The sequence below is a fragment of the Triticum urartu genome, chromosome 7A, assembly GCF_056163025.1.
Source record: "Triticum urartu cultivar PI428250 chromosome 7A, HENAU_Tu73, whole genome shotgun sequence".
Classification (NCBI taxonomy): domain Eukaryota; kingdom Viridiplantae; phylum Streptophyta; class Magnoliopsida; order Poales; family Poaceae; genus Triticum; species Triticum urartu.
In genome coordinates this window covers 651,213,174-651,285,262 of record NC_141879.1, presented here as the reverse complement: position 1 = coordinate 651,285,262, position 72,089 = coordinate 651,213,174, and the positions used below count along the sequence as shown (strand labels likewise).

Sequence of the window (72,089 nt, the reverse complement as noted above, 5' to 3'; positions counted from 1 at the left end):
CTGCTTGTGCATCCAAACTCCATAACCCGAAAGTTATTCCATATGAGTCCACTAGACCTACCTATATACGGTATCTACCTGCCATTCCAAGTAAATTTGTATGTGCCAAACTCTAAACCTTCAAATAAATATCATGTTTTGTATTCTCGAATAGCTCATGTATCAACTAGGGTTGTCCATATCTTCCATGTTAGGTGGGTTATTCTCAAGAGGAGTGGACTCCGCTCCTCACTCACGAGATAAATGGCTGGTCACCGGGATGCCCAGTCCCATGCTTTATGCAAACTAAATCAAAATAATTGCAAAAAAATCCCCCTGGGACTCTTGTTAGTTGGAGGCACTCATTGTTTCGAGCAAGCCATGGATTGATGCTTGTTGGTGGAACGGGGAGTATAAACTTTACCATTCTATTTGGGAACCGCCTATAATGTGTGTAGCATGGAAGATATCGCCATCTCTTGGTTGTTATGTTGACAATGAAAGTATACCGCTCAAAATATTATTCACCTCTGTTTCAAAACCAAGCTCTGGCACCTCTACAAATCCCTGCTTCCCTCTGCGAAGGGCCTATCTATTTACTTTTATGCTGAGTCATCATCCTCTTATTAAAAAGCACCAGTTGGAGAGCACCGCTGTCATTTGCATTCATTACTGTTAGTTTACATTGAGTATGACTTGACTGGATCTCTTTTACCATGAATTATAATGTCTAGTCAGTCCTTGCTCTTTAAAGGTGCTCTGCATTTATGTTGTGCGGTCTCAGAAAGGGCTAGTGAGATACCATCCTGTTATATCATATTATGATTGTTTTGAGAAAGTGTTGTCATCCGAGATTTATTATTATGGTTCGCTAATTGATTATGCTACTGATATGAGTAAACTTGAGACCTATGCATTATTGCAAATGTGGTTAATTATAATCTTTGCTGAAAACTTGAATTCTGGCTTTACATATTTACAACAACAAGAGCAAACAGAGTTTGTAAAAGTTTTTCTTTATCACTTTCAGTTTGTCAACTGAATTTCTTGAGGACAAGCAAAGGTTTAAGCTTGGGGGAGTTGATACGTCTCCAATGTATCTACTTTTCCAAACACTTTTGCCCTTGTTTTGGACTCTAACTTGCATGATTTGAATGGAACTAACCCGGACTAACGTTGTTTTCAGCAGAATTATCATGGTGTTATTTATGTGCAGGAACAAACGTTCTCGGAATGACCTGAAACTTCACGGAGCCACTTTTCAGAAAATAAGAAAAATACCTGCAAAATATGAAGGCCATGGGGCCCACCACCTTGCCACGAGGGTGGGGGCGCACCTGCCCCCCTAGGGCGCGCCCCCCTACCTCGTGGGCCCCCTGTTGCGTCTCCGACTCCAGCTCCAACTCCATATATTGAGTTTCGGGGAGAAAAAATCAGAGAAAAGACATCATCGCGTTTTACGATACGGAGCCGCCGCTAAGCCCTAAAACCTCTCGGGAGGGTTGATCTGGAGTCCGTTCGGGGCTCCGGAGAGGGGAATCCGTCACCATCGTCATCATCAACCATCCTCCATCACCAATTTCATGATGCTCACCGCTGTGCGTGAGTAATTCCATCGTAGGCTTGCTGGACGGTGATGGGTTGGATGGGATCTATCATGTAATCGAGTTAGTTTTGTTAGGGTTTGATCCCTAGTGTCCACTATGTTCTGAGATTGATGTTGCTATGACTTTGCTATGCTTAATGCTTGTCACTAGGGCCCGAGTGCCATGATTTCAGATCTGAACCTATTATGTTTTCATCAATATATGAGTGTTCTTGATCCTATCTTGCAAGTCTATAGTCACCTATTATGTGTTATGATCCATTAACCCCGAAGTGACAATAATCGGGATACTTACCGGTGATGACCGTAGTTTGAGGAGTTCATGTATTCACTATGTGTTAATGCTTTGTTCCAGTTCTCTATTAAAAGGAGGCCTTAATATCCCTTAGTTTCTGTAAGGACCCCGCTGCCACGGGAGGGTAGGACAAAAGATGTCATGCAAGTTCTTTTCCATAATCACGTATGACTATATTCGGAATACATGCCTACATTATATCAACAAACTGGAGCTAGTTCTGTGTCACCCTAGGTTATGACTTTTACATGATGAACCGCATCCGGCATAATTCTCTATCACCGATCCATTGCCTACGAGCTTTCCATATATTGTTCTTCGCTTATTTACTTTCCCGTTGCTATTGCTATCATCACTACAAAATACCAAAAACATTACATTTACTAATGTTACCTTTTGCTACCGTTACCACTACTATCATATTACTTTGCTACTAAATACTTTGCTGCAGATATTAAGTTTCCAGGTGTGGTTGAATTGACAGCTCAGCTGCTAATACTTGAGAGTATTCTTTGGCTCCCCTTGTGTCGAATCAATAAATTTGGGTTGAATACTTTACCCTCGAAAACTATTGCGATCCCCTATACTTGTGGGTTATCACCTCATCATCCTTTTTCTTGGATGGTTTAGGAGGAAAAGGCATGGGTTTCTGAACCCATGGTTTTCTTTCTTTACCGTGCTTCCTAGCAACGAAGTCTCTCTTATCATAACGTTGATTCTTTGATTGTGGGTTATCAAGATCAACAGCAGGTTCAATCTCTACATCATTATTATTGCTAGGTTGAGCATCAACATGAACATCACCATTAACATTATCACTAGGTCCATGTTCATGACCAGATTGTGTTTCAGCATCAGAAATAGAAATATCATTGGGATTCTCGGGTGTGTCAACAACAGGTTCACTAGAAGCATGCAAAGTCCTATCATTTTCTTTTTCTTCTTCTTGGAAGGACTAGGTGCATCAACATTAGTTCTCTGAGACTCTTGCTCAACTCTCTTAGGGTGGACCTCGGGATACAAAGGTTCCTGAGTCATTTTACCACCTCTAGTCACAACTCTAACAGCATTTTCATTTTCCTTATTATTCAATTCATTGAGCAAATCATCATGTGCTTTAAGCACTTGTTCTACTTGAGTGGTAACCATAGAAGCATGTTTACTAATAAGTTTAAGGTCACCTTTAACTCTATACATATAATCACTCAAGTGTTCAATCATATAAGCATTACGTTTCAATTGTATACCAACATAAGCATTGAAGTTTTCTTGTTTAATAATAAAATAATATAACTCATCCAAGCATTGGCTAGCAGACTTATTATGAGGAATATCACCTTCATCAAATCTATAGGGAGAGTTTACCTTTACTACCTGTGTCGGGTTATTAAGACTATGTATTTCTTCAATAGGTGGCAAATTCTTAACATCTTCAGCTTTAATACCCTTTTCTTTCATAGATTTCTTTCCCTCTTGCATATCTTCAGGACTGAGAAATAGAATACCCATTTTCTTTGGAGTTGGTTCAGGAAGTGTCCAATCGTTATCATTACTTAATATATTATTCAATAGCTATTCAGCTTGCTCAACAGTTCTTTCCCTGAAAACACAACCAGCACAACTATCCAAGTGGTCTCTAGAAGCATCGGTTAGTCCATTATAAAAGATATCAAGTATTTCATTTTTCTTGAGAGGATGATCAGGAAAAGCATTAAGTAATCATAGAAGCCTCTCCCAAGCTTGTGGGAGACTCTCTTCTTTAATTTGCACAAAATTATATATTTCCCTTAAGGTAGCTTGTTTCTTATGAGCGGGGAAGTATTTAGCAGAGAAGTAATAAATCATATCCTAGGGACTACGCACACAACCAGGAGCAAGAGAATTAAACCATGTTTCAGCATCATCCTTTAATGAGAACAGAAATAACTTAAGGATATAGTAGTAACGAATTTTTTCTCATGAGTGAATAGGGTGGCTATATCATTCAATTTAGTAAGATGTGCCACAACAGTTTCAGATTCATAGCCATAAAAAAGATCAGATTCAATTAACTCAGGATCGATAGAGAAATCATAATCCTTATCAGAAATATAGATAGGTGAAGTAGCAAAAGCAGGGTCATATTTCATTCTAGCATTCAAAGACTTTTCTTTCAGCTTAGCTAACAGTTTCTTAAGATCATATCTATCTTTGCAAGCGAAAAGGTCTCTAGCAGTTTCTTCATCCATAACATAACCCTCAGGCACATCAGGCAATTCATATCTAGGGGTAGAATCTTCATTATCACTTTCATCAATATTATCAGTTTCAATAATTTCATTTTCTCTAACCCTAGCAAGGTGTTCATCAAGAAATTCACCTAATTGCACAGTATTATCAAGCATAGAAGTAGTTTCATCATAAGCATAATGCATAGCGGTGGTGGCATCAACAATAACATGCGACATATCAGAATCAATAGCAGGAGTAGGTGTCGCAAGTTTACTCAAAACAGAAGGTGAATCAAGTGCAGAGCTAGATGGCAGTTCCTTACCTCCCCTCGTAGTTGAGAGAAAAATCTTGGTTCTTTCATCTTTCAAGTTCCTCATAGAGATCAACAGATATAAATCCCAAGTGACTCAAAGAATAGAGTTATGCTCCCCGGCAACGGCGCCAGAAAATAGTCTTGATAACCCACAAGTATAGGGGATCGCAACAGTTTTTGAGGGTAGAGTATTCAACCCAAATTTATTGATTCGACACAAGGGGAGCCAAAGAATATTCTCAAGTATTAACAGTTGAGTTGTCAATTCAACCGCACCTGAAAGACTTAATATCTGTAGCAAAGTATTTAGTAGCAATGTAGTATGGAAGTAACGGTAACAGTGGCAAAAGTAACAGTAGTAGTTCTTGTAGCAATCGTAATAGTGGCAATGGAAAAGTAACTAAGCAAAGATCAATATGCGAAAAGCTCATAGGCAATGGATAATTATGTCGGATGCGATTCCTCATGCAACAGTTATAACATAGGATGACACAGAACTAGCTCTGGTTCATCAATGTAATGTAGGCATGTATTCTGAATATAGTCATACGTGCTTATGGAAAATAACTTGCATGACATCTTTTGTCCTACCCTCCCGTGGCAGCGGTGTCCTATTGGAAACTAAGGGATATTAAGGCCTCCTTTTAATAGAGTACCGGACCAAAGCATTAACACTTAGTGAATACAGGAACTCCTCAAACTACGGTCATCACCAGGAGTGGTCCCGATTATTATCACTTAAGGGTTACCGGATCATAACACATAGTAGGTGAATATTGACTTGCAAGATAGGATCAAGAACTCACATATATATTCATGAAAACATAATAGGTTCAGATCTAAAATCATGGCACTTGGGCCCTAGTGACAAGCATTAAGCATAGCAAAGTCATAGCAACATCAATCTTAGAACATAATGGATACCAGGGATCAAACCCTAACAAAACTAACTTGATTACATGATAAATCTCATCCAACCCATCACCGTCCAGCAAGCCTACGATGGAATTACTCACGCACGGCAGTGAGCATCATGAAATTGGTGGTGGAGGAAGGTTGATGATGACGATGGCGACGGATCCCCTCTCCGGTGCCCGAATGAACTCCATATCAACCCTCCCGATGAAGATTAGGGCTTGGCGGTGGCTCCGTATCGTTAAACGCGATGAATCCTTCTCTCTTATTTTTTTTCTCCTCGAACGTGAATATATAGAGCTGGAGTTGATGTCGGTGGAGTCTCAGGGGGCCCATGAGGCAGGGGCGCGCCCCAGGGGGGGCGCCCTGCACCCTCATGGACAGTGTGTGGGCCCCCTTACGCTGATTCTTTCACCAGTATTTTTTATAAATTCCAAAACGTGTCTCCATTAATTTTCAGGTCATTCCGAGAACTTCTATTTCTGGACAAAAATAACACGATGGAAATTCTGCTGAAAACAGCGTCAGTCCGGGTTAGTTCCAATCAAATCATGCAAGTTAGAGTACAAAACAAGGTCAAAAGTGTTTGGAAAAGTAGATACGTTGGAGACGTATCAGGGGAACGAGGTGGTGTTGGGCTGGCCGCGCCACCTAATTAATCTATCATGTTGTGTTAGTGTTATAGGTAGTAAGGCTATGCTAGGGTACCTATGTACTCCCTCCGTCCGAAAAAGCGTGTTACAAGCTTGTCCCTCAAATAGATGTATCTAGCACTAATTTGGTGCTCGATACCTTCATTTGAGGGTCAAGTTTTTTCGGACGGAGGGAGCATGAGATTATTCTATGTTATGTTAGATCAACTATATTGATATTTGTGGTACTATGTTTTGTTCATGGTACTATGTTATGTTTGTGCTATTTTCATAATTTTCCTCTTTGCTAATTTTTTTGGAAACAACAAACAAGTTTTCAATTTTATTTTTTCATTCCATTAGATTTCAAATGAGCTTTTCCTTGGTCTGGTCATACAAGGCATTAAACATACATGACAATGAGTATACAGAAGCTGACTGAAATAATGTAATAACAACTATTAACGACTGATGATCAACAAGTAAACAAATCCCACAACAATTATTGAAAAATAAAATCCACGGCCATCGGATTTGCCTGCTTCTTATGATCGATCAACTGCCTTAGGTTCTTGTTGATCTTCTTCAATTCCACCTTGAGTTCCGCATCCCCCACCATTGGAGCGACATTGGCATGGCCCTTATTATCCACCACTAATGGCAGATCTACCTCTTGGGTTCCCTCGTGCCTCAAATCAATTAAGCCATCTGTTTGAAGCATCTTAATGTATTCATCCAGCCACTCAAAATGCTTGCATGTATTTAGCTTCTGAAAAACGAAAGGGAAACCCTAAAACCCAAATGTAGGGAAATAACAAGAAATCTAGGGGCAGAATTCAAAGCAAAAAGCCATGAAAGAACATAGATTTAACCTTCCCCGCTTTTGGTTTGCCCTCGCATTTCACAAATTCCCGCCCATAGTTTCCATTCTTCTCCGATGTAGTTGTGAATTGTTCAATGGCGTGATGCATGGGCACTCGGGGCATCTGGTCATCGGCACTGCACCATACCATGGCCATGAGGATGGAGAGGCCGAACTGCACATGGACATCTCTCGTCTCTTGCCTTCCGCCAGCGATGGCAGGCTTCGTCGCCGGAGAAGAAGAACAATTTGGTGGGGCAAGGCAAAGGGAGGCAATGGTAGGTCGTGGGTTGGCACGGGCACGGCGATGGATCGGGCTGCTGTGATATGTGGTGGGTCCCGTGGTCAGTGAACATGTTTTGGAAGCCCCCGGTAGATCGCGCTCATTCAAAAAAAATCGTGCATCAAAGCACATTACTTCGGAGTAACTAATTAACCCTACAATCACGGATATATATATATACCTTTCCATTGCAGCGCATATCTACCCTATCTTAACCTCCCCCATCTACTTTGTTTCTCCTCACATCACTACTAGGGAAAACCCTAGTAGTAGCGTTGGTTTTAGAGCTACTGGTAGCGCTTGTACAAGCACTACCAGTAAGGTGCTACAGCTAATTGGTAGCAGTAGCGCTTGTTTTCCAGCGCTTCTGCTACACCTAGTTAGTAGTAGCGCTCGTGTTGGAAAAGCGCTGCTGATAGTGGTAAGTAGCAGTAGCGTTTCTTCTGAAAAGCGCTACTGCTTATTTTTCCTGTATTTTTGAAATTGCAGCTTATTTTCGCTGTATTTATATAGGTTTTATATATAGTACTTTCATCATATGATTTTATGACCATGATTAGTTAGTATATATAACAGTGTGTGGAATGAAGGTGGATTGGGTTCAAGTGGAGGCAACATGTGGTGCACCACATGTTGCCTCCACTTGAATCTAATCCGCCAACACAAGCTATTTAATCATCATTATAGTCATTACCACCAACACTAGCTATTTAATCATCATAGTCATAGTGTAGCACATCATCATCTTCAAACTCATTCTAGCTAGCTAATCACCACCAACACTAGCTACGGTAGCTATCTAATCACCACCAACACTAGCTAATAATAATCATCATATTCATTACCACCAACACTAGCTATTTAATCATCATAGTCATAGTGTAGCACATCATCATCTTCAAACTCATTCTAGCTAGCTAATCACTCCAGCTGCTCTTTCTCGGGGAAAATAGCATAGAACATGTGTAGCACTCCTGCTTCATCATATTGGAGCATGCAGATGAACCTGTCTCCTAATTGTGGGTTGCACTTCTGATTGCTTCCCACTAGTACTTCTCTGTTGCGATCCTTCATAATTTTAATCTAGTATTTGACTATTAAGACTTGCTCGCTTCGAGAAATGATGAATGCACTCATGTGCAATGCAGGATATCTTGGTCGTAAGCTAACCATTGTCATGCGACCTTTAGCCTCGATCCAATGAGGCACAACACTCATCAAGAGTCCCTGTTGAAGAACAGCATGGTAACATACTTAGCAATGAAGTTTAGCGTAAAAATGATGTATGCAAAAGATGCACTGAGGACAAATAGTAAAAATCTTACCATCTTTCCTAAATAGATGTGACTGTAGTTCAATACACACACTAGTGGCACATGTTTTGAGTACTAATATCTCGAAGTCCAGGAAAATAACTTGTCTTGACAGAATCAAGATCCTAAATCCATGAAATATAATGACCTATCTCCTCGCAGTTTAGTTCAGCCCCGACACAGTAGCAGGTGTTGTCTACCAAGCGCCGGACAGGTTTGCTTGAATGGAAATAAGCTGTCAATAGAAATTAGTTGTCAACTATTTTTAAATAAAAAAATATAAATTACTTAATAACTATGGTTGAGAAACTCACATAATGGTAGAACTGGAGGCGCTGCACATCGACCCAGATGTCGATATTACCTTCAATTTCATCTTCCGGACGAATATCAAAGGTGATAAGCATACCAGGCTCAAATGCATAAGCATTGCATAGTGCTCTCCAATTTTTGCATTCAAAATAGGTGTAGGTGTCTACATTGTATAATTTTACGGCAAAAGTATAACCATGCTCGGTCCTCAAGTGGACTCTCTTTACCTCCATACTTTCCATAGTACTGAAACCAATCTTATCCAAGACATAAATTCTTGCATGACAGGGGATACACTAGTAGAATAGTAAAAAATTAAAATTATAAGTTAAAGCAAAAGAAGCAGAAGTCATACTTAATTACGAAAAAATACTTATCGTTGTGACTTACTCTATCCACTTCGAAGGTCTCATCCAGCATGATGCTGAAATGCCTACCACCAACTAGGTGAGGCCTGTCGCACAGGCCGCGCTTCTTCACCATGGCTCCCCGTCAAAGCAGCAACTCATAACAGGAGGTGACCAGGCAGTGGAGGTCGTCCCGGGCAGAGCAGCTCGAGGGCTCGCCGGAGTTCTGGTCGAGGCGGAGGGGTGGGACAGCGTGAGCTTGTGTCCAGAAGACATGGAGAGAAGTAGGGGTCGGACATGGCGAGAGGCGAAGATAGCCAGAGCTAGACAGCATGGTGGTGCCACGCCGTTCCCCGATGTGTGGGCAGGCGGTGTCCATGTCGTCCGGCTCGAGAACGGTGGCGCGTGGGTGGGCGGAATCTATGGACTCTGCAGCCTCTGGTGTCGGATCAAACTCAAGACATGATCTATCCAAGCGCTATGAGCTCCCTGTCCATGAAGGATCCACGCGGATCGGGCGCGAGCAGGAGCTCGACCGGGACAAAAGGTCCCAATTGCAATCTTTATTTTGCTTATAGGGGGCTTTATCACTACTAGGGAAAAAAGGCTAGCAGCAGCACGGGTTCTAGGTATATCAGTAGCGCGGGGAACGGCGCTACTAATAAGGCGCTACAGCTAACCCGTAGCAGTAGCGCGTGCTGAAGGAAATATGCCCTAGAGGCAATAATAAAGTTATTATTTATTTCCTTATATCATGATAAATGTTTATTATTTATGCTAGAATTGTATTAACCGGAAACATAATACATGTGTGAATACATAGACAAACAGAGTGTCACTAGTATGCCTCTACTTGACTAGCTCATTGATCAAAGATGGTTATGTTTCCTAACCATAGACATGAGTTGTAATTTGATTAACGGGATCACATCATTAGGAGAATGATGTGATTGACTTGACCCATTTCGTTAGCATAGCACTTGATCGTTTAGTTTGTTGTTATTGCTTTCTTCATGACTTATACATGTTCCTATGACTATGAGATTATGCAACTCCCGTTTACCGGAGGAACACTTTGTGTGCTACCAAACGTCACAACGTAACTGGGTGATTATAAAGGTGATCTACAGGTGTCTCCGAAGGTACTTGTTGGGTTGGCGTATTTCGAGATTAGGATTTGTCACTCCGATTGTCGGAGAGGTATCTCTGGGCCCTCTCGGCAATGCACATTACTTAAGCCTTGCAAGCATTGCAACTAATGAGTTAGTTGCAGGATGATGTATTACGGAACGAGTAAAGAGACTTAACGGTAACGATATTGAACTAGGTAATGAGATACCGACGATCGAATCTCGGGAAAGTAACATACCGATGACAAAGGGAACAACGTATGTTGTTATGCGGTCTGACCGATAAAGATCTTCGTAGAATATGTGGGAGCCAATATGAGCATCCAGGTTCCGCTATTGGTTATTGACCGGAGACGTGTCTCGGTCATGTCTACATTGTTCTTGAACCCGTAGGGTCCGCACGCTTAAGGTTTCGATGACAGTTATATTATGAGTTTATGAGTTTTGATGTACCGAAGGAGTTCGGAGTCCCGGATGAGATCGGGGACATGACGAGGAGTCTCGAAATGGTCGAGACGTAAAGATCGATATATTGGACGACTATATTCGGACATCGGAAAGGTTCCGAGTGATTCGGGTATTTTTTGGAGTACCGGAGAGTTACGGGAATTCGCCGCGGAGTATATGGTCCTTATTGGGCCATACGGGAATAGAGGAGAGAGGCCAAAAGGAAGGAGGCGCGCGCCCCCTCTGGTCCGAATTGGACAAGGGGTGCAGCCCACTTTTCCTTGTTCCTCTCCTCCTCTTTCCTTCTCTCCTACTCCAACAAGGGAAGGAGGAGTCCTACTCCTGGTGGGAGTAGGACTCCCCCCTTGGCGCGCCCTCCTCCTAGGTCAGCCGCCTCCCTCCCTTGCTCCTTTATATACGGGGGCAAGGGGGCACCCCATAGACACAACAGTTGATCATTGATCTCTTAGCCATGTGCGGTGCCCCCCTCCACCATAGTCCTCGATAATATTGTAGTGGTGCTTAGGCGAAGCCCTGCGATAATAGAACATCAAGATCGTCACCACGCCGTCATGCTGACGGAACTCTTCCCTGACATTCTGCCGGATCGGAGTCCGGGGATCGTCATCGAGCTGAACGTGTGCTAGAACTCGGAGGTGTCGTAGTTTCGGTGCTTGATCGGTCGGGCCGTGAAGACGTACGACTACATCAACCGCGTTGTGCTAACGCTTTTGCTTTCGGTCTACGAGGGTACGTGGACAACACTCTCCCCTCTCGTTGCTATGCATCACCATGATCTTGCGTGTGCGTAGGAATTTTTTTGAACTTACTACGTTCCCCAACAGTGGCATCCGAGCCAAGTTTTATGCGTTGATGTTGTGCACGAGTAGAACACAAGTGAGTTGTGGGCGATATAAGTCATACTGCTTACCAGCATGTCACACTTTGGTTCAGCGGTATTGTTGGATGAAGCGGCCCGGACCGACATTACGCGTACGCTTACGCGAGACTGGTTCTACCGACGTGCTTTGCACACAGGTGGCTGGCGGGTGTCAGTTTCTCCAACTTTAGTTGAACTGAGTGTGGCTACGCCCGGTCCTTGCGAAGGTTAAAACAGCACCAACTTGACAAACTATCGTTGTGGTTTTGATGCGTAGGTAAGAACGGTTCTTGCTCAGCCCATAGCAGCCACGTAAAACTTGCAACAACAAAGTAGAGGACGTCTAACTTGTTTTTGCAGGGCATGTTGTGATGTGATATGGTCAAGACATGATGCTAAATTTTATTGTATGAGATGATCATGTTTTGTAACCGAGTTATCGGCAACTGGCAGGAGCCATATGGTTGTCGCTTTATTGTATGCAATGCAATTGCGCTGTAATGCTTTACTTTATCACTAAGCGGTAGCGATAGTCGTGGAAGCATAAGATTGGCGAGACGACAACGATGCTACGATGGTGATCAAGGTGTCGCGCCGGTGACGATGGTGATCATGACGGTGCTTCGGAGATGGAGATCACAAGCAGAAGATGATGATGGCCATATCATATCACTTATATTGATTGCATGTGATGTTTATCTTTTATGCATCTTATCTTGCTTTGTTTGACGGTAGCATTATAAGATGATCTCTCACTAAATTTCAAGATAAAAGTGTTCTCCCTGAGTATGCACCGTTGCCAAAGTTCGTCGTGCCCAGACACGACGTGATGATCGGGTGTGATAAGCTCTACGTCCATCTACAACGGGTGCAAGCCAGTTTTGCACACGCAGAATACTCAGGTTAAACTTGACGAGCCTAACATATGCAGATATGGCCTCGGAACACTGAGACCGAAAGGTCGAGCGTGAATCATATAGTAGATATGATCAACATATTGATGTTCACCATTGAAAGCTACTCCATTTCACGTGATGATCGGTTATGGTTTAGTTGATTTGGATCACGTGATCACTTAGAAGATTAGAGGGATGTCTTTCTAAGTGGGAGTTCTTAAGTAATATGATTAATTGAACTTAAATTTATCATGAACTTAGTCCTGGTAGTATTAGCATATCTATGTTGTAGATCAATAGCTCGCGTTTAGCTCGCCTGTTTTATTTTTGATATGTTCCTAGAGAAAACTAAGTTGAAAGATGTTAGTAGCAATGATACGGATTGGATCCGTGATCTGAGGTTTATCCTCATTGATGCACAGAAGAATTATGTCCTTAATGCACCGCTAGGTGATAGACCTATTACAGGAGCAGATGCAGACGTCATGAATGTTTGGCTAGCTCAATATGATGACTACTTGATAGTTTAGTGCACCATGCTTAACAGCTTAGAATCGGGACTTCAAAGACATTTTGAATGTCATGGATCATATGGATGTTCCAGGAGTTGAAGTTAATATTTCAAGCAAATACCCGAGTTGAGAGATATGAAGTCTCCAACAAGTTCTATAGCTAAAAGATGGAGGAGAATAGCTCAAGCAGTGAGCATGTATTCAGGTTGTCTGGGTACTACAATCGCTTGAATCAAGTGGGAGTTAATCTTCTAGATAAAATAGTGATTGACAGAATTCTCTAGTCACCATCACCAAGTTAGTAGAACTTCGTGATGAACTATAGTATGCAAGGGATGACGAAAATGATTCCTGAGCTTTTCATGATGATGAAATCGATGAAGGTAGAAATCAAGAAAGAGCATCAAGTGTTGATGATTAACAAGACCACTAGTTTCAAGAAAAGGGCAAAGGGAAAGAAAGGGAACTTCAAGAAGAACGGCAAGCAAGTTGCTGCTCAAGTGAAGAAGCCCAAGTCTGGTCCTAAGCCTGAGACTAAGTGCTTCTACTGCCAAGGGACTGGTCATTGGAAGCGGAACTACCCCAAGTAATTGGCGGATAAGAAGGATGGCAAAGTGAACATAGGTATATTTGATATACATGTTATTGATGTGTACTTTACTAGTGTTTATAGCAACCCCTCGGTATTTGATATTGGTTCAGTTGCTAAGAGTAGTAACTCGAAATGGGAGTTGCAAAATAAACATAGACTAGTTAAGGGTGAAGTGACGATGTGTGTTGGAAGTGGTTCCAAGATTGATATGATCATCATCGCACACTCCCTATACTTTCGGGATTAGTGTTGAACCTAAATAAATGTTATTTGGTGTTTGCGTTGAGCATAAATATGATTGGATCATGTTTATTGCAATACGGTTATTCATGTAAGTTAGAGAATAACTGTTGTTCTGTTTACATGAATAAAACCTTCTATGGTCATACACCCAATGAAAATGGTTTGTTGGATCTCGATCGTGGTGATACACATTTTCATAATATTGAAGCCAAAAGATGCAAAGTTAATAATGTTAGTGCAACTTATTTGTGGCACTGCCGTTTAGGTCATATTGGTGTAAAGCGCATGAAGAAAATCCATGCTGATGGGCTTTTGGAATCACTTGATTATGAATCAGTTGATGCTAGGGAACCATGCCTCATGGGCAAGATGACTAAGACTCCATTCACCAGAACAATGGAGCGAGCAACAGATTTGTTGGAAATTATACATACTGATGTATGTGGTCCGATGAATATTGAGGCTCGCGGCAGGTATCATTATTTTCTGATCTTCACAGATGATTTGAGCAGATATGAGTATATCTACTTGATGAAACACAAGTATGAAATATTTGAAAAGTTCAAAGAATTTCAGAGTGAAGTGGAGAATCATTGTAACAAAAATAAAAGTTCCTACGATATGATCGCAGAAGTAAAATATTTGAGTTACGAGTTTGGCCTTCAGTTAAAACAATGTGAAATAGTTTCACTACTCACGCCACCTGGAACACCACAGTATAATGGTGTGTCCGAACGTCATAACCATGATTTATTAGATATGGTGCGATCTATGATGTCTCTTACCGATTACCACTATCGTTTTGGGGTTATGCATTAGAGACAGCTACATTCACGTTAAATAGGGCACCATCTAAATCCGTTGAGACGACACCGTATGAACTGCGGTTTGGCGAGAGACCTAAGCTGTCGTTTCTTAAAGTTTGGGACTGCGATGCTTATGTGAAAAAGTTTCAACATGATAAGCTCGAAGCCAAATCGGAGAAGTGAATCTTCATAGGATACCCAAAAGAAAATGTTGGGTACACCTTCTATCACAGATCCGAAGGCAAGATATTCATTGCTGAGAATGGATCCTTTCTAGCGAAGGAGTTTCTCTCGAAAGAAGTGAGTGGGAGAAAAGTAGAACTTGATGAGGTAACTGTACCTGCTCCCTTATTGGAAAGTAGTTCATCATAGAAATCTGTTCCTGTGACTACTACACCAATTAGTGAGGAAGCTAATGATGATGATCATGTAACTTCAGATCAAGTTACTACCGAAACCTCGTAGGTAAACCAGAGTGAGATTCGCACCAGAGTGGTACGGTAATCCTATTCTAGAGGTCATGTTACTTGACCATGACGAGCCTACGAACTATGAGGAAGCGATGATGAGCCCAGATTCCACGAAATGGCTTGAGGCCATGAAATCTGAGATGAGATCCATGTATGAGAACAAAGTATGGACTTTGATTGACTTCCCCAATGATCGGCGGGCCATTGAGATTAAATGGATCTTCAAGAGGAAGACGGACGCTGATATTAGTGTTACTATCTACAAAGCTAGAATTGTCGCAAAAAGGTTTTCGACAAGTTCAAGGTGTTGACTACGATGAGAGTTTCTCACTCGTATCTATGCTTAAGTCTGTCCGAATCATGTTAGAAATTGCCGCATTTTATGAAATCTAGCAAATGGATAAACAAAACTGCATTCCTTAATGGATTTATTAAAGAAGAGTTGTATATGATGCAACCAGAAGGTTTTGTCAATCCTAAAGGTACTAACAAAATATGCAAGCTCCAGCGATCCATCTATGGACTGGTGCAAGCATCTCGGAGTTGGAATATACGCTTTGATAAGTTGATCAAAGCATATAGTTTTATACAGACTTGCGGTGAAGCCTGTATTTACAAGAAAGTGAGTGGGAGCACTACAACATTTCTGATAAGTATATGTGAATGACATATTGTTGACCGGAGATAATGTAGAATTATTCTGCAAAGCATAAAGGAATGTTTGAAAGGAGTTTTTCAAAGAAAGACCTCGGTGAAGCTGCTTACATATTGAGCATCAAGATCTATAGAGATAGATCAAGACACTTGATAAGTTTTTCAATGAGTACATACCTTGACAAGATTTCGAAGTAATTCAAAATGGAACAGTCAAAGAAGGAGTTCTTTCCTGTGTTACAAGGTGTGAAGTTGAGTAAGACTCAAAACCCGACCACGGCAGAAGATAGAGAGAAAATGAAAGTCATTCCCTATGCCTCAGCCATAGGTTCTATAAAGTATGCCATGTTGTGTACTAGACCTATTGTATACCCTGCCCTGAGTTTGGCAAGGGAGTACAATAGTGATCTAGGAGTAGATCAGTAGACAGCGGTCAAAATTATCCTTAGTGGAATAAGGATATGTTTCTCGATTATGGAGGTGACAAAAAGGTTCGTCATAAAGGGTTACGTCGATGCAAATTTTGACACTGATCCAGATGACTCTAATTCTCAATCTGGATACATATTGAAAGTGGGAGCAATTAGCTAGAGTAGCTCCGTGCAGAGCATTGTTTACATAGAAATTTGCAAAATACTTACGGATCTGAATGTGGCAGACCCGTTGACTAAACTTCTCTCACAAGCAAAACATGATCACACCTTAGTACTCTTTGGGTGTTAATCACATAGCGATGTGAACTAGATTATTGACTCTAGTAAACCCTTTGGGTGTTGGTCACATGTCGATGTGAACTATGGGTGTTAATCACATGGTGATGTGAACTATTGGTATTAAATCACATGGCGATGTGAACTAGATTATTGACTCTAGTGCAAGTGGGGGACTGAAGGAAATATGCCCTAGAGGCAATAATAAAGTTATTATTTATTTCCTTATATCATGATAAATGTTTATTATTCATGCTAGAATTGTATTAACCGGAAACATAATACATGTGTGAATACATAGACAAACAGAGTGTCACTAGTATGCCTCTACTTGACTAGCTCGTTGATCAAAGATGGTTATGTTTCCTAACCATAGACATGAGTTGTCATTTGATTAACGGGATCACATCATTAGGAGAATGATGTGATTGACTTGACCCATTCCGTTAGCATAGCACTTGATCGTTTAGTTTGTTGCTGTTGCTTTCTTCATGACTTATACATGTTCCTATGACTATGAGATTATGCAACTCCCGTTTACCGGAGGAACACTTTGTGTGCTACCAAACGTCACAACATAACTGGGTGATTATAAAGGTGATCTAGAGGTGTCTCAGAAGGTACTTGTTGGGTTGGTGTATTTCGAGATTAGGATTTGTCACTCTGATTGTCGGAGAGGTATCTCTGGGCCCTCTCGGTAATGCACATCACTTAAGCCTTGCAAGCATTGCAACTAATGAGTTAGTTGCAGGATGATGTATTACGGAACGAGTAAAGAGACTTGCCGGTAATGAGATTGAACTAGGTATTGAGATACCGACGATCGAATCTCGGGAAAGTAACATACCGATGACAAAGGGAACAACGTATGTTGTTATGCGGTCTGACCGATAAAGATCTTCGTAGAATATGTGGGAGCCAATATGAGCATCCAGGTTCCGCTATTGGTTATTGACCGGAGACGTGTCTCGGTCATGTCTACATTGTTCTTGAACCCGTAGGGTCCGCACGCTTAAGGTTTCGATGACAGTTATATTATGAGTTTATGAGTTTTGATGTACCGAAGGAGTTCGGAGTCCCGGATGAGATCGGGGACATGACGAGGATCTCGAAATGGTCGAGACGTAAAGATCGATATATTGGACGACTATATTCGGACATCGGAAAGGTTCCGAGTGATTCGGGTATTTTTCGGAGTACCGGAGAGTTACGGGAATTCGCCGCGGAGTATATGGTCCTTATTGGGCCATACGGGAATAGAGGAGAGAGGCCAAAAGGAAGGAGGCATGCGCCCCCTCTGGTCCGAATTGGACAAGGGGTGCAGCCCACTTTTCCTTGTTCCTCTCCTCCTCTTTCCTTCTCTCCTACTCCAACAAGGGAAGGAGGAGTCCTACTCCCGGTGGGAGTAGGACTCCCCCCTTGGCGCGCCCTCCTCCTAGGCCGGTCGCCTCCCTCCCTTGCTCCTTTATATATGGGGGCAAGGGGGCACCCCATAGACACAACATTTGATCATTGATCTCTTAGCCGTGTGCGGTGTCCCCCCTCCACCATAGTCCTCGATAATATTGTAGTGGTGCTTAGGCGAAGCCCTGCGACAGTAGAACATCAAGATCGTCACCACGCCATCGTGCTGACGGAACTCTTCCCCGACATTCTACTGGATCGGAGTCCGGGGATCATCATCGAGCTGAACGTGTGCTAAAACTCGGAGGTGCCGTAGTTTCGGTGCTTGATCGGTCAGGCCGTGAAGACGTACGACTACACCAACCGCGTTGTGCTAACGCTTCCGCTTTCGGTCTACAAGGGTACATGGACAACACTCTCCCCTCTTGTTACTATGCATCACCATGATCTTGCGTGTGCGTAGGAATTTTTTTGAAATTACTACGTTCCCCAACACGTGCACACCCGTGCTACTGCTATACAAGTGTAGCAGCAGCGCGCTTCGTGGAAGCTCACTACTGCTAATAGCTCTAGCGCGCTTTGCCTGGACGCGCTACTGCTACTGTGGCGCTGCTGCTAACTTTTCTCCACTCGCTACTGCTAATTTTAGTAGTTTTTTTTTTCTGCATATTTGTTTTGTATTTGAATAGGGTTTATACAATAATCTTTAGCATATGATACACATACAAATTTAATCATAGCATATACATACAAATAGTCTCATCAAATCATGTCATCATCATAATCATCATCCAACACAAAGTGGTCTCTCGTCATCATCTCGAAAATAGCGATACAAATCTCGATTACTTGAAACTACATCGTCATCCATCTAAACAATGATATACGCGAGAAGGGCTATCACTTTGCGTGAACCTAAACTAACTACTGGCTGTCGATCGGAAACTGGAAACCAGTACACCTGGGCCTGACATTCCGGCCACTCGTCATATACTCCTGGCGTAGCACTTCTTCGCCATCGATGATCTATACACCCGCATTGTCACATGAGTCGATGACATGCAACATATATAGTTGAGCAACAGAAAGAGACAGACTTGGCAAAATAGAAGCAACATATCATAAGCATAAATAACAAAGTTCATCGTACCCAAAATGCCCTAACTAGAGTGATCTTCGCTAGTCGAGGAGGATGGTTTAATTACATCACAAATAAAGTTTTGTCATGCATAATTCAAAGTTTCGTCATACAGATAGTATGGACTAAACGGACACATTGTCATATATCGACAATCACTCCATTTCGTGCCATCCATCCAAGTCAGGGAGATAGTCCCCGAGCTTAGTGAAAGGCTTCAGGTCGAGACGATGAGCGGCTACGCATGTTCGGACGTCTTCTCGCGACATATGTCCTTCTTCGTAGAACATCCATGTTTTTCCGACGACCTCCTTCATGATGATTTGGGAAAGTTCGCGCTGGATGTGATAGAACTTAGCTCGAAGTCGATGATCCTCGATATATCCTAAGTTCTTTGCCCATTGCAGAATATGGGCATCGCCGGATGTAGGTGACATGCGAAGGTTCTGGTGATCCTGTCTGTACTCCAGCATCTGGTGTAGGACATAGAATCCATCATTAAGAGAATCACTCGGTTGCTGGATGCAGCAGAAGTCGGTCTTATGGCCGAAGGCGGGCCTGCCGTCCTTTTTCTTCTTGTCCTTGACCTCTCCACCCCGTGTGCCGTAGTAAAACATAGCACTGTCGAGAACAGATTTGATGTGGGTGTAATCCTTTTTGTTAATGTTCTTCGACGATTCCAAGTAAAGAGTGTGGGAGTATCGGGGGTAGAGGATGATGAGGACGGTGCGCCCGCCGCTTCGCAAAATAAGTACACCTCAAATTAATTAGCCTCCATCATGCAAATGAATGATTGAAATCAAAGGAAGGATATCCGCGTGGATAACTTACATGGGATGATAAGGCACGAGAATCGCCTCCTTGTCCTTATTGGCGAGCATGAAATTGACGATGTATTCCCTCGCGTATTCACAGTGCTTTGCGTAGACTCCCAAGGAGGCCTCGTGCATGAAGTACAGGTCAGCGACACATATATGAGGTATCTGCTCAACCCCGATGAGGTAGTTCATGTGCAAAGCATAAAGGCGGACAAACGCAAAATCCAGCTTCTTCAAGTGAAACATGTCGAAGATGTAATCGAATCGAAGGAAGAACTTCTCTGTGGGGAATGTGTCGACGTACGACAATCCCCGCGGCACGTTAACCACGCAGAGTGGGTATCCTGGATTTTTTAAGGCGATGAGGCCTTTCTCTATCCGCAGCACATCGTCATGAAGTCTCCTTAAATCGCCGAATCTGGCCCCTAGCGCTGCTTCAGGTAGGATTGGTTGACTGGGGATATGCCATTTTGCCGCACCGGGGATATCTATATGGTCTTGAACCCGAGGCTGCTGAGGCGGCTGGATCATAGAAGCAGCTTTTTTTGCCTTTCCTCGGTCTCTTCCTAGACTTCTTTACTACCGGAAGGTTGTCCATAATACGTTCAGACTCCGGAGGCGGCAATTCAAGCACCGAATCATGACGCTCAAACCCTAAGTAGGCGCCATTATTGACATACTCTTGAGTGTCATCGTCATCCTCATCCTCATCTATGGCGACGTCACCAGCGACTAATGGAGTAGGCGAGGTGTTGATGTTCATACCTAACTGCGTGCTCGTGGGTGTGCTCCCGGCCGCCTCCAGATGAACCAGACTCTTTGGCCACAATAGGACCCACCCATTGCAACAATCACCAAGCCGCCGCGGGGTCTCGTCGTCATCCCCCACTAGTACCAGAGGAGCCAAATTCTCGTGGCCCGGTTTGACACTGGCCATGGAAACCTTGAAGACTTCCGGGGGGATCGGCCGGCTACGGAACAATGGTTCCTTTGGCTCCATTATCGTCGCCTTCCCCACGTCCACCTTCTGGTCGCCGATGGTGTACAATATGGTGCACGGGGTTTCGTCGGCCTGCAAAGAAAAGTCTGTGACGTGAGACATCCGGAAGGCAACGAAAACGGGAGATTATACATTTATTGAATGGGGCCGGTGTGACAGATACCGTGAGGGCGTCAAGCTCAGCCAAAGACGAAGCACCGCCGAGCACGCCCGGTGCCGAAGCCAGTGTCGGAGCAGGTGCGGAAGCCGGTGCGGGAGCAGGTGCAGGAGCCGGTGCGGGAGCAGGTGCAGCAGCCGCACTACAAGAAATATGTCAACTAGTGACCTTTTGTCAGTGACCCTGGAAGAAATGGTCATAGATCTATGACCATTTCAGACCAATTGGTCAAAAGCTGTTCGGGGGGCTCCAAACCCTAAACCATTGCGACCATTTTGGTCAGAAAGGTCGTAATTTCCTTACATGAAATGGTCATAAGCAAACAGCACTAGTCGGCTGCCTTATTTCTAGTTGTTAACGACCAATATAGATGGTCATAGCCTTGTAAATTGTGGTAGGTTGCTATGACTAGGCGCCACCTCATCAGTTTTGCCTATATGTCATGTCCATGTGGCAGTTGTTGCCCTAGGTTGTGAAGCAACCTATATTTCTGTCATTCCAAAATTCCCAAAAAAATCTCATAAATTCTTTGGGTCATATCTTCGTCAAATATGTAAAAACCTTCCTTGCCTAGTTCAAAAATAATTCAAAAATATTCATTTTCCTATTCTGTTCAGAACAACAGTTTGTGAAGGAAGTACCACTTTGGCATGTCCAAATAGTATATATTTTCTACAGTGCTTTCCTATGCCCAAATAACCATCCTCCACCAAATGCCAGCTCAATCCATTCATTATTTTGAGCCGAGCTTCAACATTCGTATTTATGTCCAGTGTGGTAGTTTGCAAAGCAAGTACCACCTAGGCTCCTCCTTTTGAGCTAAAAATTTATGAAGACGGTCTTCTTAGTAACTGATCATCCTCAGCCAAAACTCACGCCCATTAGCCATGTACATTTCACGTACCGCTAATCAAACACTTGACTGCTAATTCATGTTTGAGGATCGATCAGTCTCCTCGTGAGAATCTTATGTTGTAATTTTCTTCCTAGCACCTACCTGGGGAGTGCCCAACCCACTAGATATGCCTAGGATGCCCAGAACACATGGCAACGCCACGGTCACGCGGTGACCACGCGGCGGGCATGCGAGTTTACGCGCTCTAGAGTTGGGGGCCTCGGCCACCGCCCAAACCTCGATGTATCGCCACCAAACCATGTATTTATGATTAAATAGGTACTTATGTAACTATAAATGATTTTTGGAAAAAATAAATAGTAAACTATGAGGCAGCTGCAGTTCAAATTTGACCCGCTTCCTGCTGAATCGGCGGGAATTTGTCTTTTTCACCAGAGGTGGATCAAAACTTTTGACACCCAACCATTTTGTCAATTGTGCATTAAATATGGCCTAGTATTTTAGAAAATTGATTTGGTCCAATTTTGCAACAAATATATGGTAGGTCCTTCACAAAAAAACTCATTTCGGGCACTCGGAAAATGGAAAATGTATTTTCCGTGCAAAGAAAATGAAAACTCCCTTAGGCAACATTGTTTGGAATTCCAAGATGCACCCTTGTGCACAATATGAGATCATTTGAACAAACTATGCTAAGAATGTGGCCATAAGATTGGTTATTTGGCTTGAAAGCCATGAATCTTCACGCATGATAGCTCATTTCTGAGAACACTTTTTTAAAATAATTGCCGTATTACAAGTTTATTATTTTTTCTGGAAACATGGTCAGATATAATGACACAATGCGAAGTTTTTCTATTTTTTTTAAATTTTTTTTGAATTTTTTATACCCGCTTCGAAATGCGGTCAAAACGGCGGGCTTGACCGTTCCTAGCTAGTGGTTGAATCTTGGAATTTTTTTGGTGTTTCTCTGATTAAATAGATACTTATGTACCTATAAATGATTTTTGGAAAAATAAAATAAAGAGCAAACTACGAGGTAGCTACAGTTCAAATTTGACCCGCTTCCAACTGAATCGGCGGGAATTTATCTTTTTCACCAAAGGTGGATAAATACTTTTTGCACACAACTATTTGGTCAATTGTGCATTAAATATGGCCTAGTATTTTAGAAAAATGATTTGGTCCAATTTTGCAACAATTATTTGGGAGGTCCTTCACAAAAAAACCTCCTTTTGGTCACTCGAAAAATGGAAAATGATTCTTTCGTCCAAAGAAAAAGAAAACTTCCTTAGGCAACATTGTTTGCCATTCCAATATGCACCCTTGTGCACAATATGAGATCATTTGAAGAAACTATGCCATGAATGTGGCCATAAGATTGATCATTTGACTTGAAAGCCATTGATCTCCACGCGTGATAGCTCGTTTCTGAGAACACTTTTTTAAAATAATTGCCGTATTACAAGTTTATTATTTTTCCTGGGAACTTGGCCACATATAATGACACAATGCGAAGGTTTCCCAATTTTTTGATTTTTTTGAATTTTTTATGCCCGTTTCAAAATGCGGTCAAAACGGCGGGAATGGCCGTTCCTAGCTAGTGGTTGAATATCGGAATTTTTTTGGTGTTTCTCTTATTAAATAGATACTTATGTACCTAGAAATGATTTTTGAAAAAATAAAGAGCAAACTATGAGGCAGCTACAGTTCAAATTTGACCCGTTTCCACCTGAACCGGCGGAAATTTGTTTTTTTCATGAGAGGTGGATCAAAACTTTTGACACCCAACCATTTGGTAAATTGTATATTAAATATGAAATAGTATTTTAGAAAATTGATGGAGTCCAATTTTGCAACAAATATTTGGTAGGTTCTTCACAAAAAAACCCATTTTTGCCACTCAGAAAATGATTAAAAATAGCTAGAAAGATCAGAAATGCATACAAATGGGTCCTTATCCATAAAATGTGGTCTAACTCTAGTGAAAATTTGTGTGACGTCTTTTTGAAAAATATTTTGATAGCTACTTCATAAAATCCCTCTATTTTTAATAGTTCAAAACTATTTTAAACCATTGATTTTCCGAACCAATCAGAACACTTTCCACGGATTGATGACATGGCGTCCATCCATCCATCGATCCATCTCTGCATTCCACATCCATCCATCCATCTTTCTACAGAAAAAAAAATGAAAACAAAAAGAGATACCCCCACCCGCAGCCCAAACCCTAGCTCAGATCGATCCCTTCCTCCCATCTCCGCGCCGTCGCCGCCCCCCTCCCGATCCAGTCCTCTCCCGCGCGGAAACCCTTCCTCCTCACCCACCGCCCCGACCTCACCGCCCCCACATCGCCGGATCCACACCTCCTCATTCCAGATCGAGGATGACGCCCCCCCCCCCCCCCGCCCCCCCCCCCCCGCGTCGCCGCCCCTCCTTCCCCGCAATGCTCCGTCGAACCCTAGCACTCCAGATCCACCTCACGCGCTCCCCCTCGTCTCCCACATCGCCGTCGCCACCCAGTTCCCCTCACTTCTCCGTCCAGGCGCTGTCTCCATCAATCGATCTCCCGAGCAAGCGACCTCCCTCCCCCGTCGTCAAGGGGCCTACACGAACCTCCACGAACCAAGGCCGGCAACGTCTACCGCGCGTCAGATCCAACACGAGGACGACGAGCAGGGAGTGGGCTTCCTCACTCTACTCCTTCTCCGGCGACGACCTTCCCCTCCGTGCACGCGTTCCAGCAGCGGGCTTCTCCTTCCGCTTGCTTCGTGTCGCGGAGCCGTGGAGGAAGACCCACGGGCGCGGCGCCCCTCCTGCCGCAAGCGGCCATCAGCGGCGGCTGCTGCATCGTAGGTCAGTCCCGCCTCGCTCGTGCCCTTCCACCGCTTCCTCCTCCCTACCGCCGTCCTGGCCGGGCTCGCCTCCGCATCGCCCTCCCTGTATGTGTCTGGTGTGTGCTCCGGTTCTCCCAGTCCCAACTATTGCGCTGTACTGGTATTTTGCTTCTTGAAGCGGATTCTGATGGGTTCTTTCTCTTCTCTTGGTGCTTGAGCAGATAGCGTATTCTAGGCCAGCACCGGATCGACATCGACGGGGAGGAGGAGCTTGTTGCAGACCAAGAGGGGTACGTGGTTTCACTTTCTTCTTATATTTAAGTTTAATCCTTCAGTCTCCATGGCGTGCGAGCATGGATGGAGGGACTTGGTCTGATTTTTGTGATTCTAGAGATAATTTGGTTGCAACTGATGCCTTTTTTTAGTTTGAAGTGATGCTGTTGGATAGCACTCATGTGTTACCTAACTTCGAAATAGGTAGACGGCAGCTTGGATTTGATGGTGCAGGGCACGCACTGAAGATACTGAATTCACATGCTTGTTAACTGAATATAGCCTCTTGTTCTGCAACCTGCTTGACGAACTCACACTGTTATGATTGACAAGGCTGGTGTGGAGTTGCTGGGCTTAATAAAATAGAGTTCAATGGTGAACTACCAAAGGAAATTACATAGTATCATTCAGTAGTACATCAGTAAGAAACTTGGACATCAGATAGCTATTAGTAGGAAACTTGGATTCTGTATGTCCAGATAGCTATCATGCAAATGTGCACCCTTATTTCAAGCATTTCCGGACGGAGGGAGTATTTTTTAGAGAGTATACTTCTCACCATGTTCAGGACTTCCCAGCACCTTCATCTGATACGCATCCGTTTATTTTTGTCCATGCTTATCAGACTGCCCTATGAGCTTCGAGACCCATAACTAAGTAGTTGTTTTGCTTGTTTTTGAGCTACTGCCACTTTGAGTTGCTGTAGATGATGAGTAGATGATCTGGTGTACATTTTGTGGTCTGGAAACAAAATTACTAAGCAAGGTGAAGCCCTGAGCTTGACTTCATCGCTGTGCTCTGTTTATCTAACATGGTTGAAATGAGCGCTGTAAAGTTTCATGTCTAAGCTCAGTTTTTATCCTAAGTCCTGAAGTAATTATTTTGGTTACATCATAGTTTGCTGAGAATATTAACTTGAACATTGTATGTATGCCCTGATGCATGTACACACACGGTTCAGCAAATATCGAGCTGCAGCGAAACAATCTGGAGCTAGAGAACATCAAGGATAAGATCAAGGAAGTTCTTGCCTTGTTGGCAACATTGTGAGGTTCGTGCATCATTAGGATTGCTTGAGTGATCTCAGTACTGTCATTGTGATGTTCCTAACCTCCCTCTTTTCGCTATCCAGATCATGACCAAGAATGACAAGAAGGGAGGCTCATCAACCACCTACCAGCACACCTATCATGACCGATGATGAGACGCTGAAGGTGCGCTTCTTGTTTGTACATTCCTTGCTTGGTTGGTGTCATGGAGATATGCACGTGCCATGTGTTGTATGACCTCTCTATTTTTGTTTCTTATCATATGTACTTATCTTGCCACTGCTCCTGCTTCTGAATCATGAAGTTAATAGTATCTGGCTTCTATGTGATGACATGTGTTGATAGATAGATACTAGCTATATGTTTTCCAGGTTACATGCTGATTGTACTCATTCAATTAACTCTTTTAAACATGACTTGGTTATTTAAACCCTGCCCTGCCTGTGTATATGCTAATTGTAGCTTCCCCTAATATATTCACTTTGCAAAACTATTGATGCTTTGATGCTAAATGCAATTTGCAGGGAGCTCGATGAAGCTTGGACGTTGGTGTGGGCTCCGACGGTGGTGGTGGTGCTGGGCTGGTTGTGGCCTCATGCGTGGTAGGGGGCTAGGCTGGCCCTTGACTTCAACAGTTTGACTACCTCCTTGGCTCCTGCCTCTGCACCATAAATCTCTGGTGAACTCCGGTGAACTCTTGGGGCTACCTTCTTCACTCTGATCATCTTCTTAGTTCTGTTGCTATGACACATTGATTTGTATGCCTGGTTATTAGAGGTTTTTTCTGCTAGTACTTCTTGTAAGGCAATATAATTGGTTGTTTTGTGCTGCTGGCCTAATTAAACATGATCAGTATGTATACTTCTTTGAGATAGACATTTCATGCATGTTTATGAGGTACGAATTCTACAGATGTCACAAAATATTGGTGGCAAAGTGTCTTCTTATCTTTATATTTGCTTAGCTAAAATCTTAGAGTAACAATAACTGTACTTGACAAGTAAACATTAGCATCTTAAATGATCATCTTAAATGATTAGCTAAAATGATGTAGGAGTAGTAGAAACTTCATGGTTGATCCTGATTGCTGAACATGGGAGATGCATCTTCTTTTGCATATCAATTACATAGTAGTACTATGTAATGCTTGCCGATGTGGTACATTCAATACTGGCAGCACTGGCCATTAATTACACTGGCCATTTTACGCTAGGCTTTAGATTCTGCCGAGCCAGATCCGTTGACCTGCGGTTTGATTCGTGGTGTGCGAGATTTGTTCCTGGGCTGACGTGGTGTGTTTGCCGGTGTGATTTTCGCAGGCCTTGGACAAGATCAGTACGGTGCCGATGGAGGCCCTCGCCGCCGGCGTCGATGTGTCCATGATTGGGCAGTTTGGTGTTGGCTTCTACTCCGCCTACCTTGTTGCCGAGAGGGTCGTCGTCACCACGAAGCACAACGACGACGGGCAGTACGTGTGGGAGTCCCAGGCCGGTGGCTCCTTCACCGTCACTCGTGATACGTTTGGGAAGTAGCTCGGCAGGGGTACCAAGATGGTCCTCTACCTCAAGGACGACTAGGTATGCAGTCCAATCCTCCTATACTGTGATGGCTTACTCTTCATGTCTTGATGTGGTTCTCTGCTTAGTGTAGCTGTATTAGACTCACTATGAGATGTCCACTCTTGTTTTGTTAACAAACGTGAACTGTTAAGTCATCTATTCATGGCGGTTGCTTTTGTTCAGTATATATGTGTGCTTTCTGATTTGTATGCGTAGGTGGTTATGCATGCCGGTATACTACAGCTAGTTGTATGTGCTCATTACCTTCCTGTTGTCACTTTGTCAGCATCAATCCAATCCAATCCATCCCAATGAATCTAAGTTGCTCGTTTAGTTCTCGCCATCGATGGTAGCCAACAACTAACCGATCTTAGCTGCTGCCGGCTGTTTGGCATCCTATGTATTTTTTGCTGCTAGTCTCAGAAATAATGCATGAATGGCATCAAAACTGATTCATGCTATCTCTCGGGCAAAGTAGATGCTAGTTTGATTACTCTCTGTACATCATCAGGTCTACTTGATGCAAGTCTCTATTTTTTGTTTGTCTCTCTTTGACATATTGCTTTTTCTTTTTGAATGTGCAGGTTATTTGCATCTTGATTAGGAGATGATGGTGGTCATCTTTTGTTGCGGGGAACCTGTTAGATAAAGTTTATGTGATTTGAACCTGCAAGATACATTTCTGTATAATGTTGTGAGATAAAAGTTATGTACTTGTGAACATAGGAGATAAGTTATTGATATGTGTTGGCCTGTCTAATGTTATGCGAGATAAAGTTGTGTGAGAAAGTTTTCTATACTTGTGTTATTACTGTGGGAAAGAAGTACCGTTACTATACTGATTTGAGAATATTGGCTGTAAATAAAAGAGGGCTTGGCCCACTATTGGATTGTAAAAAGGCCCTGTCCAGAATTTATATTGCACTCAATACTTGGGCTCTAAAAAGGCCATGGCCCAAACTATGTTGGACTTGTTTCTAAAAAGAGCAACATAAATTTCAGATTCTAAAAAGGTTGAGGCCCAAAAAATGGATTGTAAAAGACTGCATCTCAAAAAAAGTCCTAATTGTTGGGCCAGGCCTATTTAGCTAATCAAAGCATAGGGAAAAAATAAATTAAATGGGCTGAATTAATGGGCTCGGCCCATGTAAAACGCCGAATCAGACCGGGCTGAATCTTGTGCCACATCAGCTTGCCACGCTGGATGCCTATGTGGCCTGGGGAAGTTGCTAGTAACCAAAACAAAATAGTAGGCATATTTTGGTCGTAAACATCCACGACCTTCTCACAGAGAAGGTCGTTAATTTCAGTTTACGACCGCCAGCTTTTGACCTTCTGGTTTTGGTCAAAAAAGGTCGCAAATGAAAAACAATGACCTTTCAGTGACCAATAGTCAAGGTCACAAGTTGACATATTTGTTGTAGTGCCGGTGCGGGAGCAGGTGCAGGAGTCGGTGCGGGAGCAGGTGTAGGAGCCAGTGCGGGAGCAGGTGCGGGAGCAGGTGAAGGAGCCGGTGCGGGAGCAGGTGCAGCTGCAGGTGCTAGTGCAACGCTAGTCAAGCTGCTCCTGAGGAAGTCAGCAAGGGGAAAGTCCGCTGCATTTTTTCTGGATTTTGCTTGCTCCAATTGAAAACGGCCGGAACCAAGGTAGTAGACATATCTACAAGCACCTGTTTTGCGGCAGCTACCGCTGTTTCGACTGTCTCAGATGATTTCTTTTCAACCGCAATCTCAACCTTCTTGTCGATGTTTTCTTCAGTTAACCTCCGTCTTTCCTTTCTCTCCTCCGTGGTCTCACGGTAGTACTTCTTCCATGTGGCGCCATCTCCGACACTGTGCACGCGTCCATACGATGATCGAGTCTCCACCGGGAGTCCTTTCAATATGTTCAACGCCCGGTTGAATGGAGTGTCCCACTTGGGCCTCACGAACGCCTCAGATGGCGAGTCGCTTTCGGTCGCAATCCTGTGCTGCTCTCTCTGCAAAAGGCACAAGGATCGTTTACAAATATGACTACCGTGCAGTCGAATTGATCAGAAACAAAAATTACCAGCAGTCTCATGAACTCCGTCATGACCGCGTTCTTCTCGAAAACCTTCTTCACTGGGTCCCAACGATGCCGGGCCCTGAGGACGTCACGCTCCTGTGGGACGGTGAACTCCGCCAAGGGGTCTGGGATGCCCAGACTCGCGGCTTCTGCGTCCTCCTTGGCCCATATGGACCTCTTCCCGGCGTAACCACGGCCTCCGAGGTGGTGGCACCCAATGTTCTTCTGTTGAAGCCCCTTCATGTACTCCGAGTTTTTTTGGCAACTTCGGCCTCGCAAGCCGCCTTGAATATTTCAAAGTGCTCTGCCGTGATTGTCGGATTATCATTTACAATCTCGGAGTAGGGTTCCTTGTCGTTGACGATCCGATATTTCACCCTTGCTTTTCAGGCGGCCAACGCGTCGCTAAACTTGCTCATGGCGTGTTTGTTTATCTTCTTCATTGACGGGTCCTTATCTAGATCTTTATAATCCTTTTCATTCCGGCCCGGGAACAAGAATATCTGGTGCAGCTTCTTTAGGAGGAAGGGCCTCATATTATCTATCTTGTTTAGTTTCTCATCGTTGATGGTGGCGGTTGTCCGTATGATGCAGCCTATTTGATTGCCGTAGCACGCGCGCGCTTCCTCGGGCGCGTTTGGTTCAAAATTGCCGTCGTCCACCTCCGTGACCACCAGTCTAGTAGTCATGAGCTTGTTAGGAAGCTGTCGCCTCTTTGCTTTCGGTTCTATACCGGCTCCGCTCCCCGAGGCAGCGCCGGTCTCAGTCTCAGCGCCGATCTCGATGCCGGTCTGAGTCTTAGCGCCGGTCTCAGTCTCAGCACCGGTCTGCGTGTCGGTCTCAGTCCCCGATGCGACCGGTGGGCCCAGCATTGTTGTAGCAATAACGTCGTGTTTTGACCAGCGCTACTGCTATACCTCTGTGTATAAGGTTTTCCCTAGTAGTGTATGCTACTGTATTTTGCAGGGACCTTGTTGTAAAGTCAACTATTGATAGTGGGCTCCACATATGGCCTAAAACAATTTATACGAGATCTATTCTGCCGACACACACATCATACGTAAAAGCATTTTACGGTATCCCCTAAAACGATTTTGCACGAACTAAGTTGTCACATCCCTAAATTGTTTGCTTGTAAATAGTTGCATTAGAAGTGAATATCCAATTCGGTGCCTGGCTCTAGATGAACCCGGTGAACAGCAACACCATAAAAAATAGAAAAAAAAATAAAAACCTTTTTTTTGCTTGGAAGATGTTTGAGTGCAGGATGTGCGTGCAATATTTCATCCCATTTGAAAATTTGTGGAACATGTAGCAAAAAAAAAAAAGAAAACCAGCCAAAAAGTGCGTGAACTTACTCATATAGCCGAATTTTGTCTTTTTTGTCGCACACTCCTCAAATGTCAAAACTCCACCAAATTTCGCGCTACTCAAATGTCAAAACTCCACCAAATTTTGCACGAACATCACACACACAAGCATCTTGCTTTCAAAAAAATCAGATTTTTTTGATTTTTTTTCTATTTTTGTGAATTTTTTATTTTGCCCAGGCTTATCTAAGGCCGGGTGCTGAAACGCCGCTCTCCATTAGAAGCACTCATGCATCATATTTCAATTCCCTGAAATTTTGAGTTGAGGAATTTAAAGCACCAAAATTAAATAAAAAGGGCCAAGAACCCTAGAAATCTCATTCAATTTTTCCAAGATAGCCTTATACAATGTTTGGAAATTTTATCAAGGCCTATATTCCAAACCAAAATTTATGAACATTTTTAAAGAATTATTTTGGTCTTTGGATTTAAATCAATAACTATTTGCATTTGAAAGTATATTCATAATATATGGAATGTATTTTCAAAAAACTCTGAAATAAGCTCTTACGAAAAGTTGCCTCTGAGCCCAGCCATAAAAATATGATTGGCCCCAGCCCAGTTAACAGGCAGCTCAACAAGCCCAGAATGCAGTCCAACTACAGTCATAAACTCTCTAAAAATGACAAAGGCGTATGTGGATATACTTCTCACTATGAGAGGAGTGGATAGAACTTGTATCAAACGTATCTAGGTGGCAGGGTACAAATAAAACCTTCTCGTGCAAATCACAGCATTAACTGTAGACAGATGGTGTTTTCTACTTCCTCCGTGACAAAATGTAAGACATTTTTTATGCCTTATGCAAAATCAAAAAACATCTTACATTTTGGTACAGAGAGAGTAAATGTCTGTCCGGCTGTCCCAGACAGGGAGACAAAATGTACCAAAATATACAGACAAAATGTACCAAAATATACAGACAAAATGTCCCAGACAGGGAGACAAAACGTACACTAGAGTAGGACTCTGTAAATATAACCTCCTAGGAGGCATGTACTCTCTCTCACCTTTTCAATGCAATGAAACGCAAAAATCACTTCGCGTTTTCTCGAAAAAGAGCATGTCACATGAGGTAAAACTAAAACTGCTGATTCTAGGAAGACAATATTTTCAGGGACATGTCACATGAGGTAAAACTGCTGATTTGCAAAGGGGGGAGAATGCAGGAAAACCAATCTAATTTGAGGGTGGAAATCCGATTTACATGTCAGGAGCACACAGAAAAAAAATCTGGTTTGAGGGTGGATGGTTGCAGCAAGTACTTCCTCAGTGATGATTTGTCTACAATGGTAGTGACAAGTCCTGCTGAGATGAGAATCAGTTGGGTGTATCCAAACATAAGTATCCTGCACACGATATAGAAACGTCCATCAAACAAGGCATCCAACTTACAAAAAAAATCAGTTAGTGGTATTTTTGTTTCGAATCCTTAGGAGCCCAAAAATAACCCCACAAAAAAATCAATTAGAAATTAGTTCAAATCTGAACTAAAGGTATTTTAAGACTTCAAAATTTTGCATGCCCAAGCCACTTTGCCTACTCTAGTGCACATTTTTGCCAGCATCGGCCAAACTAAGGCAACCAAAACGTTGGCCAATATTTTGGCTAGTCAAGTTTTTGGTAGGCTTGACTTTGGCTCAAACCAAACACACCCTACATCCTAATAGTTCCCAAACAAATACTCCCTCCGTTCCGAATTACTTGTCTTGGATTTGTCTAGATACGGATGTATCTAGACTCATTTTAGTGCTAGATACCTCCGCATCTAGACAAATCTAAGACAAGTAATTCGGAACGGAGGGAGTACCTCTCATTCAAACAGCACATGCACCCCTACAGAAGCAAAACAAAAAACCACAGATACAAAAATGAAAAAAAAAAAAAAGTAATGTGAAGGGTAAAAGGAGACCCCTCTCCAAAGCACCGCATATGCTTAGGAACAAGAGACACATACATGAAGAAACCCCTTCCTCGCCACATAAACAAAGTTCAAGGTCATGGTCAAGGCTCTGTATCTATCAGATGACAGCTCAAGTCAATATCCTATTGTGCCGCATGGATATATTCTCGGCGCACTTATACAACGGTAAAAATAACTAAAACAGAAAATAAAATTAACAGGATGAACAAAAGAAAATGTAATTTTAACAATAGCCAGTTGTACAAAAGAAGGGTCTGAATATGAAAATAGCACTATGTTATAAGTAGTTAGTCATCATTGTAACCTTCAATAATCAATCAGTCTTCTTCTGGATCTTCTGGGCGCTGTAAAAAGATAAGATCAAATGAGCAGGGGGGCTTCTCTGGAGCAAATGACAAACAAGAGTATATAGTTCTCATTGTTCCAGTCACAGTTACAACCAAGAAGTTCAGTATACAGCAATGTAACATCCATTGGATCTATGTATCAACTAAACCTGAAAATTCTGGTGCTTCTGAAACACTGTCTAGTTCAACCTATCGAATAGCAGAAAAGCAAAATTTAACAGTAAAAACTAACACTAAAGAGAAAAAGTCAAAATTTAAAACCTTGTCCAGGGGGCTATTTGAAAGAAAATAAAAAAAAATCATACTAACAAAGAAAGAAAGAAAGAGACAGACTATTTACAGAACCAGTGAGTCTTACGGTCTCTGTGGATGTTCGAATTGAATTGCTATTTTCGAATTAGAGTCCCAATTAAATTTCAAGTTGAAATGGAAATGATGTATGATTGTGATTCAAATCTTTGTGTTCAGTTGCTTACGAAATTATTGTTAAAAATGAAACCATGGCCCAATTCCATTTTCTGTTTGGTTGCTGGCACCCATGTTACCTGGAAACCTCACAGAGCCATATTTCCTCTTCTTACGTACTCCATGTTGCTCTCTTCTGGAGTTCCCAATGCCAGGTTCTCATCCATGACCATGGCTGCCATACAACTGTAACACTGAGTCCAGCAATTCCAGCAACCTCACAGGACCGGACGGGTCTCCAGCTACCTCACCTTCTACTAATATAGACAGGGAACTTCTTTCTTCCTCAAGAAGAAAGTTCAAGAGATAGATACAGGGGTTCATCAATACCAGCAACCTTGCAGGACCCGGACAGTGCAGATCATGGTACGGGACTTCATAATCCAATACTCTCGCCACCCAAACAGCAGAATTCGCAAAGATACAATTCCGATTCCTCAGCCCGACTCCAACATACAGACTGGGTGTTGGGGATTTTTGTACAGTCGGTAACATTTTAAAGAACAGCCAATTACTGGTTGGAACAGATCAGCTGACGTTGATGGTCAGTAAACTGCCGATATGGCCAGTTAACTGCTATTCGGAGCCCTCACGATACGAGAACGTGCTATTCGAACCATTAACTGGTAGGTCCAGTTAATTTGTCTGACAAGCCGATTTATCAGCTGTGAGGCCGAATTATCAGCTGGGCCAATTAACTGCTGGGCATTTTTTAGCCCAAAACTGGCCCATTCCCTCCCTACTTTTCAATTTGCAGGTTTATGGCCTTCCAGATTGGCTGAAACATCACCAAAACATCAAGGCAACACTTTTCCTTGTTGCTATGTAGCCTAGGATTGCATATTTAGACAATAGTACATGGCATGCTCCTATATAGCCTAGGAAATATAGATATGGCCCTAGTTAATCTCCTGATAAATGGGTTAGCGATTAATTCAATTAAATGGTCGATTCGCCAATTAATCCCTACTCAGCACTCGACCGATATGGTACCTGTTACCGATATCCTGAACACTGGTTCTAGGATGGAAAGGTGCTATGTCTATGTAAATATGAGTAATCAAATGGCTATTTAAACATCAAAGAAAAAAATTCAACCATGTTTACTGAATTTGGTAGCAGATGCGAAGCACAAGCTAGCAAGTCACTTATCATAGTACTCCCTCCTTTCCGGTTTATTGGTCTCATCTTGCAAATCACATCAACCAAGGAGGACCTACTTAAGTGCTAGACAACATCTTAATACTACATGCATGGCCCTCTCACTCCTTCATGCATTGGTTTGTTCTATGCTGGGAACGGGAATTTGATAGAATTTAATGTGGACATAGCTATATTTGCATGTTTCCAAGCCAATGAGCCTTACAAACTGTAAATTTCTGATTTTTTTTTAGATAGGCCATGTGCCCCTCTAAATCGGAAAGGAGGTAGTAGCACCTGTTTTAGACTACAGTTAGCTACAAAATATGTGGGTTGTCCAAGAAAGCAAGGTATGACAGAACCCAAAAGCTCCAAAAGACAAACGAAATCAACCAGTTCAGTTACTAAGAATGTCATACCGGTAGGAAGTCCCAATCTTCCTCTCTCATATCAAATTTTTCAGTAGTTTCTTCATCAAGCAGTAACTGGACCAAAACAAATAATATAATATATAAATTGCCATTAGATATCATGTAAAAATCATCTGTTGAAAAACTCACAGTATGCATTCCAGTGTACTCATCATAGTCATGTACAACTGCTGGGACATACCTGAAAGGCAGAATATTGAAAGGCAAGGGGTTAAACCGGGCCGGCAACGGAAAACAACAGATAAAAGGACATCTAACGTCATCAATCAGATTTGAAGATGTGAAGGCATTACATTTTATCTCGTCGATCCCATAAACGGATGATCTCCCCAATACAATTATCTGAGGTTGTCTTTCTTTTCTTTATGTCGTGCTGATCTTGCGAGCTTCCTGAGTTGCCATTGTGAAGAACAAATGAGTTGAACGACTTAGACGTGCCAACCATTTTTCTGCAGTTTGAAGACCCACAATGACAATCTTGATCTGCTCCAAACTGGACAAATCTGTATATAAGGACATAGATTAGAAACAGGAAAAGTTTTGTGTACACCATGCGATAAAGCAAGGTGGGCGAAACAAATAAAAAATAATGAAAAAATAATTATAAACCCAGGAAACTGAATGACCATACTTATAGTCATAGGTCAGCTCCTCCCCTCTCTCTATGTCACGAAGAGCAAAAATTCCAACTCTGGTCTGTCCATCCACAGTCCTGAAAAATAACATGATACCAGTAGCAAATATCAGGGTCAGCAGCATGGATATAGAATAAGCAGTTCAATATAACTAACCATTTCTGCATCTCTGTGTTTGGTTCACAACTATGATTGATAAACCTGGACTTGTTCCCCTTGTTTGTCGCATCAATGACCATATTGCTACTGATCTCACAAAGATAGAAGTTAGTGTAACGTTGTCTCTTCATTTTCCATAGTCTTTCCTCACAAGTTCTGTCATCAATAACTAAAATATTGATGCAAGATATATGGATATTAGTTTGATCGCCCAGTATACAATGTGAGTAACCATCATAATACATAATACTTGCATTTGTCTGCATTTCATTTACTTGCTCAAAATAGATTTCAACAAACCCATACCTTCTCCTACATATTCTATAACAAATTCTCCTTTCTTTATTTCGTCCTCGGCTATCAATCCAAAGCCACATTTCTCTGTCTAGAATAATATAACAGTCTTTTAGGGAACTGTTGGGAAAGTGAAAAGAAATTACATACCAATTAAAGGTTTTATGTAACAATCAAATTTATACACCACTCCACATGAAATCTAGAGAACGGTCATTAAATAATAATGTTTGGCTATACTTCAAAAAACATCAAACATGAAACACCTTGCTTAGATTCTCTGTGGAATTATTAACACATAAGAGCAAACTTTCCTCCTCGCATTTATTTTTTCCAATTGTGAAGTATTCAATGTTGAAGTATTGCTTGTATTGTGCATGAAGAATGAAGATACTGGCTCTTAAGATAAAGAAAGTTTCATATAGGGATTTGCGATGGTTTAAGGCACAGGATCAGTTGCGCACAAAACGTGACTATATGTTGGATATTTTGCTAACATGCAGATATAAGGGCCAGCTCAAATATGAAGTACAGGGATAAGTAATGGTGTTCCTAAGATATCTCTGAATTATATATAGTTCCAGAAAGAAATACAAAATAACTTGCGAGTACGGAAAAACGTTATATGTAATGTAACATCATAAGGAAAAACAATACCAGACAACACAGTAGCATAAATTGACCTAGGGGCCACAGTAAAATACTGACTATAGAAACAAATGTCTTGAACGGTAAAATCATCAGAGATCATATAACCAAGAAAATGACTCAAATTTGTTATCTGCACACAGATTCAACATGTATGTATAGGATATAGTCAAATATGATAGGTCAAGAATATTTTCCTCCGTTTGTATCCGCTAAGGTGTTCCTAAACACAAATTAGGTCGCATATGGACAGGTAACTGTTAGCTGCACAGACTAACATTACAACTCACCAGAATCAAGAACCTGCGGTGAAAAATATTGGAAGTCAGAGGAGGCCATAGCCACTGTTGGAGGTGCCGACAGCAGCAGGTTTTGGGAGAGGAGAATAGCAGCAGCCAGCAGGCACCTGTGGCGTGAATAGGCCTTGCTGTGGTGGATTTGGGCTGCCAGCATCATTCAGCAGTAACATGGGACAAAAAGGATGTCCGGACGAGTCAAGGACACGCAAACTTGATGTCAAGGAAACTGAGGTGGCCTGGCATTGGGTTGAACCACAGGCCCCGGAAGCCAGATGGGGAACAGGGAGAGGAACATCCCTGCCCCTGGTTCACAGGGTTCATCCACCAATACTCGGTTACCCCCATTGTGGTTGAAATAAAAGATCTCTCATCCCTATGAAAAAAACAATCCATGGACAGAATACCAGACAACCAATAAAGCCTACTGGAGGAATTTTTTACCAGGAAACAGGGGAGCCCCATTGGCGTACCTAACATGTGGAGTCTTCACATATAGTTGTGGTTAGACAGAATTGTACCATGTATAGCAGATCAGGTCACAAACACCTGCCTCAAGAAAGGGGTTTGACTCATTCAAGTTGTGCCGTCAAAATTACTAACCATTTCATTTATTTACTAGTATCTTCAAAGAAAGAAAGAAGAGAAGTCATTGTACCTGAGCAGTTTATGTGAGGAAATTGCAGTTTGAGAGTTCAAATATGCTTATTTTCAGCAATGAAAGGGAGAAATAGAAGTTATAGATTAGATTGGTCTGCATAAGCAGAATGGGTGGTATACTAACACATAAATACAATGATTATGTATTTAACTTATATTCCTTTAGGCGGGATCATCATTGCTGCTATTGACTTGTTGATTGATCATGGAGTTACAAGCAAGCAAATTGAAGTTGCAAGCCCATGGAACTTTCTGTATTTATTTCTCAATTATTCGTTCATTCAACCTAACACGTGAATGCAGGTAGCAGCTGTTGCAGCACGTCCAGTGCCACAATAGCCAGCAACAAGTTCCCTGGGGAAGATTAGATAAGAAATGCCATATGTGTATAGCAGGTTTCCCGTTGTTTAGTCTGTTTTTGGTCTTCAGGCTCCATGTGTACGGAGGGATGATCGATTCTGAAGTAGATGAGAGAGGGTATTGCCTTAAAGTTATTGCTGTCCAATGCTTATACTGTAAAGTGTGTACATAACGTTTCCATTCTTCAATATAATGCATCTGGCCTCTAGGTCGGGTGACCGATGAAACGGAGCAGTGACTAACGTCGTTGATTTGTACCCACAGGTACATAGTTCCAGGGTTGGGAGGTGCTAGTGATAGAAGCTTCACTACATAATCGGACTATTCAGTTTTGATGTAGACACTGTTCAGTGAGAATCGCATATGCTAATTTTTGAGGATTGTTGTATTGGAGTACTTGAGTGTTAACATTGTACTGCCTTATTCTGTCGTCAGTAATATACTTTTGATTTTTGTTATTTTGTAATTATCCATTTTTTATGGTTGTAACGCACATGACTAACTGTCACATCTCTCTGGAAAAACAGCTTATCCTTCAAGGGATAACATCTATTTTCCTTTTTTTTTCTTGTGTGTATGTGATGATCTCTGTTCCCGAATCATCTTTCAGATTCGTGAGTGCTTCTCAGTCAACAAAAAAGGAATGACCAACTGTGCCCATTTCCATCAGACCAATAATGCATGAAGGCGAAGCAATGCCAAAGCAAACTTAACAGATCATGAATAGCTGTCTGGAGGTGTAAAATTAGTGTGGCCACCGGTATTTAGCTCATTAAATGGGCGGAATGAGTGAATTGAATAGCTCCAAGAGCAGATGATACTGTTATGATTTGGAATATTGCGAGCTACGGCATGTACAATGGGGTTGTTCTCCATCGTGATATTTACCAAAGCATGGGAGGAGAAAGAAACAAACTTGTTTCACTCCAGGGAAAGCTAAGAGAAGGCTAATTGTTCTTAAGAATACGGTCTCTAACATTGTATTAATGTTTATAGCCATTCTAACAAGTCTTATTGGAAGGTTAAAAGTTTGCATCCAGAGAGTAATCCAGGAATAATATGGCAAGTTTGGTTAGCCCATCTGTTAGTCTCACATTGTTGACAATTGTACCAACAGTACTATTTGTCACAAACTGTGTGACCTATCACCATCCCCTGTGGGCCGTGGCAAGACACCACTCTGAGGTAATTGCTGGGCATTGACGAAATAGGCTCTTGATACAGTATTGTTGTTCTGCACAGCCACTACTCTGCTACTAAAAAACCTCTGCAAGATCTCCACCCTGATCACTGAAACTAAATAAGTCCACAAAATTTAGGAAAATTTAGCTAATATTTTTAATCTGCAGCCAGTCACTCACACTATTACATTCATACGTGTGTTTTCCTCGCATATTTTCTGTTCAAGTTTTATACTGCTCCAATGCAAACCTTATTTTGTTCATTCTTATCTATGCAGAATTTAGTTGTCGGTAGACACAAAGCTGTGTGTTTCTGTGAAGTTGATGGTAGAGATCCTTGCTGGGCTTTTGACAGTGAGAAGTTTGTAGGTTGGTTTCAGGGCTATATACCTTACATTATTAAACATTAGAGAAGCTGGAAGAATACCCTTAATGATTATGGCTCCTCTAATCTTATAAAATAAGCAACCCACAGTCCCCTTACAATACAACACAGAAACTAGAACACATTCTATTCAAGGCCCGTGCAATAAAAATATATTATATTCAGATATTACATCATAGCACCATATATAGCAGTGGCAGTGTTCCTCCTCACTTTCCCTCTTAAATGGCTAGTTTTCCAAACTCACTAATTATGAAAACTTGAATCGGCCGTACCTTAATCAATTCTGTTTTGAATAAAGATCGGAGCTGGAATGATTTATTGGCACACTTGTTCTCACATTTACAGTTTGATGAACAACAAGAGAACAGCATCCTGCACCAATAAAATAGTGGTTCAGAATTGTTCTTTCCAGACAATACTGAATTTTACAAGTACATTAATCAAATAGCTAAGAACAATTCGTCCGTTCTCTTCATGTTTCCTACAGAGTACGGAGCAATTATATTATGCACAAATGTGTGTGCGTGCCTGCAAACACAACGGGGAGGGAGGGAGAGAGAGGGAGTACCCGCATTGGCAATCTTTTCCACAAGTAACTGATGATTCAGAAGAAAGGGAGCAGGAACAAAAAATGCCATCATCTTCAACCCGCTTCTTAGTGAGATAAATATCTTAGTAGAATTAAGGACATCAATAATGTGAAAAAAAATGATCATTAGCAGAATAAAAGTTCACATCATGAGACTGCAAATGAGCAATTAAAACTTGATATTCCTACTCATGGGGGAGGGGGGGGGGGGTGAGAACCACAACATATCAAGCCATTTTGAAATGCATCTTCGTAAGAAAATTATTACAAAATGTAAAAATATTTATTTCCCCATACCATGTTGCTTTCTACATCCAAGACTAGCATCAGATTTCCTCACATGTTACATTACAGTTTTAGGTGTATCACAAATCCAAACTGTCAAGTGAAATACATTGAAAGGTATGATGAATCATACTTCACAACATAGCAGAACATGAAAACTTCAACCCGACATTTTACTAAATTAAATCATGCAATGGTGCACATGATTGCTGCTCTAAGAACTTGAGAAGTAAATAGGCTTCAAGAAATGATAGGCAAGGATACTCCGCTTAATTGGTATGTAGTAGCCCAGCTTCCATTCTTTCAACGCAGATGGCAGATCAAAATCTACAAAATCTGCAGGATCTTTCAGCACCTTAGTCAATTCATCAAATACATGCTCAGGTCCCTGCACAACAAATATTGATAATAATATCACTAGAATTTCTCTCTTTGAATTTGTTCAACTTGAATTTTAATGCCTTGCAGATTTTTCAAATCTGACAGTTTGTGGCGACTGTTTAAGCATTATAGTAACCATGACCGACCACCCTATCCTACTTGCTCTTCCTATCGGGCCTCGATAGATACACGCAAAGGAGCAATCCTTCCCTGCCCGGCGATCTTCCCTAGCCATGGCGATCAGTTCCTTTTCCTCTACTCTTATAGGTACGCTGCTTCCTTGCACAGCTTCGCTGAAGAATTTGGGCGCCCACCGAGTCTGTTACTAGGCCAAACTGTAAGCAAAGTTCCCTATCTGTGTAGATTGGCGAACGGGTAGATTGTAAATAAGATAAATTGGTGGACTGTAGAATATGAGTCCACTTTTAAACAGTTTTTTTCACACAGCCTACTGTGCCGATCATATTTACAGTAGAATTTTCTTTCTAGCTTATGTTCAGTCTAACATAAACATAGTGTAAAATCCACCATCAGTTCCTTAAGTAGTGTGGTGCACTCGCTTTAGTCCTCCTACTCTAAAATCACATATTTGGACCCCCTAAACTTGCTAAAGCGGTGCGCCTTGGTCCAAAACTGCTTACAATAACACTGACAATGACCAACCATGTGAGGGGTTGACCATGCCACTTGGTTATTTGCTCACTACTAAGGGTGAAACCGAATCGGGTTCGGCTGGATAATGCTCATACCATATCCTATTCCATTTTTTTCTCGGATGCGGAAAAAAATACAGAATATATCGGAAATGTACATGGTGTTGGTACGATAACAGAGTGGTGGCTGAACGGAAGCGGAAAAAAATGTTCGGACAATACAAGAAAAACAAGTACACAACATCTCAACAGGACATACTTCAGCACCTTGCAGCTCTAAGTCCAAGTGCACATGCTAATAAAAGGCTACTGCCAGGATCAATAGAACAAGCATCGCCATCATATCAAAAACAAGAAAAGACCAGCCAGCAGCCCAGCACCATCAAGCTCCATCAGCAAACAGCATCACGTAGACATAGAACACCATACAACTGGAGCTAGACTAGCTAATTGGACACTGCAGAACTGCATGGTGTCTTTGTTATGGCATGGCATTTGCTAACTATCATTACTGAGTGATACATGGTTAACAACATCAATTAGAATAAACATCTAACCAAGATAACTAATATACTGCAAACTAGTACATGACCATTACTTGCTTGTTAGCAGGGCAATTCCTAGTTGATATGCTTACTGAATAAACAGAGTTCAGACTTGATATGCTACACCAGTACATGCTACAGCAATGAATTCAGAGTTCCCAGCTGCAACTAGCAAGTAACAGAAACGGCACGGCATAGAGAACGAACCATGTCCCAAATATGGACCTTGATGAGCTTGTTGTCGATGGTAAAATGAGATCAGCGGGCGACGACAGTACGAGAGGGGCGGCGGTAGCAGGGAAGTGGAAAGGTAAGCGGGCGGGCGCCGTCGAGCTCGTGCGGGGCACCGGGGCAGAAGCCGGTGAAGTGGTGACGGCGACCGGCAGGCGGCTGAGCCGGGGCGGCGGAGGGGACCGGGGAGCGGCAGAGGGGGCCGAGTAGCGGCGGAGCGGAGCGAGGTGAGCGCCGCCGCCAAGCTCAGCGACGGGCTGAGGAGGAGCCGAGGAGGGGTGGCCGACGGGCAGGGGTGAAGTTTTTATTTTTTCTAATCTATGTTTAGGTTTTGGGTTGGGCCGTTTTCGGGCTAGGCCTTTTTGGGCTTGGACCTTATGCAAAATAGAATAAGATTTCACTCTTTAAATTTAAATTTAAATCATGTACTCTTAGGAAATGTATAACTAATTCATGAACTTACAAAAATATGAATAATATATGAAAATTCTCATAAACATGTCTTATCCATTCATGTAAAAAATTAGGCATTTCAGGTAAATATATATTGTATGTTCTTCATATGGTGCATTAATTAGTGATTAAAAATAGAAAATAAATATTATTACATAACACGCAACAATTTAAATTTATTTTTTTAATTCGACATATCACATGAAGTTGTAGGTAAAATCTCCATTGAAAAATATGATGGGAAAATATTTTGATGGTTGTCGTTATTGTTTGTTGTACTTGTTCTGTTGTTTGCTTTTTTCCCTTCTTTTGTACTCTCACCGTTCCAAAATACTTGTTCTGGTTTTAGTTTAAATTTGAAAAGGGGGTAGTAATAATTTGGACGTGTGCATCTTTGATGCCTTAAGTACCTCTTGAGATCGTATTGGTGCAAAGACCGGGTGTAATTGGTATCTTCTCCATATTAATATATTCCCTTTTATCTAAAAAAATCATGTATCTACATTGTCCTTTGATGCTCATAATTGAACACATACACACATGCTTTACTGTTATAGAAAAAATATTTTAATCTTGAAATTCGCCGCTCTATGTGTCCTTTTAACAATCAAGATGTCTTGTTAGCTATTTTTGTTCTTCCAACATGCAATACCAAACATTGATAGAATCCATCTTCATTTGCTCGCTTCCTCATAAGAAACTACATGTGTGCACACGTGCAATTGCAATTGTATGGTCACACATCAATATTGTGATCTGAAGCTTGTTAGAGCCCATTCGGAAGCTCTCCAGCTCCGCTTGAGGAGTTGGCCGAACGCCTCGGCTCCGCCAAGCCAGCTTCAAGAAGTGGAGGCCTCCTCCAGTGCAAATTTGAGAAGCACAAGCCCAGCTTCACGAAATGGCGGAGAGGGAGTTCGGCATAATTACTAGGAATGTCACCGCCAAATCAAGAAAATGATTCGTTTTGTAGTCGCATGTGGCCTGCTTTGCTCCTGTTTCGGGCGAGTGTCGTGTTGCCAAACGAAACAAAATTCTCCCGAGAAGCTGGATCCCTGATGGAGGAGCGGGAGTTGGGAATTTAGAGAAGCTGGACGACTTCCGGACGGGGCCTTGGTGTTGTAATGGCTCAAAATCTGCTTCAAAGAGGAGATGGTTGTATGCCAACAATGCGGTAGAGAGGCTACTGTAAAAAAACTATGTGCCGGAGAGGCGCTCTCGTGAAAGCTAATTCTTCGACGGGGGCGATGCAGGTGATTATAGTGCTAGAGAGTGTTTTGCTCCTTCTTGAAGGCACTGTCGAATAGTACTTCCTCGACAGTGGATCATGTCTGGTCAGGGCATGAGGTAGCCGCATAGGTTGTAAACAATTGGACCCTTCTCAAGGGTCGATGAGATGAAGCTAGCCACGAGGGCGCATATAGCCAGTTGTTTCCCCTCCTTGGAGGCCTTTTTCAATAACCCACTCACAACTCATTCATATATGGTGATGGAGGCGTGTTTCGTTGAGAGATGGCTTTGTCGGCCATTGTTTCTTTTTTTTCATCTACATTATTGTTGTAACCACATTTTGTTCCCCTTATCTCAATGAAGCAGCAGATGGTCTGCTTTCTTGTCAAAAAATATATATGCAAACAAAAACAAAAGTGCATAGCTCATTTCTCTATGACAACTTTAACAGAAGGGTTTGTATACTCTTTGTTTACATCTTTCTAAAATCATTATTGTTAGACTTAGACCTAGTGATGAGATTGTAATTATGTCTGTGAATGTGTATATATGTGTATACATCTCAAAAAATATATATGCAAACAAAAACAAAAGTACATGTGTATATATGTCTGTGAATAATACAATATTTCTCATGGGTCAACTAGCAAAATAAATTGAAATTCTCCCAAAAGAAAAGGAAAGGACTAAGCTTTAGAGTTTGAGATGTTCCTCGATTGTCACGCCAAAGAGGCACAACAAGTGAAGATGCATATTTGTATTTCCCAAAATCTCTCATGCCTAACTAACTATTTGTCTAGTGATATGATACGTCTCCGTCGTATCTATAATTTTTGATTGTTCCATGCCAATATTCTACAACTTCCATATACTTTTGGCAACTTTTTATACTATTTTTGGGACTAACATATTGATCCAGTGCCCAGTGTCAGTTCCTGTTTGTTGCATGTTTTTTGTTTCGCAGAATATCCATATCAAACGGAGTCCAAACAGGATAAAAACTGACGGAGATTTTTTTTGGAATATATATGATTTTTGGGAAGAAAATCCACGCGAGACGGTGCCTGAGGGAGGCACGAGGCAGGGGGCGCGCCCCACCCCCCTGGGCGCGCCCCTGACCCTCGTGGCCACCCCGTAAGGCGGTTGATGCCCTTCTTTCGCCGCAAGAAAGCTAATATCCAGATAGAGATCGTGTTAAAATTTCAGCCCAATCGGAGTTACGGATCTCCGGGAATATAAGAAACGGTGAAAGGGTAGAATCTGGGAACACAGAAACAGAGAGAGACAGATCCAATCTCGGAGGGGTTCTCGCCCCTCCCATGCCATGGAGGCCATGGACCAGAGGGGAAACCCTTCTCCCATCTAGGAAGAAGGTCAAGGAAGAAGAAGGAGGAGGGAGGCTCTCTCCTCCTCGCTTCCGGTGGCACCGGAGTGCCACCGGGGGCCATCGTCATCACTACAATCTTCACCGACTACTTCACCGCCATCATCACCAACTCTTCCCCCTCTATGCAGCGGTGTAACCTCTCTCTTACCCGCTGTAATCTCTACTTAAACATGGTGCTCAATGCTATATATTATTTCTCAATGATGTATGGCTATCCTATGATGTTTGAGTAGATCCGTTTTGTTCTATGGGCTATTTGATGATCAAGATTGGTTTGAGTTGCATGTTTTATTATTGGTGCTGTCCTATGGTGCTCTCCGTGTTACACAAGCATGAGGGATACCCGCTTTAGGATGTTGCAATACGTTTATGATTTGCTTATAGTGGGTTGCGTGAGTGACTGAAACACAAACCCGAGTAAGGGGGTTGTTGCGTATGGGATAAAGAGGACTTGATGCTTTAATGCTATGGTTGGGTTTTACCTTAATAATCTTTAGTAGTTGCAGATACTTGCTAGAGTTCCAATCATAAGTGCATATGATCCAAGTAGACAAAGTATGTTAGCTTATGCCTCTCCCTCATATAAAATTGCAATAATGATTACCGATCTAGTTATCGATTGCCTAGGGACAAATAACTTTCTCGTAACAAAAAGTTCTTTACTAAAACTAACTTAGTTGTGTCTTTATCTAAACAGCTCCTACTTTTTATTTACGTAATCTTTATTATCTTGCAAACCCATCCAAAAACACCTACAAAGTACTTCTAGTTTCATACTTGTTCTAGGTAAAGCGAACGTCAATCGTGCGTAGAGTTGTATCGGTGGTCGATAGAACTTGAGGGAATATTTGTTCTACCTTTAGCTCCTCGTTGGGTTCGACACTCTTATTTATCGAAAACTATTGCGATCCCCTATACTTGTGGGTTATCAAGCCTTTTTCTGGCGCCATTGCCGGGGAGCAATAGCGTGGGGTGAATATTCTCGTGTGTGCTTGTTTGCTTTATCACTAAGTAATTTTTATTTGCTGTTCTTAGTTGTTCTCTATCTTTAGTTATGGATATGGAACACGAAATACCAAAAAAAATTAGGTGTACTTGCTAGTCATGGAGATGAGGAACCTCCTAAAACCCTCGATGCTCGTTATGTGACAGAAATTATGTACTACTTTGATAATCCTGAGAAAACCTCATTCAATATGGTAATGGGAGTAACGTTGGATCAACGTGAATACTTTAGGGATTATCGCTTGACACAAAAAGGGAAACTATTATGGGATCAAATTTATATATTGAAGTGGTATGCTCGGCAAGTATGCTTGAGTTATGATTATACTTGTTGCTCTAGGATGAAGGCTCAACACCTTCCCTTTTCATGCAAATTTAATGATAATGAAGCCTTAGCTTCTTATGTTAATGGTATATATGATTACTATGATGTGGAACAAATAGAAGAATTTGTTGCTTTTAAGGGTGCTTATGAAATTGAATCTTTGTTTGAAAAGTATGAAGCTTTTGATGATGATGTTTATAGGCCTGAAAATTTAGCTATCTAAAATATTGTTATGATAATTATGAATATAATTCCTATATTAATGCGCTTATTGAGAAAGTCTCCGTTGTCCAAGAAGAGACTAATATTTTGCAGGAATCTATGGAAGAAGAAGTTGATGAAACTGTGAGCTCATTGGATGAAAAAGATGAGGAGGAGAGCGCAGAACAAAAGGAGGAAGAGCGGATTGATCACCCGTGCCCACCTTTTAATGAGAGTAACTCTTCAACTCATACATTGTTTAATTCCCCTTCATGCTTACCGAAGGATGAATGCTATGATAATTGCTATGATCCAGTTGATTCTTCTGAAATATCCCTTTTTGATGATATTTGCTTGCTATAGTTCCTTATGTTAAACATGAAATTGTTGCTATTGCACCCACGCATGATAGTCCTATTATCTTTTTGAATTCTCCCAACTACACTATATCGAAGAAGTTTACTCTTATTAAGGATTATATTGATGGGTTGCATTTTACTATTACACATGATGATTTTGATAGATATAATATGCATGTGCTTGCTGCTCCTACTTGTAATTATTATGAGAGAGGAACTACATCTCCGCCTCTTTATGTTTCCAACACGAAAAAATTGCAAGAAACTGTTTATACTATGCATTGGCCTTTACTTTGTGTGCATGAATTGTTCTTTTATGACATGTCAATTGATGTCTACTACACAACCTTATTCCTGTAGACGTTGTTGGGCCTCCAAGTGCAGAGGTTTGTAGGACGTAGCAAATTTCCCTCAAGTGGATGACCTAAGGCTTATCAATCCGTAGGAGGCGTAGGATGAAGATGGTCTCTCTCAAGCAACCCTGCAACCAAATAACAAAGAGTCTCTTGTGTCCCCAACACACCCAATACAATGGTAAATTATATATGTGCACTAGTTCGGCGAAGAGATGGTGATACAAGTGCAAAATGGATAGTAGATAATGGTTTTTGTAATCTGAAAATATAAAAACAGCAAGGTAACTAATGATAAAAGTGAGCACAAACGGTATTGCAATGCTAGGAAACAAGGCTAGGGTTCATACTTTCACTAGTGCAAGTTCTCTCAACAATAATAACATAATTGGATCACATAACTATCCCTCAACATGCAACAAAGAGTCACTCCAAAGTCACTAATAGCGGAGAACGAACAAAGAGATTATGGTAGGGTACGAAACCACCTCAAAGTTATTCTTTCCAATCAATCCGTTGGGCTATTCCTATAAGTGTCACAAACAGCCCTAGAGTTCATACTAGAATAACACCTTAAGACACAAATCAACCAAAACCCTAATGTCACCTAGATACTCCAATGTCACCTCAAGTATCCGTGGGTATTATTATATGATATGCATCACACAATCTCAGATTCATGTATTCAACCAACACATAGAACCTCAAAGAGTGCCCCAAAGTCTCTACCGGAGAATCATGATGAAAACGTGTGCCAACCCCTATGCATAGGTTCATGGGCGGAACTCGCAAGTTGATCACCAAAACATACATCAAGTGAATCACGTGATATCTCATTGTCACCACAGATACGCACGACAAGACATACATCAAGTGTTCTCAAATCTTTAAAGACTCAATCCGATAAGATAACTTCAAAGGGGAAACTCAATCCATTACAAGAGAGTAGAGGGGGGAGAAAACATCATAGGATCCAAATATAATAGCAAAGCTCCTGATACATCAAGATCGTATCACCTCAAGAACACGAGAGAGAGAGAGAGATCAAACACATAGCTACTGGTACATACCCTCAGCCCTGAGGGAGAACTACTCCCTCCTCATCATGGAGAGCACCGGGATGATGAAGATGGCCACCGGAGAGGGATTTCCCCCTCCGGCAGGGTGCTGGAACGGGTCTAGATTGGTTTTCGGTGGCTACGGAGGCTTCTGGCGGCGGAACTCCCGATCTATTGTGCTCCCCGATCGTTTTAGGGTATATGGAGATATATAGGCGGAAGAAGTACGTCAGGGGAGCCACGAGGGGCCCACGAGGGTGGAGGGCGCGCCCCCCTGCCTCGTGGCTTCCTCGTTGCTTCCCTTACGTGGACTCCAAGTCTCCCAGGTTGCTTTCCTTCCAAAAATAAGTTCCGTGAAGTTTCAGGTCAATTGGAATCTGTTTGATTTTCCTTTTCTGCGATACTCTAAAATAAGGAAAAAAACAGAAACTGGCACTGGGCTCTAGGTTAATAGGTTAGTCCCAAAAATCATATAAAATAGCATATAAAACATCCAAGGTTGATAATATAATAGCATGGAACAATCAAAAATTATAGATATGTTGGAGACGTATCAGCATCCCCAAGCTTAATTCCTGCTCGTCCTCGAGTATAAGCATACTTACGCTCCCGATATTGACCCGTCATTGCTGATCCATGATGAAGCTGTCTTTCAAGCATTAATGGGAATCGACTGGACAACTGTTGATTTCCAGCCGCTGGGTAGAGAAACTGAAGCTGAAGCGGCGCGGGATGACCCACAACCATCAGGCCGGGCTGGTGACCAAGCTTGAACCGGAAGCCGGTTTAAAACTGCTTCTCTCTTGCGAAAAACAATGATCTTATTGTGGGCACCGTGTTGCCTTGTAATAGGCTAGCTGATACTTTTGATGCTGATATGCCTTCGTGCATAATTACTGCAACTTGCTTTTCCTTTGGGTGATTTACTTTCCAAAGTACTTTCTGCAATAAAAAATTTAAAGTGCCACCGCGGTTGTACCGTCAGGCGGAATATGATGTCTGCATACATGAAATCAAAACATCCGAAATTTTTAAGTATATGACCAAATTTTGAGATACATAATACCTGCCATCGTTGGACGTGAAGTTGGCTTGGCCAATCTTGAAGCGGAGTTTTATAAACCCACACTGTTGGAGGAGATAGCAGCTCCTGTATATATATGATGCCGGTTTACCATGTAAACCGTGCCGGGTTATAATAAACACCGTGTTACTCCGTAATAAGATGTTAACAAAAAATCAAACCGAGCAAATAGTCTCTGGATTAAAATGGACCGTGTTCCGTCAATTGACAGTTTGAACCGGCTTAAAACTTTGTCGGTTTAAAAAACGCAATAAAAAGAAAGAAATATCTTTCAAAGAAAAATGTGAAGCAAAGGCAATGACAAAACCGTTTGCAAAAAGAGGCTTATTTGAGCTGATCAGATGGCGTTACCATGGTCGGACACGACCAAGCTCCCGATAGGTGTAGCTATGGTTCAAGTCAGCCAGGTCCCCAAATGAAACCGTGGCATTTATGCCGATCAAGTGGCATGGCAATGGTTCGGGTTCGACCAAGCCCCCAAGTGATGCTGTGGCCTTAGGCCGATCAAGAGGCATGAGTGGTTCAGACATGACCAAGTCCCCAAGTGATCTGGTGGCTTTCGCCTATCAAGAGGCATTGCATTGGTTCGGACACGACCAAGCCCCCAAGTGATATAACATGATGCTTTTGAAAAGCTAACTCAAGGGGTAAACCGGAGGCCGCTTTAGAACAACTCCGTGTAACCACACATGATGTAAAAGAACAGATACCCCGCTTTAGCTGAGGTTTCGGTTTATTATATTTAATCATAATATATACATCATCGTATATGTACATAAGTGGAGCCAATGGCTCAGGTATAGTAAGGCCGAAGATGAGCTATGTTCCACGGTCTGTTGGTCTCTTCCTCTGATGTACGTGAGTCTTTATGCTCTCGAATATCGATCAGATAGTATGACCCGTTGTGCAGATTCTTGCTGACCACAAAAGGTCCAAGGTGGGGATAGCTTATGCATATCAGTCTGGTCTTGGATGAGCCGAAGCACCAAATCTCCCTCTTGAAATGTTCTGGTTTTAACTCGGCGACTGTGATAACGACGAAGATCCTGTTGGTAAATCGCTGAGCGAGCAGCTGCTATGTCACGCTCTTCATCCAACCGGTCCAAAGCAGCTTGCCGTGCTGTCTCGTTGTCCGCTTCAACATAAGCCGTCACACGAGGTGAATCATGACGGATATCACTGGGGAGAACCGCCTCCGCTCCATAGACCATGAAGAATGGTGTGTATCTTGTTGATCTGTTGGGTGTGGTATTGATACTCCATAACACAGATGGTAATTCTTCTACCCAACAACCCAGTGTTCTCTGCAAAGGAACCATAAGTCGGGGCTTGATGCCTCTCAAAATCTCTTGATTAGCCCTTTCTGCTTGACCATTGGACTGTGGGTGTGCCACTGATGAAACGTCAAGCCGGATGTGCTCTCGTTTGCAGAACTCCTTCATGGCACCCTTGGACAAATTTGTACCATTATCTGTGATGATACTGTGTGGAAAGCCAAACCGGAAAATCACTTTTTTTTGATAAACTGAACCGCCGTGGCCGCATCACACTTGCTAACCGGTTCTGCCTCCACCCACTTTGTGAACTTGTCAACCGCCACCAGGAGGTGGGTCTTCTTATCTTTGGACCTTTTGAAAGGCCCAACCATATCCAGCCCCCAAGTCGCAAACGGCCAAGTAATTGGAATCATTCTCAATTCTTGAGCCGGCACATGAGCACGTCTTGAAAACTTTTGGCAACCTTCACATCATCTGACCAGATCCTCTGCATCAGCATGAGCAGTTAACCAATAGAAGCCATGGCGAAACGCTTTAGCTACCAAAGATTTTGAACCAGCGTGGTGACCATAATCTCCTTCGTGGATCTCACGCAAAATTTCACAGCCTTCTTCAGGAGACACACAGCGTTGAAACGCCCCTGATATACTGCAATGATGCAACTCGCCATTGACAATAGTCATGGACTTGGACCGCCGGACTATCTGTCGGGCCAGAATCTCATCCTCTGGTAACTCGCCCCGGTTCATGTACGCCAGGTAAGGAAGCGTCCAATCCAGAATGACATGAAGAGCTGCCACCAATTGAGCCTCCGGATCAGGAATAGCCAAATCCGCTTCACCAGGGAGCTTGACCGACGGGTTGTGCAGCACATCCAGAAAAACATTGGGCGGGACCGGTTTGCGCTGAGAGCCCAGCCGGCTTAAAGCGTCCGCCGCTTCATTCTTCCGTCGGTCCACGTGGTCCACCTGATAGCCTTTAAAATGACCTGCAAAAATATCCACCTCACGACAATATGCTGCCATGAGTGGGTCCTTGGAGTCCCAAGTGCCAGACACTTGTTGAGCCACGAGGTCCGAATCACCGAAGCACTTAACTCGACTTAGATTCATCTCCTTAGCCATCCAGAGACCATGGATCAAGGCTTCATACTCAGCTGCATTGTTAGTACAAGGAAACATTAAGCGGAGAACGTAACAAAACTTATCACCTCGTGGGGAAGTTAATACGACTCCAGCCCCCGAGCCTTCCAATTGCCTGGATCCGTCAAAATGGATGGTTCAATATGTGTGATCCGGCTTTTCCTCAGGTGCTTGCATTTCCGTCCAATCATTGATGAAATCAACCAGTGCTTGAGACTTCACCGCCGTCCGAGGCACATACTTCAATCCGTGCGGCCCAAGCTCTATAGCCCACTTGGCAATCCGGCCAGTCGCTTCCCGGTTCTGGATGATATCCCCCAAAGGAGCAGAACTGACCATCGTAATTGGGTGCCCTTGGAAGTATTGCTTAAGCTTCCGGCTTGCCATAAAAACTCCGTACACCAGCTTCTGCCAATGCGGATACCTTTGCTTGGACTCAATGAGTACCTCGCTGATATAATAGACCGGACGTTGAACCGGATGCTCCTTACCTGCCTCCTTTCGCTCCACCACAATAGCCACGCTGACCGCACGAGCATTAGCAGCAACATATAGCAGTAATGGCTCCTTGTCAATGGGACCGGCGAGCACAGGCGGATTGGCCAATTGCCGCTTTAAGTCCTCAAATGCTTCATCAGCAGCAGAACTCCAGACGAACTGATCCGTCTTCTTCAACATCTGATACAAAGGGATTGCCTTCTCACCAAGGCGGCTGATAAACCGGCTTAACGCGACAATCCGGCCTGCCAGGCGTTGAACATCATTGATACACTTCGGTTTAGCCAGGGAGGTGATGGCTGTGATCTTCTCCGGATTAGCCTCAATTCCCATGTTGGACACCAGAAAACCCAATAACTTGCCCGCCGGTACACCAAAGACACACTTGTCCGGATTAAGCATCATCTTGTACGTCCTTAGGTTATCAAAGGTTTCCTTCAAATTGTCAACCAGAGTCTCCTTCTCCCTGGACTTAACCACGATATCATCCATGTAAGCATGTACATTACGGCCAATCTGCTTGTGAAGACAATTTTGTACACACCGTTGATAAGTTGCCTGGGCACTTTTGAGCCCAAAGGGCATAGACACATAGCAGAAGGCTCCAAAGGGAGTTATGAATGTCGTCTTCTCCTGGTCCTTAACTGCCATTTTGATCTGATGATAGCCAGAATATGCATCCAAAAAACTTAAACGCTCACAACCCACCGTAGCATCAATGATTTGATCAATACAGGGGGGGGGAAAGGATCTGCTGGACAAGCCTTATTAAGATCTGTGTAATCCACACACATGCGCCAGGTGCCGTTTTTCTTAAGGACTAGCACCGGATTGGCAAGCCACTCAGGGTGAAAAACTTCAACAATAAAACCAGCTGCTAAGAGCCTGGCTACCTCTTCTCCAATCGCCTTGCGTCTTTCTTCGTTAAACCGGCGGAGGAACTGTTTCACCGGTTTGTATTTAGGATCCACATTAAGGGTGTGCTCAGCGAGTTGCCTCGGTACACCTGGCATGTCAGAGGGCTTCCATGCAAAAATGTCCCGATTCTCATGGATGAACTCGATGAGCGCGCTTTCCTATTTCGGATCCAAGTTGGCACTGATGCTGAACTGCTTGGACGAATCGCCAGGTACGAAGTCAACAAGCTTAGTTTCTGCTGCCGATTTGAACTTCAGGGCCGGATCATACTCCGTAGTTGGCTTTTTTAATGGAGTCATGTCCGCCGGATCAACACTGTCCTTATAATATTTCAGCTCCTCGGTGGCACAAACCGACTCTGCGTAAGCCGCATCTCCTTCCTCGCACTCCAAAGTGATTTTACGGCTTCCGTGAACCGTTATTGTCCCCTTGTAACCCGGTATCTTGAGCTGCAAATACACATAACAGGGCCATGCCATAAACTTGGCGTAGGCCGGTCGCCCAAACAGGGCGTGATATGGACTTTGGATTTTCACCACTTCAAACGTCAATGTCTCTGACCTGGAATCATGATCATCTCCAAAGGCCACTTCCAGAGCTATCTTACAAACAGGATATGCTGACTTGCCAGGTACTACACCGTGGAACACCGTATTAGACGGTTTGAGATTTTTATTTGTTAATCCCATACAACGGAAGGTCTCATAGTATAAGATATTAATGCTGCTCCCTCCATCCATGAGCACTTTGGTGAACTTGTAACCTCCCACCTGAGGTGCCACCACCAGAGCCAACTGACCCGGATTATCAACCCGGGGAGGGTGATCCTCTCTGCTCCATATGATTGGCTGTTCAGACCAGCGTAGATAACGGGGCACGGCCGGTTCAACAGAGTTGACTGCCCGCCTCTGAACCTTCCGGTCTCGCTTGTCCAAGCTAGTAGTGAAGACATGGTACTGCCCACTATTCAACTGCTTTGGGTTGCTCTGGTAACCTGACTGTTGCTGCTGCTGGTTATAACTACCCTAGTTGTTCTGATTATTTTGATTATTATGTCCGCCCGGATTACCATTAAATCCTGAACCGGAATTTCCTCCACCGTAACCCGGCCCGGATCCCGAGCCACCGCCGGAGCCGTGATCATACCGGAAAGCATTAGAATTCTTGAACTCCTGCATAATAAAGCAATCCTTCCAAAGGTGGTTTGCTGGCACCTCCTTCGTCCCATGTCTTGGATAGGGCTGGCTCAGTAGATAATTTAGGCGATCCGGGTTAGGGTTGGGTGCCCCACTGCGATTTTTCAGTTTACCCTTGCGTCGCTGGCCATTGTCCTGCGCGTTGGTATTAGCCACAAAGTCCATGTTACCATCCGCTTTACGCTTGCCTCCACCACCATTGCCTGCCCAGTGATGCTGCTGACCTTTGGAGTTGTTGTTCCTCTTTCCCTTCCCTGCCTTGTCATCATCAGATTCGGGATCCTTGGTACTATCGGAATCAGCATACTTTACCAAAGCAGCCATGAGGGTCCCCATGTCAGTGCAATGGCGCTTCATCCATCCCAACTTCAGCTTTAGGGGCCCAAACCGGTAGTTCCCTTCTAGGGTTAAGACTACAGTGTCAGCGTTGATGCGGTCTGATGAATGCAACACTTGTGAGACCCGGCGCACCCAATGAGTCGTCGATTCTCCTTCCTCCTGGAAACAGGCAGCTGAGTCTACTATCGACATGGGTTGCTTACATGTATCCTTGAAATTATTGATAAACCGGGCTCGTAATTGGGCCCATGAACTGATAGAATTGGCCGATAAGCTTTTTAACCAAGTGCGGGCCGTTCCTTCAAGCATCATGGTGAAGTATTTCGCACATGCCGCATCATCCACATCCAACATCTCCATGGCCATCTCATAGCTCTCCACCCATGTCTCTGGGGGTTGATCCGCAGTGTAATTCGGTACCTTGCGCGGGCCCTTGAAATCCTTGGGTAGGCGCACATTGCGTAAAGCGGGGACAAGGCAAGGCACCCCCAAAGAGCTAGAAGTAACACCGGGTTCGACCGAAATAGTTGGACAAACCGGTGTAAGCTGCCGAGCCTGATATTGTGCGGCTAACTCGGCCTCCCTGCGTGCTCGGGCCCGGTCCACCACTTCCTGAGCGTTATCAGCACCACCCGCCGGGTTGTTGCCGCGGGGTGCTCCACGTCGTTCATTACTTGACACTGCCGGTTCCTCCATACGCCTGCTATATCTCCGGCTTGGGCGAGGGGTCGAGTGGATCCGGTCGCGGCTGTACGAGTATGCTTCCTGTTGGTCCAAAGCTGTCCTAAGAAGCTCCTTGACCCGTCGCGTCTCTATGGCCTGCGGTGAGTCACCTTCAATTGAAATGGCCTCCAGCCATGCAGCAGCGGCGACGAGATTGTCCATCGGGTTGGAGTAGTGACCCGGAGGTGTTAAAACAGCCTGAGGTATAACGGTGTTTTGACGAGGCGGATCCATCCAACGAGGCTGAACCGGCGCACCGGTCCCAGGAGCTTCCGCCCGGTTTCCCTCCAGCGGATTACTGGTTCCTGCTCCCGGGGTGTTGAAAAGGTCTCTGGCCTCGAAAACCGGAGGCAAATGGGATCAGTACTTCCTCCTCATGACTTCATGCGACGCGTTCTGGTCCAACATGAGCCTGTAGGCTTGTGCGTCTAGAGCGGCCCGCTCTGTGGCCATCCTGGTATCCTCAGCTGCCAGGTCCGCCTTGGCCTGGGTGATCTGTTCCCTTACCTTTGCAATCTCCACGTTGTGGACGTCCTGATCCGCCGGATTAGCTTCCGCCATAAGCATAGCCAATGCATCAAATAGCTCTGATAGAACTTGAGCCGGCGGGCGCATAGGGCCTCCTGCCCCGGCAGCCGTCGCCGCTGCTGAACTGGAGGTTGTTGCCGCAGCGGTCGAAGAATGAAGAGCTGCTTGTGTGCCGGCCAATGAATATTCCAACTCGGTTGGGCAGATCAGAGGGGTCCGGAATACTGTCGCCGTCGGAACAGCCCCCAATCCGGCCATCTTGTAGCTGATATAGAGATTCGGTTTCTCCGGTTGATGACTCATCGCCGGAGTAAATGATGGTCTCGCCGCCAGATCCCGATCCATCCTCATGACCTTCTCCATGGATGACTCCCACGAAGGCACGCTTCATGGCCGGTTTAACCCGGGCAGATCGCGCATGCTGAGCCGTTTCAACGAGGTCGGTGCAGATATCCGGCTCAGGGCCCAGTTCTCCGATCTTGCCGATGAAAACGTGTATGCCACCAAAGGGGACCCGGTACCCGTACTCAACTGAGCCAGCCTCGGGGCCCCAGCCTGCATCGTCGATGTAAAGCTTGCCGCGATGACTCTTAGTCATCCGGCCTACGACGTAGCCCTCGAGTCCTTCAAAGCGGCCCTCCAAGAACTTGAAACCATCGTGCGATAGCCCCACGGTGGGTGCCAACTATCGTGGTTTTGTCACGGCAGATGTCCTAGAGAAAGGACTTAGTCGTGGAGCCATCGCGACGGGTTAGCTTGAAGGGGTTAAAGCGGACACAAGGACACAAGAGAGTTTATACTAGTTTGGCCCCTTCGATGAAGGTAAAAGCCTACGTCTAGTTGTGATGGAATTGGGTTTCGATGACCAGGGAGCAAACAAGCTTCGCCTATGTCTCGAGTTCTTGTCTGTTGTCCTTGAACCGCCGCCAGGTCGTCCCCTTATATACACGGGTGACGCCCGTTGGTTCATAGAGTCCCAATACCGGCTCATAGATGTGTCCGGTTTGGTCTCTACTTATTCCTAACTTACAATACAAGTTAAATACCAACGCCGGTTTACGGCTACAGGCCTTGAACCGACTATGGGCCTTGAGCCCTCATCTGCCTTCTTGGGCTTTAACATACTTAACTACTGACGAAGTTAACCCGGTCCAGATAGGCCAGTTTACGCCCAATAGTGATATCCCCAACAGTCTATGAGCTCATTTTCTATTTTTAAGTATTATATTCTTGCGTCTTACTGTACTCTGTTCATGTAGAACAAGTGCCTAAACCTGAAGAACAATTGTTCTAATTTAAGATTCCATTGCTATCATAGTTCAAAAAAGCGCTAGGCGTTAATTGTGCGTTTTGCCACCGCCTTGCGCTTTACTGACCAAAGCGCATGCTTATGTGCAGATTATGCGTAGTTATGCGCAATGCGTTTTGCCAACGCCTAGAGCCTAGGCGCGCTTAAGCGCTCGCTTAGGCGCGCCTTTTTTAACTATGATTGCTTTGCTCTTGTATCACTGTATTTACTCATACAAACTTATTTTTAAATTGAAGAATCCAATCGAAACTCCAATGGCACAACAGGTATGTTCACGCATGTTTCTTTAACAGGTTTGCTCTTATCAATAGCTCTGTTGATTTCAATTTCAATTGTGTATACAATTGACTTTCATATCATACACATTACTAGCATCACAACAGAGCCAATAGTGTTGTTGTACATGTAGACCCGTGGTACCCATCTGAAATCTTGTTGTGCCGTGTAGTTTCCCACGCTTTGTATTCTTTCACTGCTGCTTTGTCTTGAACTGATATGATTTGAACCGTGTCTCTATTTTGATTTGGCAAGACAATGCAGTGACCATAGGCCATAGATATATGTTTGTTTGATGCTTTTATTATGTGCTAGTAATTGGCAATAGAAGACTTGGTAGTTTAATCTTGTCCACCTTACTAATGAACTGGTTCACCGAAATGAGTTTCATATACTAGTACATGCTAAACTTTTTATGTGTCTGCTTGTTTCTTCTTTTAGAATGCTGACAGAATATTGGGGAAGAGTGCCTTATTAAGCAATGGTAAAGGAAGTAATGCAGATAAGGTTCAGGATAGTGAGACATCCTTGTTGGTCTCCAACAAAGCTGATAAAACAGCTAAGGAAGACTATCTTGAAGACAGCAAGACAACCCCAAAGTCCTGTCTTGGTTTAGTGTTTGAGTTACTGGCCACTACCGCTTGCACAAGCTATTCAAACTCACTGTCTGAATCAGTTCGGTTTCTTGAGTCTCAACTACAAGCTGAAAGACATCGATCAGTTGTGCTGCGACAAGAAGCGGAAGGACTACGGAAGTCCCTGGAGCATTCAGATGCATACTTTCTGGTGCAACAGCAAGCGTTGGAGGATTTTAGCGCCAAACAGGACAAAGCTAATCAGCTTGCTAAGCTTATTGCCAGCATGGTGGATACCCTGGATAATGTTTCTTGAGCTCTTCTGAAGTTGTTTCAATTATTCTCTTGTTTTGCTGCCGCGTTTATTTGCACCGGTGGCCAATTTTGACGGCCAGTGTATGTAATGTGCTGCTTTGTTCCCTATATTTGCACTGGTGGCGAACTTTGATGCCTAGTGGATGTAATATGTGTAATAGCGGTAATAGGCTAGCGTTAATTGCTTGCTTATTTATTTCCTTATTGTCTTGCTTAGTTGTTTGCTTGTAGTCACTGCAGTTCTTTTTCTGTTTTTTTCTAGTGGCCACAATAGCCTATTTTTGGTAACTAGGCCAAAATAATCATGGCAACACACGGACTGTTGTAACCATGGGCCTCCTACAGGGCGTATGATCCATGTGCCTTCGCCCGGCCGTAGGATCCATCGGCCTTCTATACGGGCCTTAGGGTCCATGGGCCTTCTACGGGCCGTACGATCCATGGGCCTTCTACGGGCCGTACTATCCATGGGCCTCATACGGGACGTAGGATCCATGGGCCTTCTACGGGGCGTATCATCATTTTGCCACTCATGGGCCGTACTATTCGTGGACCATAACGGGCCGTTAATAGGTCGTATTTGATAACTCTATGACAACAGCCCAACGGGTTTTTTTGACATGAAAACGACCCAACGTATTAACGGTCCGCAAACGGGCCGACTGTAACGACGGGATGAATTTGACCCACAAGCAGAAAATGACAGTAACGGGCCATATGTAACCGAATGCTGCAAATGAGCCCAAGAATCAATGGGCCCTAAGAAGGCCGAAAGATAACTTGGGCTAGAAACGGCCCAATGGAATAACAGGCCGTTAATGGGTATAAAGTGATACATTGTTCATTACGGGCCAGTTTCACCATGGGTCATTAATGGGCCAAGAGTTACAAAGGTCCTCATATGGGCCGAAAGAAGTCATGGGCCACACATGGGCCGGAAGTTAAAACGGGCCGAATCATATTGGACGGCCCAGATGACGCTACTGGGCCTAATTCGGATAGGGCATAACGGGCCCTGAGTTAGCAGGCTGTAAATGGGCTATATGCGAACAGGCCGTTAACAGGCTTTCCGTGGGCCGGCCCGCCACCTTTTGACCAAGTCAAACGGGCTGGCCTTTTCACAGGAATGGGCCTCTGTTGGGCCGTGCCATGTGTCGCCGTATCATAGGCGCCTTCGGTCCAATGAGCGGATGACATCTGTCCCAACGGTGAGCCGACACGTGTTTCCTCCAGCCAATGATGATTTTACACGTGGAAAATCCCCATTGGTCGGGGCTGTTAACGGGTTATCGGATCCAAAACCCGACCGATAGCTTAACAGCGTTCCATTACGGTGGATGCCACGTGTCGGTCACCCTTGATGAAAGCACTTATGTGACGCACGATTTATCGTCATGGAAGTGGACACTTCTGTGATGATAATTTTGGTAATGTCATGGAACACTTCTACGACAGCACAGGTATGACTATCTTGATTCTGTCATAAAATCGTCATGGATGTACATGCATGACAAAAAAGCGACCTACTGTGACAAACACGTATCATCATGGAAGTGTATTTTTTTGTAGTGATAACTTCCCCGAGCTTGTGGCTTTGCATATCATTAGCATCATGGATATTCAAGGAATTCATACTAACAACATTGCAATCATGCTCATCATTCAAATATTTAGTGCCAAACATTCTAATGCATTCTTCTTCTAACACTTTGGCACAATTTTCCTTTCCATCATACTCACGAAAGATATTAAAAAGATGAAGCGTATGAGACAAACTCAATTCCATATTTTTTAGCTTTCTTTTATAAACTAAACTAGTGATAAAACAAGAAACTAAAAGACTCGATTGCAAGATCTAAAGATATACCTTCAAGCACTTACCTCCCCGGCAACGGCGCCAGAAAAGAGGTTGATGTCTACTACACAACCTTCTTCTTGTAGACGTTGTTGGGCCTCCAAGTGCAAAGGTTTGTAGGACAGTAACAAATTTCCCTCAAGTGGATGACCTAAGGTTTATGAATCTGTAGGAGGCGTAGGATGAAGATGGTCCCTCTCAAACAACCCTGCAACCAAATAACAAAGAGACTCTTGTGTCCCCAACACACCTAATACAATGGTAAATTGTATAGGTGCACTAGTTCGGCGAAGAGATGGTGATACAAGTGGTATATGGATGCTACATAAAGGTTTTTGTAATCTGAAAATATAAAAACAGCAAGGTAACTAATGATAAAAGTGAGCATAAACGGTATTGCAATGTGTTGAAACAAGGCCTAGGGTTCATACTTTCACTAGTGCAAGTCCTCTCAACAATAATAACATAATTGGATCATATAACTATCCCTCAACATGCAACAAAGAGTCACTCCAAAGTCACTAATAGCGGAGAACAAACCAAGAGATTAATGGTAGGGTACGAAACCACCTCAAAGTTATTCTTTCCAATCAATCCGTTGGGCTATTCCTATAAGTGTCACAAACAACCCTAGAGTTCGTACTAGAATAACACCTTAAGACACAAATCAACCAAAACCCTAATGTCACCTAGATACTCCAATGTCACCTCAAGTATCTGTGGGTATGATTATACGATATGCATCACACAATCTCAGATTCATCTATTCAACCAACACATAGAACCACAAAGAGTGCCCCAAAGTTTCTACCAGAGAATCACGACGAAAACGTGTGCCAACCCCTATGCATAGGTTTATGGGTGGAACCCGCAAGTTGATCACCAAAACATACATCAAGTGAATCACGTGGTATCCCATTGTCACCACAGATACACACGGCAAGACATACATCAAGTGTTCTCAAATCTTTAAAGACTCAATCCGATAAGATAACTTCAAAGGGGAAATTCAATCCATTACAAGAGAGTAGACGGGGGAGAAAACATCATAGGATCCAAATATAATAGCAAAGCTCGCGATACATCAAGATCGTATCACCTCAAGAACATGAGAGAGAGAGATCAAACACATAGCAACTGGTACATACCCTCAGCCCCGAGGGAGAACTACTCCCTCCTCGTCATGGAGAGCACCGGGATGATGAAGATAGCCACCGGAGAGGGATTCCTGATCTATGGAGGCTTCTGGCGGCGGAACTCCCGATCTATTGTGCTCCCTGATCGTTTTAGGGTATATGGAGATATATAGGCGGAAGAAGTACGTCATGGGAGCCACGAGGGTGGAGGGAGCGCCCAGGTGGGTGATACATCTCCGTCGTATCTACTTTTCCAAACACTTTTGCCCTTGTTTTGGACTCTAAGTTGCATGATTTGAATGGAACTAACCCGGACTGACGCTGTTTTCAGCAGAATTACCATGGTGTTATTTATGTGCAGAAACAAACGTTCTCGGAATGACCTGAAACTTCACGGAGCAACTTTTTGGAAAATATAAAAAATAGCTGCAAAAGATGAAGGCCAGGGGGCCCACCACCTGTCCTCGAGGGTCGGGGAGCGCCTGCCCCCCTAGGGCGCGCCCCTACCTCGTGGGCCCCCTAGAGCTCCTCCGACTCCAACTCCAACTCTATATATTGTGTTTCGGGGAGAGAAAAATTAGAGAGAAGAATTCATCGCGTTTTACGATACGAAGCCACCGCCAAGCCCTAAAACCTCTCGGGAGGGCTGATCTGGAGTCTGTTCGGGGCTCCGGAGAGGGGAATCCGTCGCCATCGTCATCATCAACCATCCTCCATCACCAATTTCATCATGCTCACCGCCGTGCGTGAGTAATTCCATCATAGGCTTGCTGGACGGTGATGGGTTGGATGGGATCTATCATGTAATCGAGTTAGTTTTGTTAGGGTTTGATCCCTAGTATCCACTATGTTCTGAGATTGATGTTGCTATGACTTTGCTATGCTTAATGCTTGTCACTAGGGCCCGAGTGCCATGATTTCAGATCTGAACCTATTATGTTTTCATCAATATATGAGAGTTCTTGATCCTATCTTGCAAGTCTATAGTCACCTATTATGTGTTATGATCCATTAACCCCGAAGTGACAATAATCGGGATACTTACCAGTGATGACCGTAGTTTGAGGAGTTCATGTATTCACTATGTGTTAATGCTTTGTTCCAGTACTCTATTAAAAGGAGGCCTTAATATCCCTTAGTTTCCGTAAGGACCCCGCTGCCACGGGAGGGTAGGACAAAAGATGTCATGCAAGTTCTTTTCCATAAGCACGTATGACTATATTTAGAATACATGCCTACATTACATTAATGAACTGGAGCTAGTTCTGTGTCACCCTAGGTTATGACTGTTACATGATGAACCGCATCCGGTATAATTCTCCATCACTGATCCATTGCCTACGAGCTTTCCATATATTTTTCTTCACTTATTTACTTTTCCGTTGCTATTGCTATCATCACTACAAAATACCAAAAACATTACTTTTACTATTGTTACCTTTTGCTACCGTTACCACTACTATCATATTACTTTGCTACTAAATACCTTGCTGCATATATTAAGTTTCCAGGTGTGGTTGAATTGACAACTCAGCTGCTAATACTTGAGAGGATTCTTTGGCTCCCCTTGTGTCGAATCAATAAATTTGGGTTGAATACTTTACCCTCGAAAACTATTGCGATCCCCTATACTTGTGGGTTATCAAGACTATTTTCTGGCGTCGTTGTCGGGGAGCATAGCTCTATTATTTGAGTCACTTGGGATTTATATCTGCTTATCATTATGAAGAACTTGAAAGATCCAAGAACCAAGATTTATCCCTCAACTACGAGGGGAGGTAAGGAACTGCCATCTAGCTCTGCACTTGATTCACCTTCTGTTTTGAGTAAGCTTGCGACACCTAAACCTGCTTCTGCTATTCGTTCTGATATGTCGCTTGTTATTGATGATGCCACTTCTGCTATACATGATACTTATGATTGATGAAACTACTTCTATGCTTGATACTACTGTGCCACTTGGTGAATTTCTTGATGAACAACTTGCTAGGGATAGAGAGATTGAAAATATTGAATCTGATAATATTGATGAAATTGATGATGAAGACTTGCCTGTTATTCCTGAGGTTTATGTTTTTGATAGAGAAGCTTCTTTAGCTATTTTAGCTTGCAAAGATAGATACGAACTTAAGAGGTTATTAGCTAAATGGAATCAGCAATCTCTAAATGCTAGAATGAAACCTGACCCTGCTTTTGCTACTTCACCTATCTATGTTACTGATAAGGATTATGAATTCTCTGTTGATCCTGATATAATTACTTTGGTTGAATCTGATCCTTTTCATGGCTATGAATCTGAAACTGTTGTGGCACATCTTACTAAATTAAATGATATAGCTACACTGTTCACTACTGATGAGAGAACTTGCTACTTTTATATCCTTAAAATATTTCCGTTCTCATTAAAGGGTGATGCTAAGATATGGTTTAATTCTCTTGATCCTGGTTGTGTGCGTAGTCCCCAGGATGTGATTTATTACTTCTCTGCTAAATATTTCCCTGCTCATAAGAAACAAGCTGCTTTAAGGGATATATATAATTTTGTGCAAATTGAAGAAGAGAGTCTCCCACAAGCTTGGGGGAGGCTTCTCCAATTACTTAATGCTTTGCCTGAACATCCTCTTAAGAAAAAATGAAATACTTGATATCTTTTATAATGGACTAACCGATGCCTCCAGAGATTACCTGGATAGTTGTGTTGGTTCTGTTTTCAGGGAAAGAACACCGGATGAAGCTGAAATTCTATTGAATAATATGTTGACAAATGAAAATAATTGGACACCTCCGGAGCCAATTCCTAAGCCAATTCCTAAACCCACTCCGAAGAAGAGGGGTGTTCTATTTCTCAGTCCCGAAGATATGCAAGAGGCAAAGAAATCTATGAAATAAAAAGGTATTAAAGCTGAAGATGTTAAGAATTTACCTCTTATTGAAGAAATACATGGTCTTAATCTACCGCCTGTTGAAGAAACATATGATCTTAATCCTTTACCTATTGAAGAAACTCATGGTCTTGATAACCCGACGCAGGTAGTAAAGGTAAATTCTCTCTATAGATATGATAAAGCTGAAATCCCATTTACTAAGTTTGCAAGCCCATGCTTAGATGAGTTTGATAAATTTATGGTTAAGCAAGAAGATTTTAATGCTTATTTTGGTAGACAATTGAAATACAAATCAAATATGCTTGAACACTTGGGTGATTATATGGCTAATGTCAAAGGTGAACATAAACTTATTAATAAACATGCTTCTATGGTTACCACTCAAGTAGAACAAGTACTTAAAGCTCAAAATGATTTGCTCAATGAATTAAATAGCAAGAATAATGATAATGATGTTAGAGTTATGACTAGAGGTGGAAAAATGACTCAGGAACCTTTGTATCCTGAAGGCCACCCTAAGAGAATTGAGCAAGATTCTCGGAGAAATAATATAGATGCACCTCCTTCTAAAAGGAAGAAAAATAAAAATGATAGGACTTTGCATGCTTCTAGTGAACCTATTACTGAAACACCTGAGAATCCAAATGATATTTCTATTTTTGATGCTGAAACTCAATCTAGTAATGAACCTGAAACTAGTGATAATACTAATAATAATGTTCATGATGATGCTCAACATAGTAACGATAATGATATAAAAATTGAACCTGCTATTGATCTTGATAACCCACAATCAAAGAATCAACGTTATGATAAGAAAGACTTTGTTGCTAGGAAACATGGTAAAGAAAGAGAACCATGGGTTCAGAAACCCATGCCTTTTCCTCCCAATCCATTTAAGAAAAAGGATGATGAGGATTTTGAGCGCTTTGCTGAAATGATTAGACCTATCTTTTTGCGTATGCGATTAACTGATATCCTCAAAATGAATCCTTATGCTAAGTATATGAAAGAAATTGTTACAAATAAAAGAAAGATACTGGAAGCTGAAATGTCCACCATGCTTGCTAATTATACTTTTAAGGGTGGAATACCAAAGAAACTTGGAGATCCCGGTGTACCAACTATACCATGCTCCATTAAAGGAAACTATGTTAAAACTGCTTTATGTGATCTTGGAGCCTGTGTTAGTTTTATGCCTCTCTCTTTATATCGTAGACTTGATTTGAATAAGTTGACACCTACTGAAATATCTTTGCAAATGGCTAATAAATCAACTGCTATACCTGTCGGTATTTGTGAGTATGTGTCTGTTGTAGTTGCAAAAGTTACTATTTTAAAGGACTTTGTTATTCTTGATATTCCCGAGGACGATAGTATGTCTATTATTCTTGGAAGACCCTTTTTGAATACTGCAAGGGCTGTTATTGATTGCATTAAAGGCAATGTCACTTTTCATGTTAATGGTAATGAGCATATGGTACACTTTCCGAGGAAACAACCTCAAGTTCATAGTATCAACTCTATTGGAAAAATTCCATCGATTATATTTGGAGGTTTTGAATTTCCTCTTCCTACTGTCAAGAAGAAATATGATATTCTTATTATTGGGGATGTGAATATCCCTGTTGAGGTAACATAGTGTTATTCGAAATTTCTCCGGTTCCATGTTATTCGGAATGAGTTCGTTAACAAGACTTGATCAACCTTGTTAGTGGATTCCTTTTGATGATCATGAGATGGATGAAACTAGAAGGCACAACCTTCCGTACCCCACCTTTACTTTCTGTTATTTATATTAAATAAAATAAAATAGTATTTTTCTGTCTGTTATCTGATTATCCGTGCAATATAAAAATACACCGAAAATAGAAGTTCTCCAAATGCCCTGAAATTTAAATATGATTTTTTCTGGAATATTTGAGAATATTTGGCACTGAGAACATAGCAGGGGGGTCAACCACCTGCCCACGAGGGTGGAGGGCGCACCCCCCTGCCTCGTGGGCCCACAGTGGTCCTCCTCCACTTATCCTTTCACCCACACACTTCTTGTTCCTCCCCCCAAACACGAATAACCAGCTGAAACCTGAGTCCAAGCTCGTTTTGCTGCCATTTTCGATCTCCTTGCTCAAAGCACCTCTCACAAAACTGCTTGGGGAAATTGTTCCTTGGTATGTGACTCCTCCATTGGTCCAATTAGTTTTTGTTCTAGTGCTTTATTCATTGCAAATTTTTGCTACTTAGGTGACCCTGTTCTTGAGCTTGCATGTCAAATTTATATGGTCAAAAGTAGTTTTGATGCATGATACATGCCCTAGGCACTTGTAGGAGTAGTTGCTATCAATATTATTGAGTTTGGTTTACTTTTATTTTGAAGTTGCTAAAAATTTCAGAATTTTTTAGAAAATGATGAAGAGACTTTTGAGGGGCTCATCGAGCCGAAGCTCGAAGGAAAAGGCACCGAAGCCTAAGTATAATCTGCCTCGCACCGCGAAGGTTCGGGCGTGTGAATGCCTTCCGATGATTTCTTGAGAGCAACCGGGATTTATGAAGATTTTCATGAATTGGCTAAGAATGCAGGCCTCACTGCTTTCCTCCACGACCAACGCGATCAGTATCTCTTACTCACAAATATCTTTGTGCAAAACTTTCATTTCCATTCTAGGAGCTCACCACCTACGATGGAGTTTCATTTATATGATGAGCACAAGGAGATGTCACTTTATGATTTTTGTCGGGTTTGTTTAGTCCCTTTTGAGGGCAAGACAGAGGAACCACATCACGAGGATATGGATGGGTTTATTGATACTATCACTGTAGGGGAAACAAGGAAGGTTTCCGATGCACGAATCACTAGCATACATTTTCCTGTTTTACGCTATTTTGCATTATTTGCTAGTCGTTGTTTAATTGGTCGCAGAAACTGTGGAAACCTTAGTGTCCCTGATATTATTTTGCTCCATGGTTTATACGGTGATAACTCTGTTAGTATGGGAGGCATTATTGCTAAACGGTTAAGTCTGAACCGTACCAAGGGCCCCATCTTTGGAGGCATCTATGATTCACGCCTAGTTGCACATTTTAACATACCTATTAGGCATTATGAGAAGGAAGAAAAAGTGATGCCTCGTGTTTATTTAGATTATAAAAGTATGGTGGCACATGATTTTATTGTTAAGAATAGGGAAGAAGATCTCAAATACAAATTGTTCTTTGATAAACATCATCTTGAGACTATTACCCTGCCTGCTCCTTCTTTGTTTGATTTATCTGCAGGCCAATACCTTGTTCTGTTAAAGGCTATTCACGCCTACCAGAACCCTGCACCAGCTATGGAGCCAGAGCCGGAACCACCAGTTGATCCTTCACGGCATTCTAATTACCAGTGGGATCCGGAGATGATTGCCAACCAATGGCAATCGGAGTCTTCTTCTTCTTCCCAGTACGACCCCAGCTACTATTATGGATATCCGCCAGGCCAGTCGTGGCCATAGACCAACTTTGGCCAAAAGCCTAAGCTTGGGGGAGTACGTATTTCCCACCGACATTACATTTATGTTCACACACTCATTGCTAGATGTCGGTGCTCATATTTTTTCATTGTATCATCCATGCTACTTTATTTCCTTTTTATGCTTTCTTCTTGTGTGTTTGATAAACCTTAAGAAAAACCAAAAAATTAGTTGTAGATTTTAATTAGTTTACTTTCCATGCTTGTAAGTAGTAATTAAAAAGAAAACCCAAAAAGATTTCATGTTTTTTTTACTTGTTGGGAGCTCTCCCGTGTAAATAGTTTTATTTCTTTTCTTTCCTTTGGGGTCGATAGGAGAAGACCATAATTAAATTGTTGAAGTGGCTCTTGTATGCATACTTGTTGATCTGACAAAAGAGCCCATATTGCCTTGTCTTCTCCTGTTTATTGAATGCTTGCAGATTCTAGCTTAGTCCAATGCACGTGCACTATTATTATTATTCACATCGTTCGGTCGTGCAAGTGAAAGGCAATTATGATGATACATGATGGACTGACTGAGATGAGAAAAGCTGGTATGAACTCGACCTCTTTTGTTTTCGTAAATATGATTAGTTTATCATTCCTGATTCAGCCTATTATGAATAAACATGTTTGCAATGACAACTAGAGATCATAGTGCTTATGCCATGCTTGATTAGCTATAAGTTATAATGGTTTACCTTGCGTGCCAACATGCTATTAAAATGGTTATGATGTGGTATGATAGGGTGGTATCCTCCTATGAATGATTTAAGTGACTTGACTTGGCGCATGTTCACGCATGTAGTTGAAACAACAACATAGCCTTCACGATATTTATGTTCATGGTGGATTATATCCTACTCATGCTTGCATTCGGTGTTGATTAATTTTAATGGATGTTCATGACTGTTGTCGCTCTCTAGCTGGTCGCTTCCCAGTCTTTTGCTAGCCTTCACCTGTACTAAGCGGGAATACTGCTTGTGCATCCAAACTCCATAAAACCCAAAGTTATTCCACATGAGTCCACTATACCTACCTATATACGGTATCTACCTGTCGTTCCAAGTAAATTTGTATATGCCAAACTCTAAACCTTCAAATAAATATCCTGTTTTGTATGCTCGAATAGCTCATGTATCAATTAGGGCTGTCCGTATCTTCCATGTTAGGCGGGTTATTCTCAAGAGGAGTGGACTCCGCTCCTCACTCACGAGATAAATGGCTGGTCACCGGGATGCCCAGTCCCATGCTTTATGCAAACTAAATCAAAATAATTGCAAACAAAACACCCCCTGGGACTCTTGTTAGTTGGAGGCACTCGTTGTTTCGAGCAAGCCATGGATTGATGCTTGTTGGTGGAAGGGGAGTATAAACTTTACCATTATGTTTGGGAACCGCCTATAATGTGTGTAGCATGAAAGATATTGCCATCTCTTGGTTGTTTTGTTGACAATGAAAGTATACCGCTCAAATATTATTCACCTCTATTTCAAAACCGAGCTCTGGCACCTCTACAAATCCCTGCTTCCCTCTGTGAAGGGCCTATCTATTTACTTTTATGCTGAGTCATCATCCTCTTATTAAAAAGCACCAGTTGGAGAGCACTGCTGTCATTTGCATTCATTATTGTTAGTTTACATTGAGTATGACTTGACTGGATCTCTTTTACCATGAATTACAATGTCTAGTCAGTCCTTGGTCTTTAAAGGTGCTCTGCATTTATGTTTTGCAGTCTCAGAAAGGGCTAGCGAGATACCATCTTGTTATATCATATTATGATTGTTTTGAGAAAGTGTTGTCATCCAAGATTTATTATTATTGCTCGCTAGTTGATTATGCTATTAATATGAGTAAACTTGAGACCTAAGCGTTATTGCGAATGTGGTTAGTTATAATCTTTGCTGAAAACTTGAATGCTGGCTTTAAATATTTACAACAACAAGAGCAAACAGAGTTTGTAAAAGTTTTTCTTTATCACTTTCAGTTTATCAATTGAATTGCTTGAGGACAAGAAAAGATTTAAGCTTGGGGGAGTTGATACGTCTCCGTTGTATCTACTTTTGCAAACACTTTTGGCCTTGTTTTGGACTCTAACTTGCATGATTTGAATGGAACTAACCCGGACTGACGCTGTTTTCAGCAGAATTATCATGGTGTTATTTATGTGCAGAAACAAACATTCTCGGAATGACCTGAAACTTCACGGAGCAACTTTTTGGAAAATATAAAAAATAGCTGCAAAAGATGAAGGCCAGGGGGCCCACCACCTATCCACGAGGGTGGGGGCGCGCCTGCTAATACGTGTCCGTCGTATCTATAATTTTTGATTGTTCCATGCCAATATTATTCAACTTTCATATACTTTTTGGCAACTTTTTATATTATTTTTGGGACTAAAATATTGATCCAGTGCCCAGTGCCAGTTCTTGTCTGTTGCATGTTTTTGGTTTCGCAGAATATCCATATCAAACAGAGTCCAACGGGATAAAAAGGGACGGAGCTTATTTTTGGAAATATGGAAAATTCGGAAGGAAAATCAACGCGAACCAGTGCCCGAGGTGGTCACGAGGCAGGGGGCGCCCCCCCTTAGGGCGCGCCCCTACCCTCGTGAGCCCACCATAAGGCGGTTGACGCTCTTCTTTTTCCGCAAGAAAGCTAATATTCGGAAAAAAAATCACGGCAAAGGTTTTAGGCCAATCGGAGTTACGGATCTCCATATATATACGAAACGGTGAAACAGAGCCAGAAGAGAACGCAGAACCAGAGAGAAACAGAGAGATAGATCCAATCTCGGAGGGTCTCTCGCCCCTCCCATGCCATGGAGGCCAAGGACCAGAGGGGAAACCCTTCTCCCATCTAGGGAGGAGGTCAAGGAAGAAGAGGAAGAAGGGGCCCCCCTCTCCCCCTCTCCTTCGGTGGCACCGGAACGCCGCCATGGCCATCATCATCATCACCGCGATCTTCACCAACACCTCCGCCATCTTCACCAACATCTCCATCACCTTCCCCCTCTATCTACAGCGGTCCACTCTTCCGCAACCCGCTATACCCTCTACTTGAACATGGTGCTTTATGCTTCATATTATTATCCAATGATGTGTTGCCATCCTATGATGTCTGAGTAGATTTTCATTGTCCTATCGGTGGTTGATGAATTGCTATGATTGATTTAATTTGCTTGTGGTTATGTTGCTGTCCTTTGGTGCCCATCATATGAGCGTGCGCGTGGATCACACCATAGGGTTAGTTGTATGTTGATAGGACTATGTATTGGAGGGCAAGAGTGACAGAAGCTTCAACCTAGCATAGAAATTGATGCATACGGGATTGAAGGGGGACCAATATATCTTAATGCTATGGTTGGGTTTTACCTTAATGAACATTAGTAGTTGCGGATGCTTGCTAATAGTTCCAATCATAAGTGCATAGAATTCCAAGTAAGGGATGACATGCTAGCAGTGGCCTCTCCCACATAATACTTGCTATCGGTCTAGTAAAGTAGTCAATTGCTTAAGGGACAATTTCGCAACTCCTACCACCACTTTTCCACACTCGCTTTATTTACTTTATTGTTTCTTAATCTAAACAGCCCCTACTTTTTATTTACGTACTCTTTATTATCTTTCAAACCTATCCAAC

General features: G+C 42.7%; 1 protein-coding gene and 1 long non-coding RNA gene across 7 annotated transcripts; one reads left to right on the top strand and one right to left on the bottom strand.

Moving 5' to 3' along the window:
• The first annotated feature begins 24,210 nt into the window (after nt 1-24,210).
• Nucleotides 24,211-28,340, top strand: LOC125518023 (uncharacterized). Of its 5 annotated transcripts, XR_007287939.2 has the most exons (8): nt 24,211-24,737; nt 24,843-24,911; nt 25,099-25,659; nt 25,856-25,945; nt 26,027-26,108; nt 26,468-26,632; nt 27,263-27,520; nt 28,087-28,340. It is a non-coding gene; the product is annotated as an uncharacterized LOC125518023 (long non-coding RNA). The 5 variants fall into 5 exon arrangements; XR_015610370.1 differs by lacking the exon at nt 25,099-25,659 and having other exon boundaries at nt 24,211-24,640; XR_007287937.2 differs by having other exon boundaries at nt 24,211-24,640; nt 25,099-25,945.
• Nucleotides 28,341-31,941: 3,601 nt separating this feature from the next.
• LOC125519248 (histone-lysine N-methyltransferase ASHH3) lies at nt 31,942-42,832 on the bottom strand. 2 transcript variants are annotated; one of them, XM_087534749.1, is made up of 12 exons: nt 42,507-42,832; nt 40,985-41,108; nt 40,415-40,517; nt 40,119-40,218; nt 36,326-36,404; nt 36,017-36,188; nt 35,857-35,937; nt 35,519-35,728; nt 35,355-35,406; nt 35,214-35,279; nt 33,147-33,186; nt 31,942-32,267 (listed from the first exon to the last, which is right to left on the bottom strand). In XM_087534749.1, exons 1-11 carry the CDS (start codon nt 42,507-42,509, stop codon nt 33,160-33,162), a joined length of 1,017 nt encoding a protein of 338 aa, XP_087390875.1. In that variant the 5' UTR covers nt 42,510-42,832; the 3' UTR covers nt 31,942-32,267; nt 33,147-33,159. The 2 variants fall into 2 exon arrangements, with proteins under 2 accessions (XP_087390875.1, XP_087390874.1); XM_087534748.1 differs by lacking the exon at nt 31,942-32,267 and having other exon boundaries at nt 32,877-33,186.
• Between the last annotated feature and the right edge of the window lie 29,257 nt (nt 42,833-72,089).

What these genes read in the sequence shown, in the direction of transcription:
- LOC125519248 (XM_087534749.1), bottom strand. An exon ending in TATAGAATATGTAGGAGAAG is followed by an intron (nt 36,189 to 36,325) that starts GTATGGGTTTGT and finishes TCAATATTTTAG; the next exon opens with TTATTGATGACAGAACTTGT. An exon ending in GAGCTGACCTATGACTATAA is followed by an intron (nt 35,729 to 35,856) that starts GTATGGTCATTC and finishes CCTTATATACAG; the next exon opens with ATTTGTCCAGTTTGGAGCAG.